This window comes from Aythya fuligula, chromosome 12 (genome assembly GCF_009819795.1).
Source record: "Aythya fuligula isolate bAytFul2 chromosome 12, bAytFul2.pri, whole genome shotgun sequence".
NCBI classification, from domain to species: Eukaryota; Metazoa; Chordata; class Aves; order Anseriformes; family Anatidae; genus Aythya; species Aythya fuligula.
Window position 1 is genome coordinate 4,244,184 of NC_045570.1, and position 71,753 is coordinate 4,315,936.

At 39.2% G+C, this 71,753-nt stretch overlaps 2 protein-coding genes across 6 annotated transcripts; one reads left to right on the forward strand and one right to left on the reverse strand.

The window, feature by feature from the left end:
* Nucleotides 1-18,829: 18,829 nt before the first annotated feature.
* Nucleotides 18,830-26,595, reverse strand: SNX20 (sorting nexin 20). Its single transcript, XM_032195649.1, has 4 exons — nt 26,428-26,595; nt 24,188-24,366; nt 22,429-22,580; nt 18,830-19,838 (listed from the first exon to the last, which is right to left on the reverse strand). Exons 2-4 carry the CDS (start codon nt 24,351-24,353, stop codon nt 19,170-19,172), a joined length of 987 nt encoding a protein of 328 aa, XP_032051540.1. The 5' UTR covers nt 24,354-24,366; nt 26,428-26,595; the 3' UTR covers nt 18,830-19,169.
* Nucleotides 26,596-31,303: 4,708 nt separating this feature from the next.
* On the forward strand, nt 31,304-55,599 carry CYLD (CYLD lysine 63 deubiquitinase). Of its 5 annotated transcripts, none has more exons than XM_032195528.1 (18): nt 31,734-31,749; nt 34,162-34,316; nt 34,822-35,477; nt 36,471-36,773; nt 37,620-37,725; nt 38,774-38,872; nt 39,799-39,915; nt 41,506-41,885; nt 43,479-43,644; nt 44,429-44,570; nt 45,165-45,287; nt 46,518-46,609; nt 47,696-47,762; nt 48,632-48,764; nt 49,380-49,488; nt 50,206-50,324; nt 50,983-51,199; nt 52,937-55,599. In XM_032195528.1, the coding sequence occupies exons 3-18, from the start codon at nt 34,971-34,973 to the stop codon at nt 53,119-53,121; spliced, it is 2,865 nt and encodes a 954-aa protein (XP_032051419.1). In that variant the 5' UTR covers nt 31,734-31,749; nt 34,162-34,316; nt 34,822-34,970; the 3' UTR covers nt 53,122-55,599. The 5 variants fall into 5 exon arrangements, with proteins under 5 accessions (XP_032051420.1, XP_032051419.1, XP_032051417.1 ...); XM_032195526.1 differs by lacking the exon at nt 31,734-31,749 and adding an exon at nt 33,157-33,538; XM_032195530.1 differs by lacking the exon at nt 31,734-31,749 and adding an exon at nt 33,157-33,538 and having other exon boundaries at nt 36,471-36,638.
* Nucleotides 55,600-71,753: the final 16,154 nt, after the last annotated feature.

A 71,753-nucleotide genomic window follows, 5' to 3' on the forward strand; every position in this document is an offset into this window, starting at 1 on the left:
CCAGCAGTTCGCTCTTGGGGAGTGATGTGTGGGGTGTTTTTTAAGCAGGGTCTGTTTTCTGTTTGCAACAGCGTAAACAAGGAGAAAATACTCCTAGAACAAAATAGGTTTTGTTGTTGTTTTTTGTTGTGTTGTTGTTGTTTTTTAATCCAAAGACATAAAGATGCCTTTCATATTTTCTGAGGCTGAAAATGTTGAAGAGACTAAGGTACATCAAAGATTGAAGGGAAAGAGGAAGGGACCTGCTGTAACCATCAGTTTCTGTAGGGAAAGGTCAGGGATTTTTGGTTGTGCTAGGAATGCTATGGCAGTACTTCTCTCCTTGACATGCAGGAGAAGACAAAGGCTTTGGAGGAGGCAGGAAACTTCATTTAGTTCCAGGACTATCTTAAAGAGGTCTTAATCAGTCCTAAGTGAAGGCACATTGAACAAGAAGGTGTAGCTTTCATATAAAACACCGTTTGAATTAAATACAGAATAAATAGCGTGAATAAAGGGCCCAGAATTTGGTCCACTGTGATCATTTGACCTGAGTGACTTAAAGCTTTGCATGCTTCATACTTGCAAGCCAGCTGTAAAATGCAGGAAATACAAGTAGCCATGGTCTGACATTTACCCATCTGTTCCCAATACTTAATAATTTGCTCTCTTCTCAGAGCATATTATGTTTACTTATAAATTTTAAAAATATGTTTTATATAATAAGCTTAAAGCTATAATGGCCTTCTTGCTCCAAATTGCTCAGAGAGCACCTTTCTTTGCCAGATGCAGGGAATTATTTTTTCTTGTGGAATTGGTGTCTATGGTGTAGATGGACAAGAAGCAATTTTAGTACACCAGGCTTTTGCCTTGCTGTTCTTCATGTCTTTCTCTTCTCTAGAGCTTCTGCACAGTAAGTTTGTGTTCTGAAGGCTAAAATTCCCTTTGCCTTGCTATAAGGATGATGGAGAGTGAGAAGAAAATGCTGGTTCTCACAGGTGACAATGTTTCACTGAATGGAAGAAAAACCTTCCCTACAAAAAGCTTGCTGAGAACTGTCCTCACTGTTGGAATTAGTAAAAATTTTGCTGTGCACCAACCACAACCAAGTTGCACTTTAGTTAAGAACAGCTCTTAAAAAGTTTTAGGGAAGGACTTCTTTCATATGAGATTGTAAGTGCTATGGATAAGAAAAAGATACTGAATCTTAAATGTCCATGTACCCAAAAAAAGTAGCAGATTACAATCTCCTGGACTTGAGCTGATAGTACCCCATTTTAGCAAACTCTGTCCATGTGCATTCTGTGAAAGGCAGGTGGTTGTAGCTGCATGCCCCAGAAGAAAACAAAATGTTGACCTCAATATCTTTGAGGCCTCCACGCTTCATAACTTTAGTTTCTGCAGCACAGTCCAAAATCTTTTTATTCTGTAATGATTATTTTAATTCCAGTCCTTAACATCTTCAAAATTATATTTGGAAAAAAAAATAAAATACTGTAGCCTGCCTCCTGTACCTGCTTATACTTGCATAGAAATCCAGTGAAGTGAATGAAAATGTCTATTCAAATGTAATCTAGTGAAGGGAATGTAAATATGCCTGTTTATGTAAAGATTGAATCTGGTCCAGGATGGGTGCTTTTCACATAAAGATAAATCTTAGTAAAGGCAAGTAAGTTTTTAATTTAATAATACTTTGTGTAATTACTTCAATAATGCTGTTATGTAATTACTTCATGTAATGCATGGTTTGAGTCACCATACTTTCTCAGCAAACTGAAGATAGAAATGAGGGCTGCTTAGATGGCTGGGAATAGACTGTAAAAATAAAATAATTCCTTCTGGGTTTTCTTTTGGATTCAGTTGCACTCTGTCAAGACATTGTGGTTTATAAGTTGATGAGAGGTTCTGGTGGTTATAAATTCTCATTTTTACCAAGATTCTTACTTCTTTTAAGAAGTGACCAGGCTCCCACATGACCTGAAAAATTAGTGATGTAACTAATTCTTATGTTTTTAGTGATTGTGTCAAGCTGCTAAAATTGATAGGCAAATATTTCTTTAACAAAGTAATAGTAATGGTAAGAGTAACATCGGTGCCAATCAATGTGGAAAACCAGTCTTTTCAAACAAGCCTAAATTTAGTCTTTGAGCAAATGAAGTTTGGTTAATTAACCAAGTAAAGACTATATTGAGGCTTTTGTAAATCTTGTGACTATTACATAAGAACATTATACTTTGTTGGTATGGCAAACATTAAGTAATAACTGAACTGATTTGTCTTACAATAGCTCTCAAAAAGTGTTCTTCATCAAATAACAGTATTTTCAAGAATGTTGTATATCCATCTGAAGCCTGGCATTAATCAGCATTTCTCACAGTAGCATTGCTGCTACAACACTGCCGATGGTAGAATGCCAACTGAGAGCAAACCTGTCCTTCCAGGTGACTTGAACTGCAAAGTAGGATTGGCATCAGAATGGAATAGTCTGTGATATAACCAAATGCAAATTTTTCAGTCAAGTAACAGGGATCTGTGCCTGATGATTAAGAGTGGTATTGTGAACACAAGCACTATGGAGGGGGATTGGGTAGCACAGTAGGGAAGCAACTGAATGTGTGATATAAGTAGTCCAGTGGGGAAATGAAAGAAGGCTGTGGGGGTTGTACAGGATGGTAGCGTGCAGTTCTAGTATTCAGGTTTCTAGAATAGTATTAAAAATTGGCAAGCTATAGAGGCTGAATAGAAAAGGAGACCTTATATAAATTCAGTGGATCCACAAACAGATACAACTGATATTGTCCTGAAATATCATGTGTCCATGGTGGCAGTTGTGATGTATATCTGTGTGCCTGCAATGCAGCTGTAAACCAGATGATATTTTCTCTGGTCTTCATTTTGGGGAGAGAAGGGATAAGGATTCCACCTTCCAGATCTTGAATTCTTGATTTTTACAGTAATTGAGCCTTACTCCTCAATGCCATGCAGCACTAAGCAAAACTATCACTTCATTACTTTGGGTCTCTCAAGGACAAGTCTTCATAGAAATATTTAGAAATGAGCAAAACTAAAGTGAAACTGAACTGTTGAAAATGCTAAGAACAGTGCAAGTCATCCCATTTGAATTATGTTGTTAAAAAATTGTGACTTCAGAAGTTGTGGTATCTCTCAGCCATATTCTGGACATCCCCAAACTGTACTGCACAGTGGCATGTTAAACCCTTAAGTGCGTATCTGTGTCAAGGCACTTGACACACAAGTGCCTTGACACAGATACTCACAACTTCAGTTCATTCAAATGAATTTTTCTGAGGTTTCCTGTTTATGAAAGCCTAAATTTATTACAAGAGGTCTGGCTAAGAGCCCTGAAATTGAACTTATCACAAGAACAAGCATTTCTATGGCATTCTTGCTACAAGCCCTCACTGTTATTTTTATTTCCATGAATTCCTTGTTTCTATATCCTGAAAACAACACAGGTAAATCTCTAGTATTTTATGCATACTGAAAAGCCTATTAAGTGAAAGAAATACCAGAATAAATGGTCAAGTATAAAGAGGTGCTTTGGCCTACATGTTTCCCAGAAGTAATACAGCAAAATTCAAACCAACTGATTCCCCTGGAAAAACACTAATAGACGTCACTGCAGCAATTCTTCAACATGTTTCTTTGTTTAATGTAGTTTCTGGAATAGCTTTTTAGAATGGTCTGCATGGAAATTACTGAAGGAAGGAGCTGTTACCTGAATGAAGGATAACAAAAATGTGGTAGGCAGATGGTACAGACATGTAGGATCTAATTTCTGACAGACTTCAAATGTGACCATTCAGCTGCTTTTAGATTGCCTGTGTGAAGATAACAGAAACACCTTTCTCTCCCTATAAACTTTGAACAATTTCTGAGCAAACATGTGAAATTTTGTTTTCTTTTGACAGAGAAAATTCAGTGGTGTTCTTACAGCTGTCTAAAATATTTGGATGTGGACCTGCAGTATACTTTTAATTTCATTTTCAAGTAGAAAATCCTTGCAGCTTGTGGGAAGTGGGAAATTTGCGGTCTTTTTGAAGAAAAGTAAAATGAAAAGAATTTTCTGGCTAAAAATGAGTAAAGATCAACATAACCTCTTTTGTTCACGGTGCAATTTTGAGAAAGCCATTCCAGGTTTCTGTCTGGCATTCTAGAATAACTGAGATGTGTGGATCTTAAGATATTCTCCTTTATTTTCTTATTTTTCCCAACTTGTTTATTTTGGATATTTCTATAACTGCCCTCTTACTTTTCTTTTTTTCCTTTTGCACTTCATTTGATAAATTTCAATCCTATGTCAGCATTTTTTATTCTTCTAAATCCCCCTCTCTTCCCTCATGATTTTAAACCGCTCTAGATTTGTTTGACTACTTTTCTTTTCTCTTGTCTTTATCCTCTCCTTCTTTCATTTCTTCTTTCATCTATTTTTGCATAAGCTCCTCTTAAAAAAAAGTTCTATTTCAGTTTCTCATATGCTTCCACCAAATGGAAGGTGGATAGACGAGGTAGTCAAGAGACTGCTGCTCTCTTGGTAGTTGCACAGAGAAACTGCTCGCTTGTGAAAGAGCTCTGATAGATGGGAACTGGAATACCAAAATGCAGGCTGCAGTCTAGCCAGCACAGAATAAAGTAGTGATCTCAGCTAACAGATACTGAAGGTTTTGGTTTTTATTATTATTATTTAAAAAAAAAACAACAAAAAAAAACCACCTTCATTTCTGGGGGGGGGGGGGGGAGGGGAAAAACACACATGTATTTCTGAATATTGTGGCCTGTAGCTAATGGAGCTGTTGAAGTATGGAGGAGGTGTAAGTTGGGGGGCAAACACAAATGTGGGCATCAGAAAGCACTTAGCTGTCTGAGTGCTGAGGTAGCACTGCATTTTGGTAGCCTCCTCTCTTCATTCTCTGAAGAACACTATTCCTATTGCAATTTCCTTTCTCAGTTTGCAGTTCCTTTCCTCCCCGATGCATCTCTGGCAGTCAGTATTGCTGTGTAGGTTTGAAAATTATACATATATTTTCATCAATGTCAAGGCTCTCTTGATATGCCCTGGAAAGTTTTGACAAATGAAATCGAGCTAAATATCAAGTGAAAAATTGTATCTTCCTGAGGTGGCCCTAAAAGGGAATCTGTATTTTTTTCCCCCACTATTTTAAAGATTGATGAACTTTTTGTTTTTGTTTTCAGCAGTTTAGACCTTTCAGTCTCTGGAGGCTACAGACCTCAAAGTCATCACTAAGTCATGTTAAGGCAGTCACCTTTGGAATCTGAGAAATTTTGTTCTGGAGCAGGACTGGTTGGTTGAATCAGCTTGTGTTGCTGAAACTATGTTGTGAGTTTCAAGCTCTCTTGGCAGGTGCTAAATGTCCTCACCAATCTTTAACTTCAAGATTTGTAAAAATGGGTCAAAAATGTGGTCTGCTGATCTGGAGACCATACTGTTTCATTAGTAAATGCATGAAATGGGCAGTTCACATGGGAAAACACTAGATTTGCTGTTTTGAATATAAGAAGCACTGGTTTCATTGTAGGTATTCTGTGTGAAGGAAAGCTGCATGGATAGCATTTTTAAGCTTGAAATAGTGAGCACAAAACTGTACATCTTCCAACGAATGATTCTTCCAGTGAATATGATCATGAGTGAATTTAATTCAAACATCAGTTCATTCTGATGGTGCATTCTGACTCTTTCTCAGATAACAGTAATCTGTATAGAATCAAAACCACCTTGTAGCTATATTTAAGTTAACAAAAATTGTACTATTTTACAAGAGGAACACAGCATTAAGATCATGTGTGAGTGTGACTTCTAGGTATGGACCAAATTCAAGGCTGGTGTTAACCAGATGCTAATTTGGTTCAGCCCAGTGAAGGTAATGGCAACAGAAGCTGCCCTGGGGTGTCTCTGTTTATGCATCTCCACCCTCCCCTAGGCTACATCCCTGGTTTAATCCCTCCCCTATCCAGCCTAGAAACACATCTCTTTTTCTTATTTAAGATTCTGTAGGCCCTTCATATTTAATATTACTATAAAGGAAGAAACAGAGCCCCAGGAGAAAGATCAGAGTTTCTGTTCTGTTGAGGCATCAGAGTCATTCTTCCTTTAATGAAGAGGAACAGCAGGATGGATAAAAATCAATGACTTAAAAATAAATTGGATTTTTAATTTAGGCTTAAAAAAAATCTTTCTTGAGTAAGACCATTTAAAATTAAGTTTTAAACCTATAATAAGTCCAGTTTATTCTGATGTATTTAATCATTCAATGTTTAAAGAAAAAAATCAAAAAATGTGGTTTGCTGTCAGTTTTCACATCGGACCAGTGAATCGCTCTTTGTTAATGGTGCAGAGAAAATAGTTCTATAGTTTCCATTTATTCTCTTAATTTTGTTTGGTGACTAAAGTCAACATAAAGAAAATCTGGAGATGTTTGTCTTTACTGTGTACCCTTCAGTTACTTTCCTAAAAGACAAAATTTTTTCTTTAGAATAAAATATATCCTTTTTGTCATATCTGGCACTCAAAGCACTAAAAAAAGCAGGTTGCCTGCTTTTCTTTTATCACCTCTGGTTAAAAATGAGGTGTAAGATAAGACCTAGTAGTTTTAAAACCTTGAATGATATGATAGCCAGAAACAACCATTGTGAGGTGCTTTAATAAGCATTTATTTACTGATTAAAATAACTAGTTTTAAATGTCAAATATATTTGGATAACTTTACGTTTTCCCCTTGAACACCTACAGTAATTTGTATTTATTCTAACTACTGATACACATTTCTGCAGTTTTTTTTTTTACATTCTATGATTGCTTTAATAAATGCTTATCCTTGGAAAACTACATATGCAGACAGAAGATGGCCATAGTTGCTCATAAATTACCATACTTTAATAGGTACCAGCCTGAGATAGTCATCTTCTCTTTAGGAAAATAACTGAAGTATCGATGTAAAACAAAGCAAAAATAAGTCAGTTTTCTGCTTGCTGACTTAAAGGTTGTGATTCTCTATCAGGCTGCATTGTTCTGAGCCTTCAGAGAACTGAAATAAAACTCAACCCACAGGTCTAACTCAACAGGGTTTAATATGCAATTGATTAAGCATATGTGATAGCATGGCTTATCCATGTGAAAAATCACAGTTCTACTGCCTTTTGGCATGTCCACGTCAGCCTGAAAAAGAAGAGCACGTTCTCTAGAGGCCTGTCGTGGAGGAGGTGGTGAAAGATGTGTGTGTGATACTGTTGGGAGAAGGCTATGCAAGGAATGAGCATATTTTTGAGTTTGCACAACTGTTTGGTTTTGCTGCTTAAATCAATGAACTGAGACTGCCTGTTCTACCTCAGCAAGATACCGAACTATTTGCACTTGACCATTATCTGGGTTGGAGGAAACACACATGAGCAGCCCCCACTGATGAGATACTGGTCTGCAAATCTGCAGAAGCAAACTAGAAACAGCAACTGGCAGAGAAATTCACGCAGCTTGAACAGCTCTTCATGGCATGAATTAAAATCCTACCTCCTGTTTGGGAATGGTTTTGACACACACGTACTGCATTTGATACATTGGGTTTATTCCAGTTGCTTTCAGTGTGAGGAAATGGATACATATCCGTGGTTTTAGGGCCTGAGGATGTGCTAACCGTCCTCAGGCCTCACTGGAATTGAGGGTCTTTGCTCTAGCAAGCAAAATTCACTTTGAAGCTGAAGAGAGTTTTGTTCTGGCAGATCCTGAAAAAAGTAATGTAAGCTGTCATTCAGCACTGAAGGGTAAAGGCCTAATCTGGGTTTGGATTCTGATTTTAACAGCCATTATCTTTTCAGCATATGTGACATGGGGAACAGGGGAGAAAGCAAATAGTATTTCACAAAGCACTGAAGCTCCATGTTTTCACATGCAATTTAAGGATACAGTTGTTTCAGGATTTACCCCAATACAGGTTATTTGTGGGAGTAATAATTCTACTTACTCATCATCATCCTGTTTTGTTTCTTCTGTAAAAGGTTTTTTTCCCCTCTTCCCTGACTCCCATCCCCCTGTTGTCTTTGTGCCTGGTATTTTTCCACACTTTATTTCCTAAAAGACTAGCAGGTCTGACGATGCATTGTGATTTCTTTTCTACAGGGCTTTATGAAGGAAGCTGGAGGCAGTTCTCATTAGTCTCACTGACATCTTTTATCACTTATCAGAGGAACAAGCAAACGGAGAGCAATTCCTTTGATCATGGCAAAAGTAGAAAGAGTATTAAAAACCCTATGAAGATTCACTAAGTAGAAAGAGGAAAAGACAGTCTGTGGCATGTTTCAAAGAAGTAACATGGTTTAAAGTTGCCAGATTTGCTTGTATATATTAAAGAATTGTTAATGATGCTACATTTTACATGCATCCTAGGTTTTTTGATTTGTTTTTTTCTTTTTTTGAAAAAACAGGCAAAGGAGTTCTTAGGTAGAATAGATGGGTTAGATCAATTAGAAAGTATCTGTAAAATGTGAGCTGTATCAGAAAAGAATTATATGATTCAATGAAAATTGTTGAAAATAAAAATAAGGATGTAACAGTGGAACAATAGATTGGAGGAAAAAAAAAAAAAAGAAACAACTACCCTGCTCTCACGGGAGAACATTGAAAAATCTTAAGAATTCTTTTTCTTTTGGAGGCATTCTGTGGTGAATCAATGTGTTTGTGAAGACTTCATATAGGAACTGCAATGCTTGCAATTATCCATGTACACCTGACTGCCTAACTCTGACTTCAGAGTGCCATTACTTCTTCATTCTATGGAAAATATGATTTTTCTCAGTGGTTCTGAGTATTGATTCACCTAGTGTGTTGCCCTCATTGTGTCCCTTGCATTATTACCAACAGGGCAGGGAGAAAAGAGAATACTCTCCTACCCACAGCTATTGAGTGTTCTGTAGTCTAGGTCTACTAATGCTTTTCTGTGTGGCTGGAGCTCAGTTATCCACTGCTTATAAATCCCTTTGTGATTTTTGCATGTGATCAGCTCCTATCTTGAAGTATCAGATTTGAGTTGCACTTGAAAGCCCTTATCTTAAACTGTAAAAGTACAGAGCCCACAATTATTTAGCCATTTTCTTCTAGCACAGACTCTGTGCTATCCTGTCCCTGCACTGTTTTTTGCTACAATAGTTGATTTTTAACTATGTTGAATTTGATTTGGATACGATGCAATGTAGTGCACTTCTAGAGCACCTTCCATGCACACATCCCCAGAGCACTTTCTGATCAAGCTAAAATTAGCTCTGAACTACATACAAATTCCTAAAAGATTCATTTTAATAAATGGTAAATAGAAGGTAGAAATATATGCATTCAGTTCAAAGTTAAAGCAGGCAGAGGGACACCAGAGTAACAGAGAAAGATCTAATTCAGTATTTTCCTTTGTAGCAGGCTTGGAGTGTGATGCTCCAGGTAGTGTGACATACTGTTGTAACAATGCTGACCAGAATGAGCTGTGTGGCTGCTGCAAATGACCTGGAGGTAGTAGGTGAAGTAATACATGGCTGGGTTATCAGATCCCCGTGTATCTACACGTTGTTCTAATGTTTGCTGCTTCTGGTAAGCAAACAAGAAAGCCACACAATTCCTTATGATATTTGGCCTCAGTCACAGTCATGCACTAGGAAGACAGGAGGAAGAATAAATAAATAGTTTTGAGGGATTTTTTTTTTTTTTAATTTTCCAAAGTAAGGGGCTTGGAGATGAAGGAAACGCTGGCTGGTTTCTCAGGATTTAAAAAAAAAAAAAAAAAAAAAGGACTTGCCAGAAGTCAGGAGGGACAGGCTGATTCAGGGTGATGTGTTCAGCAGGAAGGAGGTTAAAAAAAATTAGGTCCTTCCTCAGATCTAGTGATCTTAATGAAAAACAAAACCCAACACCTTAACAACAGACTAGTATATAGCCTTTTAATCGGGCTGGTGGAAGTCCCAACCCCAGGGCTTGCCTTGGCTGTTTCCAGAGCAGTGAGACAAAGCCCGTCAGATATGTGGCAACCTTGAATCGTAGCAGTCAGGGCGGATGGCTGAAGGTCATCTACATCAGGTAGGAAGGGCTTAAATAGCAGTGGACAAAAGGAAATTTTATAACCACACGGTTAGGAAAGACAGTGCTTGAAGTCTGGTGTTTGTAACAACAACAAAATCTGGAGAGAAAAGTCAGATTTGTAAGTACAACTGTGCAAGGAGACATAAGCGCCTGTAACCGTTGCTAATAGATTATGCAAGTAAGACATGTTTTCTGTGGTTCTGCAGAGATGTGTCTTCTAATACTTAACATCCTCAGCGTGTAACTGAAAATTTACTGCAGGGTGCTGCTCAGCTGTACTGCAAGGACAGCAAGGATGCATGTCTGAAAACTTGATCCTAGGCTGAGATCTTTAGCTCTCTAAGGCTATGTGTGCTTTTCCAAAATTAAGAATTACACCGAACTATGAAGACAAAATGTGGAGAAGGGTGTACATTCAGGCTGCAGTGTTCTGTGAATAAATCCCATCTGTGTCTAAGGAAATACCAACAATATTAGGAAGTTAGGGGCATCTCAGGAGCCTGTGCTGCTGCAGCCAATCCCTTACAGTGTTCTGAATTAATTTTCAAATGTAGCAACAGGGAGATGAGAGATGGGTTTCTCAAGTGCTTTGTTTCCAATTTGGAGGCTCGTCCATAGCTAGCAAATCCAGACACAGTTTTGTTCCAAATATAATTGCAGTGTGTGAGGCAGAGAGAAGGTCTATTAAGCCGCATGGTGACATTGTGAATGCAATGCAGAATAGCAGCTATAAATACATCCAGCAGAAAGATTGGACCTCTGGACTGATGTACAGACAATCTGCTGAGCTCTTCCATGTGCTTCCTCTGGCAGTGGTTAGCTGTATAATCTTTCTTTGTCTCGGCATTCTACTTGTTTGGGTTTTTACTGTGTTTGCTGCTCCCTCATCTTTTTTACTGTTAGTGTCAATGGCATGCTTACAGGGTGGGAGAAATAGGGAGAACATGCTGAGATCAGATAAAAGGGTCTCACTTGCACTGGCTTCATTATCTGCCTCTTAACTTAGGCATTGAAGGGTCTGGGGAGGCAGCAGCAGATGAAGGCTGTTTGAGAGCACATCGTCTTCCCAAAGGAAAATGAATTACTTCCCTATACAAGAGATTTATATGGCAAATTAGGTCAGTTATCATTAAGCTACCTCACAGCAGGCAAATCATAATTTTAAATACATTTAAAATACAATATTTAAAATACATTCTGAAGATACAGTAAAAATGAAGCTTTTTACAGTTGCTATGTGGACCAGTCAGATGAACATATTAATCAAGGAACAATCCAGTAGGGCTCACTACTGCTTGTGAAGCCTGTATAATTTACACCGTTGTTTGTTTACTTGTAACCAAGTAGCCTCACTTCTATCTTCTCAAGATAAAAAAGAAATGTAAGTGCATAAACCAAACCCCCTTCATTTTCCTGTCACTCTCTCTGGAAAAAACATTTTACCTTAAAAATTGTCATGATCCTTTGTTCTCCAGAAGAGATAAAAAAAAAAAAAAAAAAAAGAAACTTATGCCCTTCTGTTCCCAGAGTTTGTCAGCATCAGCCCTAAGAATGCAGCCATCTGTTATGCAAGTGAGCTCTGCTGTCCTTGCCCACCCATTTGTTTGCTTCTTCCCAGATTTCTTTTTTCTCTTCATGATTCCCCAATAACACACTCTTCTTTCTTGCTGTGCCTTCTTTGAGCCTCTTCTTTTGATCATCACAATTTAGTTGCATGGCAGACTTCATAATCTCACAGGCACCAGACCCCTCTGCCAAGGTTTATGCAGATTTAAAGCTTGGATTAATCTGGCCTGGTATTTATAAAATGTTCTGAACATGGCAAGCACTATAAAAGCACTGTATATTATTACTGAGCCCATGGAAGTCCCCTGCTGCTAACTCAGCACACATTAAGCTGTCATTCTGGAGGTGAGGTGCAGGGACAAAAACAACCAAATCCACGTCTCATCTTTGGAGATTGCACCTTTTTTCTCTCTTTGCTCTCTCTTCACTCTCTCCTTTCTCTTTCTTCTTTTTCTTCCACAATTTCTGGAAGAAACTGAATGGGAAGGGGGGAGACCGCCTTCAAAGTTTTCACCTCCTAAGAGTATTCTTTCAAAGATTTTGGCATAGTCATCCTTGCTTTTCACTGCTGCTGGACTGCCCAGCTCCCTCAAGCTGTTTCCTAAGCACTTTTGAAAGCTGGCAGCCTCTGCAGAAGCCTTTTAGAGGAAAAAAGTTTTGATGCAGGGGAGACTGCTCTCAGACTTTGGTCTGCAGCTCGCATGCAGTGGGGGGAGAAGGTAGGTTCCAAATCCAGGCTATCCCACAACTTGAAAAAATTATGAACACAACTCAGGGAACTGTGGGCCTCTGTTAGCCAGACTTATTGTGTTTTTCAGGAGCTACTTCCCAAATATTTTTGTTACTTAAAGCATAGTTAAAGACATGACTGGTGACTGCAATCCAAGTTTAGCCATCATGTCTTCCTTTACCTTCTGCATTATCAACAAGGGGGAAAAGCTCAAAATGAAATAGTGTGTATTCATAGTGTTCAGGAAATATTTATGCCTTTATGGAAATAAATTAATGATGCTTTAAAATATTTGATAGTAGTCAGATGAAAATGTGATCAGCTCTCATTTTCCCACTGGGAGCGTAGCTATCTGAAATGGAGTCAATAAACTTTCCCCATTACTGTTCAGAGGGCATTATGGGTTCATTTATTTTTACTTCCCTCCCCCCATTATTTGATAGTTCTTTTAAGAGTTGCAAGTTTTACTTAGTTCCTTTTGATCAGAAGGAAAAGGTACTGTAGGAACTGAGGCGCTGCAGTGGCTCTGCCTTTGAACTCACCAGGTCTAAAAGCCTGCAAGAACATTTTCTCTTTCAGCTTTCTAGCCAGCTCATAGAGCTGGCTGATAAAGGGGTATGTTAAATTGTCCTGAAGGACAGCTAGAAAGCTAGGTGCTACAGTCTGAACTCACAATGGAATTCACACACACACATGTATATATTTAGTTTAATCGTATTAACATGTAAATGTTAGACTTCAGAGGGTTTTTTTTAATTTTCAAATAGTTCAACCTTTTTGTTTAAAACAAAAAGTTTATTTTCTATTCTCTTAAGCTTGAGGTTCTGTGCTCCTGCAAATGCTACAGCTCCATCTAGTGACCCTGCAGCCAGCTGTCAGGGAGGAGGCAACTCTTTCAGAGATTGTAAAAATTAAGAAAAAGGTTAGGATTTAAATTTTGCATTTTCAGTAAGATTATTCAGGATTTACTTTCAGGTGTCATAGTTTGAGTCTACTCTAACAGTGTCCAGAATGAAAAAATATTCAGATGACACTAGTTCAGAGAGGTTAGTTGTTAGAGAGATAACTTTTTGTCCATCAGTCTATTTTTCATTATTTTTTTTCCTTGCCTGAATAGTCACAGTTTTATAGATGTACTACTAATAAAAGAAGGTAGTATATATAAAGCTACATATGTGTATATATATATAACCACATGGTCCCTGTGAAAATAGCTTTTATATAAATTTCTTGAAACATTTGGGAAGTATTACGAATCAAAACACCTAAATCTATCTGCTCCATTCACTCATTGATTCATCTGTCTGTCCATCCATCCATCATGTACATGGATTGTGCACGTTTATACAGACATTAGAACTTATAATGTAATTGAGAGCAGAATAATTTAATTTCACAGAATCACAGAATCTCTAGGTTGGAAGAGACCTCAAGATCATCGAGTCCAACCTCTGACCTAACGCTAGCAGTCCCCACTAAACCATATCCCTAAGCTCTACATCTAAACGTCTTTTGAAGACTTCCAGGGATGGTGACTCCACCACTTCCCTGGGCAGCCTGTTCCAATGCCTAACAACCCTTTCAGTAAAGAAGTTCTTCCTAACATCCAACCTAAAACTCCCCTGGCGCAACTTTAGCCCATTCCCCCTCATCCTGTCACCAGGCACGTGGGAGAACAGACCAACCCCCACCTTGCTACAGCCTCCTTTAAGGTACCTGTAGAGAGCGATAAGGTCACCCCTGAGCCTCCTTTTCTCCAGGCTGAACAAGCCCAGCTCCCTCAGCCGCTCCTCGTAGGACTTGTTCTCCAGGCCCCTCACCAGCTTCGTCGCCCTTCTCTGCACCCGCTCAAGCACCTCGATGTCCTTCTTGTAGCGAGGGGCCCAAAACTGAACACAGTACTCGAGGTGCGGCCTCACCAGAGCCGAGTACAGGGGGAACTTCAGTGTAGTTACACTGAAATTTTAGTGGGCAATTTCAGTGTAGTTATTCTCTCACTGCTCTGACATGAAATTAGTGCCTTGTGTATCTGTATATACAGCAAATACAAAGTGTGATGAACATATGTTGTAATATGATCTTAATGCAAACAGGTTGGTTCTTTGGGATTCTCACCTCATTCAGATGGGAGTTGACATTCAGTATTTTACACCATTACAACTGTGTTTAGGTTTTCAACACGTCTTGCTCCTGCCTTTGATCTAATCAGAAAATAAACATTCTTGATTTGACTTGCTCAGCAGCTGTCTGAGCACAAAACCTTTCTAGATTGTGTCCTGAACTGGACTCCCATGCTGCTTGTATATATCTGTTGAACCAATAATATATTTAGCCTTATTAAGATTCAGGAAAGCAAATATTATCCTCCAGTGATGCAGCAGATAACAGCAGTTAATAACAAGTATGTGATAAAGATCACAGGATTCCCTGTAAACAAGATGCTGCATTGCACAGAGAGCATCTTGTCTGCATATGTTTCATAAGTAACTAGGCATCCTCATGGGCTTCTTTAGTTATTTTAGAAAGTTGTGTAAACAGCATTATCTACTTAATGTCCCAAATGATATAATAATTGATATGGAAATGGGGCAAAGCTCAATAGATTGTAGTACAACTCTCCATGGACTCTTGGAGATGATCTGCCCAGATTTTATTTAAATTTTCTTCTATCTTGTGTGTATGTAGCCTGTGGTTTGTTAAACATGCTAGGCAGATGTTGGTTGGACAACATTTTTTTTTTTCTTTTTTTTTTGACCTTTTCTTTTGGGGAAAAAAAATGTAAATTTATACTTGGATGTTATCTTCTGTATGCTTCAGAGCTAAGTGTCAACGAGAAGAGTAAGATTGTATGGGAAAGCTCGGATGTATTGTGTGCTGTTTGTGTATGCTGAATGTTGAGGAAAGTGGATAATATTGGATTGTTAATATCTATGGTACTCTGTAGTGCCTGTCTGGTTCTTCTAGCTTACAGTACAGGAGCAGGGGAAAGAAATAATGCAGTTCTAAGAATTGCTTAAAACTGGAAAATGCATTTGAATATATTTTTCTATTCCTTCTCATGAAAAATGATATTGAAGCCTAGAAATTTTTAATATATTCTAAAAGCCTCTTATACAAGGCTTTCTCTCTTGGTATTTTCATGAAAAATAGCAGATCAAATATTTTCTGTATTCACTTATTACTTCTTCAAATGTATACAACAGGTTTATTCAAGTATTTTTCCTTCCACAGACATTGTGCACAACTGTCTGATGTATCTGATATCAGGCAAAAATAAAGCTTTGTTGTGGTTGACCATGCAAGATGAACTTAATAACATAGAACTGTGGTGTGTCTCTATTTTGCAAAGCTGTAAAGCCAGCGATGCTTAACTATCTCTCCAAACAATCTAGACCACTGTATGAGACTTTGAGAAATTTACTTTTCTCATTTGTACCAGCATTTCCCAAGCTGTAAAATGGTAATGATGATATATTGGAATATACTGATAAAATAGAGCTAAAACATAGCTTTATAGAAGAGGGTACCTGCTTACCTGGCTACATGTTTTTAATTGTGGAAGACTGTCACATGTACATGCAGAGGGAACCTGTTCCTTTCAGGCTGTCATTCCAAGTAGAAGATAGAAGGGTCAGTATGGGTGCAGAAGTGCCATTACCATTACTTAAGTGAAAACAAAACAACCAAAAAAAAAAAGGAGAAATTGACTTTTTGAAATGTGAGTAAATGAAAACCAAATTCTTTCAGCACGTCTGACCAGTTTCTGAGTGTACGTAGCTCTGAAATCAGAACTGGCCGATTCCTTGTGGACCTGATGAGGCAGAATCTCCTCACTGTGGTAAATAGACGCTTTTGTACCTTCTCTAATGTATAAGGAAAGTAATGCCTGATTCTAAAATAAGACAGCATTAGTAAGAAACTATGCAATCAACAATAATCATCCAGGTTTGACAATTTACTGCCTCTTAAGTTCTCTTCTGTTCCAAGAATATATTCAAGAAATGAAATGTCTTGTATAAATCAAAACTGCCTCCATCTTAATGCATGTTTCTAAGTTAAACATTAGTCTTAACTTATTTGGTCAAGTTTCACAGCTTCTTTATTCAGTGACCACTGAAAACCTGGTTGAGGAAACATTAGCGGGGAAGTACTGAATGAGGAAATAGAGGTTAAGTTACTTGAGCAAAGTTCAAACGAAGTCTGGGGAATCCAGGCCCCTTGGGTTCCTGTTCGCTGCCATCGCCATACTAAGTTTCCTTTTTGAGGAAGTCTCAGTGCAGATGAAATTGCAATCAGGCCTTTAAGCAAGGTGTGTTCTTCTTGGGTTGCTCTGAAGGTGGATGCTGAGGAATGATAAAAAGCTGACTGTGGCTAAGGGGTTGCCCCAGATGCACCGAAAATGCTCTGCATCAAAAAAGTTCAGTATGAGGAAATTATACAACAGGCACATTGCTCTTTCTTTGCACCATTCCTGTATTTTTTGTTCATTATCCCTACAATACAAAGAGGAGAATAGCATCTGTCTTTAGGTGGATAGGGACAAAGTGACTTGTTCTAGGAGCATTTTGCTGATATAACTCTGCTAATATATTATATGGAAAAGCATTCTCAGAAGGAATTTGGCTTTTACCATCAAAATGGTATTTTTTTGGCAAAGTTTATTTTAGTGCCTTTTAGATGGTGTACAATTTTCTCTTTGCCAAATTGCACCACCTCATATTCTTAATGTGCACTGCCATGCCAACAAAAATTGGTGAGCTTTGGATCACTTAATCCTTCAGAGATGGAAAGTTGCAGCATCACCACAAGTAAAGGTTAAGGAAGATCTCTCTGATGTGCTGCTTTCCTGGTACTTGTCTTTGCTAGCCAGCATATACTTATGGACCCACTAATCTTGTAGTCAACTGTAGGACAAGGGTCTGTGTACACAATTAGCTATTCACACAGTCTCACAGGAACCTGAGGAGAATCCAAGGCAGCTGTGCCTGGGATGTTGCACACAATGAGGGGAGGGAACAAAAGGGGGAAAATTGTTTCCCTGTTGTTCTGGTCTTTCACCACAAACTACTGTGGAAGTGGAGCAGCATCATGGCCATGCTTCCTTTCTGCCTTAACTCCAAGCTGCCTGAGCATGGTGCAGGCTGCAGGCATGCTTCTTTTGTCACTGCTTTGTCAATGATTGAGACATGATCCTAGAAGAAAGTGTTGGTCCATTTTGACTGTCCTGCAATATGGTATGTTGTGGGAAGATTAGTCCTTAAGTCTCTTAATTACTCTTAATTCTCTTACTTTTAATATAACTAGAAAAAAAAAATTATATGTCAAATATTATAATCCACATATTTTGAGTTTAATGCCTAGCTGTTAATACCTACTTAAAATATTAACTTTCCACTCTAGACCCTTCTATGATTCTGTATTTTTTCCAAGCCGTTCACCTTGTAACAATGCACAGTAATGTTTTTCAGGTTGAATGCATTTTCAAACAGCTGATTCTTTTATATGTCTGGGAGGCAACTTATGAATTAGGAATAGCTGTATTAAACGATGCAGCTGTGGTGCATGTAGTATTTCTAGCTGGAGCACAGGCCTTGAAATACTCAGCGGACTACATTCTGCAGAAAATAATGACCCATGCTAGCATGACCTGTTAATTACAATATTTCTAACAATTAATTTACCAGATTATTACCAGCATATGGGAAAAGTTTTGAGAATGACAGAAGCAGGTAAACACAGGCTTTTCCATTTGTTAGGAAGCTTTCACAAGAGTGTTAGGGCCAAGGTAAGTGTAGTATTCATATATGTGGATTGGGTCCATCAAAGAATTAGATGTGATATTGCAGAGCCACCAAAATGATAGCTGTATGGTGTACCAGGCTGTAAAACTAAGGCAAAGTCCAATTTACATAAACCTCTGAAAGACAACAGAGAAGCATGTGCTTAGGATAGATTGCTCATTAATCATGTGTCCCACAGCTTGATAATCAGAATTAAATGCTATCATTATATTAGCCAGATGTTCTCCTCAGCAGCACCCTTCAGTGGTTCCTTTCCACTATCTATGCATGGCATGTGGTATGAATTTTTTACTCAGATCAGAGCTATTCTTAAAAATTGCCTCAGACAAGAATATGCCTTCAATGCAAGTCATAAAACTGTGTCAGCTACAAAAGGGAAACGAAGCATATTCTCTCACCTCTGATGGCATGACCATCACTTGTATTTTTTTTTTTTACTCCTACCAAAGTTGATTGCAAACCTTCCCCCAGTTCCTCCCCCAAAAGAACGTGACTTCAGTAGGAACAGGACCAACCTCAGCATTCTCAGAAATTGAAAAATGTTGTTTGACTGGGCTTCAGCTGGAAGAGTAAAAATCAACATTTGGTGTCTGAAAATGTGTCCTTTACATATTTTTCTTCTTGAAAGGAAGTAATTTCCCCAAAAGCAAGCAATGCCTCTGATTCTGCAGATTCTTAAGTGCTTTATTCATTGTATTTTCCTATTCTAGCTATGCATGCATACAAAGTGGGCTATGTTCAAAATATTGTCAAAATAAGCAAATTATAAATTACTTTTAGTTACAAATTTCTTTCCAGAAGTCTTAAGCTTAGGTGCTTCTCAAATCTGTAGAGTAAATATAACATTTTCAAACATATGCTAATGTTGACATATATATATTTGTTCTACTAGTTTAAAGTTATGTTACCCTAACAGGTAATTTCCAGTTATTACTCTTTCAAGTTACTGTGTTCAGGAAAAGGAGCAGGCAGCTTTGCTATTTAATTAAATTATTTCTTGTATTCATTGTACATACTCCCGAACTGCAAGTTCTTTCAGGGAAAAAACTCGTACAGGATCTTTTTTTGCCTTCCATTCTTCCAGTTTCTCTTGCAAAGACAGAAAATCCTTTCCAAGTTCATATGCCAAAGTTATCATTGCTTCTAACAGGGGAATATAATACTTGTGACTGTTATGTACCCGAAGGCGTGATAGAGCTTTTTCTCCATATTCAAAGGCACTTGCTGGGTTGTCCAGGTCCTTGTAGCACACCACAATAGCACAGAGAGTAGGGACAATTGAGACAGGGTTGCCTCTCGTCAGCCTCTCCTGCAGACCAATGACTTCTAAAAGGATTTCCAAAGCTTTGGTGTAGTGGCCACCTCGCAGGCAGCCGTATGCTTCCTGAAGCTCTGGCTTTGTTAAAAAGTCAATAAATTTTTTTGATCTTCGGATATATTTCATAGAATAAAGACGCCTCAGGTAGTCCTTAAAGGCTAGTTTTCTCTCATTGATTATTTCTTCTGTGAAGTTCCCTGTTAGGGCTTTTTTGGGAAAGGTCACATCTTCCAATTCTTCACTAAAGTCCTCCAGAAGATTTCTGTGCAGTTTCTCAAAATCTGAATAACGCCGTTCAATTACAGACTTGTTGCTGTCAAAGCTTCCTGTCTGCAAAATTATGATTTTATACATCTAAACACAACAAAAAAAGAAAAACAAAAATGAGAAGGACCATCCTAGCCCCAGTGCAGCCACGTTTTGGGTCTGTTACTGCTTTGAGAAGATTGTGATTGTATATTCCAACAGCTGAAACCTTCCTTCACCACTTTCATGCATATAATCCTGTATATTCTTTGGGATTGTTGTGCAGTTTCTAAATTAATCACTGGCTAGGATTACAGAGTATGCTCAGTGTAGGGCTGATCTTTGAGATCTGTAGCCATCAAAGTAATAATTCCCCCCTCCAGCTGTTTTGGACTTTGGCACCATGCTTAGCCTTTGCATGTAAATGAGTTGTAGATAAACAAAGTACTAATGGATCCCATCCTGCAAAGTGCTGACAATGGTGAACTAGCAGACTGAAGCACGTAAAATCACTTACAGAGCCTTACAGAGCATTTCTGTAGCTATGCTTGCTTCTAATAGCCATGGCTGCTGCAATCAATCATCATCAGTGAACTGAATGGATATCCCAGACTTAATATTGAACTTAATGTATTTTCCATTGGTGGTAATACACAGAAATTATGTTTGTATCAGACATTTCTAGGATTTGGGGGCATTATTAATGCTGTGAAAGAAGAGGGAATATTTGGCAGTAACATTTGGTGTATGCAAAAATAAGATGGAGCAAATCCAAAGTCTCATTTGCCCTTTAAATCATTGTCCTGTTCAAATCCTGTTCAAACTTTCTTGGCATATATAAATATACTGCAAAAAGGTGACATTTCTACAAAAATCTGTGTTTGTTAGCCAAAATCCTTCATTAACAGCAATGCTGTCCCACATTAACAGTTCTCAAAAGTCCATCTTCCTCAGCTCTTTTCTGGCCTCGAAAAGAAAATGACTATAATAAATGTGATATTAGCAAAATAGCTGCAAAATAAAATTGAGAGTTGTGTTGTACAGATACAGTCTCCTTTGGGCCTGATCCAAGCACCATAATGTTGAAGAAGGGCCAAATACCTAATATGCATAAACCAGTGGAGCTCCACTGCTTTGCTGTGTCATTGTGCACCAGCTAAGGGCATGGACTGTTGACCTTGCTGGCTTTTGGATGTTCACATTCAACTTTCCACTGAATTATACAAGAGCTGGAGCAGTTTTACACACACCAATTGTTTTCTGTGCTGGTATAGAAGGGTGAAAACTAGTACTAGCACTAGTGTCATTCTGATCCTCTTCCTTGATTTTCCTTACAGAGAAATTCTCTGTATTAATCTTCATAAATGATCTTTACAGGCATTTCTTGAAAGGTTTCTAAATTTGATCTGACTCCTCTGATCTCTTTTCATTTCTAAGCACTGTGACGTTTTGCTATATTTTGCCGTGATCCCTGCTGAAAAGTGTATATACTCTTGATGCATATCCAAAGCAATCATAAGTTATCATTTTATAAAGGGCAGCTAAGTGAATAATTTACATGTACTTTTTGTGTGAGTGTAGTGTGCATGAGAAAGAGAAGAAATACCATTTAATTAAACTGTCATTCAAATTGGCTCAATTTTGTTGTAATGTAAATTATTTTGCCTAGGCTTGTGACTTAACAACTAGGTTTAACTACTTGCACGTACGCCAACCTGATAACCTTGTCCTCATACAGCTGTACTAAAATATTCTTTAATTATTCAATAACTTGGATACTCTTGAGGGTGTGTAAGACAGGAGCATCAAAATAGGTGTGTATAATGTGCAACAAAATATTTGGACAATCTCTAGAACCTGCTTTAAACTCTACTGAGCTGCATCACCCAGGATCAGTGTCACCAGTATGACTGTTAGCATTTTTCATCTGCAGATCTCAGAGATTGTTGCAAATGAGGAAAACAACCCTATCTGAATTTCACTGACAAGCACTGAAGAAGACTTGCTCTAGATCAGTCCTCCAGAAGTCCAAGAGCAAAATTAGAAATAATAATAATAAAAAAACCCTAAGTCTCAGTGCTGTGAGAAAAGGTATGAAAATCCAACCCATTCTCCTGTTCCTGTCCCTCATACTTATGCTTCACCTTAAAAATATGACAGAAATATTCCATCTAATGGAGCTCTAGGTAGGGAAGGGAAACAATCCCAGAAGAGATCTAGCTGGAGGATGTCTTAAATTTTGTCTACATCAAAGAATTTTGCACTTGTGCTAACATAAATTTCTGATGTGGAGGTTATATAAATACCATGCAGCTGTTACAGCAGTCTAGCTCAGTGCCAGTGTAACTGCATTGATATTTTTGTACTTGTGTGAATTTCTTTAATGTTGACAAGCCTCTGGGTGTAAAGGATACTCAAGCTACTAATTGACTTGATATTGCTTTCCCACTGCTGCAGGTTTTATGAACTGATTGTCAGAGGTTTTTTTTTTTTTTTTTTTTTGTTTTTTTTTTTTTTTTTTTTTAGGGGCAGATACCACCAGCTATGCCCTTATGAACAGTGAGAACAGGCTCTACTCAGTATGATCACAGCTTGCAGAACCTGGCCATCAGTGAGGTCTTCATGCTGTGTGCTGTGCAGACCCCTGTAGAGTGAATAAAAATTAATGATCTTCTTACATATTAATTTTTTCACTTACCACATATTTAGATAAGTGGTGCTCTACAATTCTGGTTGATGGGATTTCAAAAAGGAGTTTGACCTGTATGCACTGGCTTTTTTCATTCCTCCAGTATTCCTGAAGCTCCTTAGTGGTCATTGAAGAGTTGGGACTTAGGGATGCATTAGAATCTAAAACCAATATATAAAATATTTCAGATTATAACCTTTGCATTTGAAAAGACTTCTACATGTTTATTGTGAAAGCAGAGCTTAGAATTTCTGTTGCCATAACAGCAAAACCTAAAGAATGATTCCACTGCTAATAAAGACTGCTTCAGGTTCTCTAAGGAAAGCTGTTGTGCTCTGAAATTTGAAAGACACTACATTGGCTGCAGAATATAAATTTAACTTATTATGGAAAAATATTGACAAGAAGCATTGTATGTCTAGGATGTAGCCTCAGGTGCCATGCGGGCAGGAGGTAGGCCTCAGCATCCCAGCTGAGGCCCAGTAGGCCTAAAATCCTCTGACTCACTGTTTTGAATCAGATGCTTCTCCAGCCTTCTTCCTTGCTAAGAGGATGATATAATACAATGCAGATGCAAATTCAGACGTATATTGAAATACTGACCATATTCAAATATCAGGACTGTACAGTAACAGGTGAAAGCTGAGAAACATGAATGCCCTAACCTTAAAGAAGAAACTCAGATAACCAGCTTAGCTGAGGGAGGAATTGTCACATCCTCTTTTCTTTTGTAGCTGAAGTGATGCCACAGTGATATTTGTATGTGCAACTCCCTTCCTTCCTCCACGCATAGTCACATACACAGACACAAAATCCCCACCGTATATGCATATGTAAAAATGAAGCTTGGCTGGTTCGCTTACAGGGGAATTTGATGAAGCTTTTCAGAAGGGTGATTTCTCTGCCTTTGAAATATAGCGACAACAGTTTTCATCAAGTGGCATACAGCCTAACAAAGTGGATAAAAGAAATGGAGTAGTGGGCACAGCAGTCTCAGTTTCCTCTCAGTAATGTCTCTGTCAACACACTCAGCTGAAGTCAGCCTGCAACATGCAGACAATGGAAGTGAATGACCACAAGTGAATGGGAGGATAACTGCTTGATGCAGAAACAGGAATGTAAATGCACTGTAGTACTCCATCAGTAGCCCCACTTTTACATGCTGTTAATCGTTTGGTCATACAGTTCTAAATATCAAGGCCTGCAGTGATTGGCTCAATCTCTGTAAAACGTTATTTCTTGAGAGAGAGGTGCTGTTTATGATAGCTTTGTAGGCTGAAAATCTTGATGAAATTGCATATATTATGAATTATATTTAACATTTTATTAAATAGTGTGACAGTAATCTTAGGGATAGTAGAAGTCCAATGCTGCTTCTTCATTGGGCATGTGAGAAACTACTGCTTGAGATTAGTTTCAATCAAGTTCTTGGTGTCCTTAATGACACTGCCAAGAAATTCAGATTTTGTGATGTACAGAAAGAGTGCTCCCAAGACAGGCCAACTGATGAGCATTGTTTTGGTCTTGGGTGTGTAAATTTATTCTGGAATAAATTTCAGGTACAAGAGATTTAGAAGGAAAACTGTATGTGTGTGTATCAAGAAGTGCATCTGTTTTGCTATTGCTACGGTATTATTACAAGTTCAATCAAGGGTTATTTTCAGTGGAGTAGGCAATGTAAATTTGGACTATTGTAGTAAATAAAGTGAAGTTTTTATATAAGTGGTCAATAACTACATAAGAAATAAAATGAAAGGATAGCATCAACCTTGGAGGTCATCTTTTTTTGGGTTTTCTTTGTTCACTTGACAAGAAATTTCAGCTTTAGGTTGATTTTGTTCTTCATCAAGAGAAGCAGTCGTAGAAAACATAGTAATCCTGCTCACAGCTTCCAACAGCCCCCTTTCTGCTGTGCAGTGTGTGTCTTCTTCCATTGCAAAGCTGTCACTGAAAGATTACAAAAAATAGGACATTTCTTAGTAGCATGCCTTTAGAGGATCTAGTCTGGTTATCTTTTTCGTTGGCTTCCTCATCGCTTTCTGTGAACATGTGTGAGGGCACAGTAGTTTTATGAAAACTAAAGTAATAAATTGAAATATATACATAGTTACCACTGAAGAACTATTCTTATTAATATTACCACTGAAAGTACTTGGACATTTTTTGGCAGAGTAAAATCAAACATGAAAATCACAGTAAGTTATGTTAAATAGGATTAGGTACATAGCTCCTTAGTTACCTATGAGGATTTTGCCATAAACTTCAGTGAGAGCTGATTTTTTCTCCTGAAATCTGATTTATTATATATATTTTTTTGCCCCACACCTCACAAGTACTAGTTCACGTGGACTCAAATCTTGGAGATTATCAGTATAACTAGCAGCCTGGCTCTCTTATACTGCTGGAGATTACCATTCTCAAGACTCCAGAACTTACCATCTGTTCTTAATTACTGTGTTGGCCTATAAGGCAAAACAAGGCGCTATCTGAAACAGCATAATATTTTTGTTTTATTTCACAGTTTCAAGTTCTCTCCAGAGAGACTTGTCACTGTACTGTGAGAGAATAACAACTGAGTTTGACAATGGCTAGGTGGAAGGCAAACCGAGGTTTCTAATTATTATGCACAAGCAGTCTTCCTTTACTTCTTTTAGTCCATACACTGCGCTTCTAGTAGATTTGTAAGTCTGTTCTGCTAGGACTGATATTTTGCCATGTGCTTATAAAATGCTTAAATCAATCTACTACTCCATAGACTGGATTGGCTATTCTGCCACATAAATGTCTCCTTAAGATGTACATTTTATGAAAAAATAAAAATAAAAAAAATACTTCTAACGTCATTGTATTCTACCAGCAGTTTAGAAAGTTTTAAGAACATCCTAACCACTTTGCCAGGGTGCTGTGTTCAGTTAGTTACCATGAGAAGTGTTGCTTACAGTTTATCCAATGGGTGAAAATCAAATAACATGAAAATCTACTCTAAAAAAGTGCAACTCTCCCTGCTCGAAATGTAGAAATAATGCCCAAGGAGAGGTTATTAAGTAACGAGGGGGTTTAGGACAGAGGTGTTACTACATATCATTTTGTCACCGCTTGTCTACCACACAGTTATGCAATGCCAGTTACAGAGGTGAGGAAACTCCTTCAGCAGAGCTATTGATTTCTGGCAAACTACAGGGCTGTAAAAAGAAAAGCAATTACTTTCCTCACTGGAAATAATGGAAATGCTTTCCTCTAAGCAGCCTTTCCTCTGCCTGGCTTGGATAAACAAGAACATACATATCATCATCCTCATTATGAAGAGCATCATAGAAGCCCTTAGTTTTGAACTTTGGACCAAGGGGTAAAAGTTTTCACTGTTCTTCTATTACTTTCCAAGATGTCGTTTTTGAACAGTAAGAGTGGCTGATTATTTCTATCTGCTTATCCCTTTAGATATTTGTGACAGTTTATCCCAAGACTGTAAACTTTCAAATATTTTTTTGAATGTAATCTCAAAATACCAGATTAAATGAGGCATCTGAAAATGGCCAAATTTAAATAAGGACGTTTTTCTTAGTTGTGAGTTGGCATAACCTAATAAGCAAAATTGCATTTATATTCAATAAATATATCTTTATATATCTATAAACTTTATATACATAAATATCTGTGTGTATGCATATATAAATATCACTTTAAAACATGATTTATCTGAGTAATACAACATACTTGCATATAGAGTGATGCAGAAGTGAATGGTGTAATATACAAGTCTTCACGTATATGCATTGAAAATTATCCATGCTTCATAACACTTTACAGTGACTTTTTGTTGGGAAAGTTAAACTTTAACTAAGAGACTATTTATTTTTGCATATAAAAAAAGTCCAGAACAACATAAGGAAACCTGCAATAAATGACACAATTTTACTTTGGCCAGGTACTCCTGCTCTGTATCAGAGTAAATGTCACTCAGACTGAGTTAAAAGTATCGGCAGAAGCCAAAGTGCACAGAAAACTCACCTGGGAACTGCCAAGGAGATTTTAGTTGTGGTGCGTGGGTAGTCTGTACGAAGTCATGAGCGGCCTGCTTTGCATTTTCAAAATGCAGAAAAAATATGTCTGTGTGTGCTTCTAGCAGGCACATTCTGTGTTTTACAAAAAGGAAGGAAGAAGTCTTGATTAAATCAGACTTCCTCATCCAATTGGCTCACTGCTTCGGTGCTGACTGATTACACATGTAATTTCCTATCTGCTTCGAACAGCCTGGCTGCTGTCTGCAGACAAGATGCAGTGATGCAGCTCCAGCCACAAGGGCACTTTTGCAAACCCAAATGTCAGTATTACACACGCAAACACAAAGCGGGAAAGAGCTCAACAGTAAATGCAATTACAAAATCAATGAAAACTTGTCCACGTGGATTTCTGACCATTCTCCCACCCTCCCTCCCCCCCCCCCCCAAAAAAAAAAAAAAAAAAAAAAAAACACCGAAGAAAAAAAACATGTATATGTAAATGCACTTATGTGGAAAAATATGCCCTGTAGGACATCTTTAAAATACAAACAGCATCCAATTCAGGAAAGAAAATGCAGATGGTACCACAATTAATAGCCTCGTTCTATGTAAAATTGCCCTTCTGACAGAAATCCTGATTCTGCACAGTGCTTAAGCATACGATTAATTTCAAATATCTGCTTAATTGAAGTTCAGAAAGGAGCATTATCATATTTGACATGACGACTAAACTTGAAATGGACTTATGTGTGTGCCTAAAATTAATCCTGTACTTAAATTCTTTGTTGAGCTGAGGACAAAGTGAAGAAGAATGATGCATTAATCCACATGTCCATTGGCCCAGATGCTTCCTTTTGTAGTTCACTTCACTTTGGAAATTTGCTTTAAAACACCAGGATAGCTATTTCTGGGGTAAATAGTATGGACACTCTTTTTTAGTAATGTAATTTTCCCGGTTGCCAAAGCTCACTCACTGAAAAAAAACAGGACATTTTAATGCAGCACTAATGTGGGAGGCAAACATCCAAAGGACCACATGGATCCTGCCCCACACATTCCTTTAGAACAACAATTTCAAATAATATAAAACCAGGGCCATAAACTGCCAATGCCTCTCTTCTGCTTTATTCTCAACATAGAACAATGCCAACTTTAACTTGGACTCTGTCTAAATGTAGAAGTTTTGCCAAAATAGCTGTCAGAACGATGAAAAATCACTCCCATGCAGCTACAGCCATACTGGCAAGACCCCTAGCATAGATGCCGTTATATTGGCAGAGTCCTTTAGCCCATTTAGCATGTTCCATGCGGAAAGTGATTTAAGTTACACCAGAAAAGAAATCTGTGCTTGCCAATACAGCTCTAAGGTGTAGCTGTACCAGCCAACTCTTTCAAGTGTAGACAAGGCATGGGCTTCTGGCTCAAGTCTTATTCCTTTAAAGTTAGATTTATGGGTTTGGTTACAATTGTGAACAAAAACCAAGGGGGATTTCAGTGCATTTCACCCCTGCTGACAGTTCACAGATGTATTTGAGCTTTGAATTCTGAATCCGCTAATTTATGTGTTGCCAAAAAGCAATGTATTATTTTGTGATGCTTAGTGCTATTGTCCTGCTCTTGATAAAGCTGAAGGAAAAGAGGAAAGTGTATTTTTCAGTACATGAAGAATGACCTCTGTGTTCAATTATTTCAGAATAAGCACCTTCTAGTCAAATTAACCTGGATGATTAAAAAAAAAAAAAAAAAAAAAAAAAGTGAAATCTGTTATGAACATGGCTGACTGATACGGAACAGTTTACAAATCGAGGGTGTTCTGTGGGAATTCTGTCTACCTCAGAAGAGCCAGCTGTGGCAGGTACAGGCAGATCCTGAACTGGTGGCAAGGGAACATCCCCAGGGCTACTGCTGGCCTCATGCTCAGGAGCTGTGATAGCCATTGCAGGCTTCCCTGGCTGCTCCTCCCCATCCTGCTCCCATCTGCTCAGGTTTTGTCCAGACAGCCCCAGGCCTTTACCTGGACCAACTGTTGTTAGTCTGGCAGTATTTTACTTTTCTTATTTCCACTTGATTAGCACATTAAAAACAAACAAACAAAAAAAACCCTACAACATACAGTGGTGTTTCTAGCAGAATGTACAACGAATATCTCTTCATATTTTTAGTTTCACTTCCAGCAGTCAAATACCGACTAAAGGGTTAAGCAGCAGAAAAGGGGATTTTTCACAATGGCAGCATACTGTTCTGAGATTGGAAAGTGCACTTACACCATCAGTTTATTTAACTATTCATAAAATGATGGTAAACGTTTATGAAAAAGCGTATTCTGTCACATTCAGTGATGGAAAAGGGGTTTTCATGCAGTGGCTTACTCAGAGTTTGTATTCTGTGCAGGCACTGACTTTGTCTGGCATACATAAAGAGCACAACATTAAGACACGTTTACCGAGGGATATGGAAAAAGAATGCTCTGCAGTAACACAGGAGCTAGGCAAGGTTAAAATTGTAACACTGCAGTGCATAAAAGTGGTTGTCATACAAGTTATGTCCTCCATACATATCTAAGATGGAAGGTCCCATTTTACGAAGAGTTCCCTGGAAGCTTATGTCTAAAACTTGCTAATTAGCCACCAGATGAGCAAGTCTTGTGGTGCCACATTAAGGATGCCTGTATCCCAAGACCAGCATTCATGCTTTTGATGGTTTAAGAACCAGAAGGGATGTCTACAGCAGTGTAAAACATCCTGCCTTGATTTGGGCAGTTAACGTTTTCCCAATGTGGTAGACTACACAAACCCAGACAGAAAAAACATTCAATCACAGAACACAAAGCTGGTATCAGCTTGGGAAATGATGTGATAAACCAAAGTTATGCCCAAGCTGCAGTTTACTGCCAGGTTTGTCCTGCTGTAATGGGCATAGCAAGCTCCTATTCAAGTAAGAGAATGTGGCTGTAGTCTTTCTGTTACAAAATCCTCTTCAGCTTCAGCCCTATGAAATACAGCTTCAGGCTCCCTCCTAGGGCCTGTATGGCTTTTTGCTCTCAGGCTCCAACCTATGTAACTAATCCTTATTTATTTTACCAAATCATTAATTAGAACTGTTGGTAATGAAACAAAACAAAACAAGGGGAGGCAGAAATACCTAATATATTTACCCAAGACCTCTTTTACCACACAACTAATATTTTGAAAGAGTGCTGTAATGTTATCTTTGATGCTTCTACAATAACTTTTCATTTTTTTATTTTTTTTTTTCAAACGCAACAGCATAAGTAACTTCTGTTTCCATGTTTGAAGTAGGAGAAATACTTAGCTGTTCTGTACGAATATTCTGCACTTTTGGGGTACTGTGATAAATGAACAGCATCCTGGCATAGCACAAACTACTGTTCCATGTTATTCATATAATGTTTAATTGTATGATACTATGTCTTTTGAAAGTGGAATTTGTTTACCATACTTATAAATTATAAAACATGTTTCTTTTATCAAGAGTGCAGTTTAAAAAAAAACACAAAAACAACAAAAAAAAAAACACCAACTACCTTGCCATTTAATGGCAAGTATCTTGTGCTGGTGTTACAGACAGGGTTTTTAACATGAAAGAAATGCAACAGGCCCATTTTACACTGCCAAAGCCCTGTTACCACTTTACAACTCCTTTATTACTTCTAAAGGAGTGCAAAGGAGCTTTAGAGTAAATAACAGTCATAGTCTGTCTTTCATCTGCAGTCTGTCAGAGAGACAGAGCTGTACTGCAAGCCCAATGGGTCAATAGGATATTAACACGGGTTACATTTCACAAGTGCTCTTCTGTCTGCAGGACAGATTTTCTAAATGGTGTATGTTGGTCATTTTCCCTGCTGAAGTAAGAGAGTTAAGTACATAATTACTTGGACTAGAGAAATATTTTTAAATATTTGTTGTTGAGTTACTAGGCATACCATATATAGCTATTCCTATCTAATATTTTGATATTTTATTCTTATAATGTCTGTCAGCTTTTCTTATTGTATGTGATTATAGTATAGTTAATACTTATAGTCATGTTCCTCATGTAATTTATTTATACCCAAAATGTAAATATCACAAAATTTGGGATAATAGGACTTAGAGCAGACGTACTGATGCATTTTGTAGTAGTATAAAAGGTGGCTCAACAAATGGAGGAAAATGCAGCCGGTGTGTAGAGATGGCCACCCTGAGGATTATCAGAGCATAGCTCGGTTTTACTGACTGTCCTTCCGCACAGTGAAGGAAAATAACGCGTAAATCTTAGTATTTTTCCACCACCACTTATTCTTTGCAAATTAAGTATTACTTTAAAGGGGAATTCTACTGTTACGCGTCTAAATAAATGATTAGCGGGAGCTCTCGCTCCATAACGCATTGACACTGGAGGGGTTTCCTCAGCCAGCCCCACACCGCCCTGTGGTGTCTGACACCCCCCCCCCCCCCCCCCCCCCCCCCCAGCCGCATCCCGCAGGCCCGGCCACGCCGTGTCCCTCCGCCCGCCCGGCCCCGGCCCGCCCGCGCAGCCAATGGGCGGGCAGCGGCGCGCTGCGTCACCCAATCACTCCTCCCTCCCGCCCTCGTCCTCCCGGCGGCCAATCGGCGCCCTCCGTGGGGAACGCTCCGCCAACCGCCTCTTCCCGACCTCCCCGCCCGCCCCGCCCCTCTGCCGCTCACACAACCTGGATGGGCTGGAAAGCCCCGCAGCGCCCCGTCAGCTGGCGGCGCTCTCGGCCAATAGCACCCCGAAGCGCTGACTACCGCGCTCTCTGATTGGCTGCGGGGACAGGTGGGGGCGGGCCCTGCGGGGAGCAGCAGGCTGCGTTTCACCGGCCGAGAGCAGCGGCGGCGGCGGCCGGGATGGGGGCGCGGGGCCGTGAGGCGGGGCCGGGGCAGGTGAGCGGCGGCGCTCTCAGGCCGGGGGTCGGGGCCGGAGGTCGCGGGTTCGGGGCCCGCCGGGCGGTGTCGGGGTGGCGGGGCCGCGGCCCGCAGCGCTCAAAGCGGGGCCTGGGCGCCCGGGGGGGCCGCGGGGAGCTTCTGCGGCGTCGTTTCGGGAGGCGAGCGGGCAGCGCGGCGGCGGCAGGGCCTGGGCGGTGCTGCCGGGGGCCGCCCGCCGGGGGCTCGCGTGTGGGAGCGGCACCGGCTGCGCGCTGAGGCGCCCCGCTGGCGGCAGGGCTGGGCGAGAAGGGAAGTGAGGGGAGCCCCGAAGTTGGGCAGCCTGGCGCGGCCTGCCCCCGGCGCCGCTTCCCCGCAGAGCGCGCGTTGCTGCGGTCACGGCTGCCGGATCTGCGGCTTCCCAAAGCCTTCGGAGCGGGGAGGTAACGCGGGCAGGAGGCGGTGGCAGCGCGTGAGCGGCCAGCCCGCACACAGCCCTGCCGCTGGGCAGGCACCGTCTGGGGTGCGCCGAGCGCCCTGGGCCCTACTTGTTGCTGGGCCGGGTCTGAGTGGATTGCCCCGGGGCTGGTGGCGGGGGCTGGGCTGACCGGGTACTGACCTGGGTACTGGGGTTCAGCGAGTGTGCAGCGTAATCAGCTCCCTTGGAAACAGCCGGAACAGGTACCGTGAAGTGCTTTGTGTACCAGCTTCTGGTGTATGGCTGGAAGTTAACATCCGTTCCAGCGAGCTGTGCTCTGCTGCTAAGTGCTGATCTATCGCCTTCTTCTATAAGCGGTAACTTCTTAGAACTGTATTTTCTTTGGCGTGGGAAGGTGGTGAGTAAGTTTGTGAAGGTGTTTTGTAGAGTGATAATGAACCTTGTCGTAATGGAAAACTTCCTGGTACTTGATTTAGTAGCTTCATACAGTCTCTGGGGATGATGGGACTTTGGAAGACTGACCACATGTAGTGTAAAGTTAGCGTTATGTAATCCAATCGCAGCTGGTAACATGTTTTCCCACTGAATTCTCTAGTCCTAAACATGTTAAGGTTATGTAACACTGCAGCAGTGGACCTGAGTAGAATTAACTTTTTTTTTGGGTAGCTGCAAACGAAGCTTTACTTGATGTATTCTTCATTTCTTTTTTTAAGCTCTTCTACAGACCTTTGTTAATGTGTTGTCTCATATGTACTTATTCATATTAAAATTGTTTCTAAAAGTGAAATGGAAGGGACCGTGATCCCTGTAACATCAGAGACGCTTGTTTGCAGTGTTTTGGGTGTCAGTTCTGTGTGGAATGGCTGGTAAAAAGGAGAGTTCAGTGCATCAGCCTTTGAAAGCTCAGAGCATAAAGCGGAGCTATAAAGAATAGGACCGTATGTATAGTATCCTCTGTGTCTGGTGGAAGTAAAGGGAGGTGGCAACTTGGCAGAACTTGGATAGAACTTGGTTTTGATATCTGAGTAGACTTACAAAAACTCATGGTCATTTGGGTGTGTTTCCTATAGGGGGGGAAAAAAAAAACAACAAACAGATCCTGTTGTATTCTTAATGAGTTCCCTTATAGTACTATAAGGGAACAGTACTATAATAGTCCTATAGTACTATTACAGTACTATGTATATAGTACTAGAGTAGTGTATATATAAATATATACACTACTCTAGTACTATATATATATAATATTATTATAGTAATATATGTATTACTACAGTATTATAGTAATATATATAATTATTATATATATAGCAATATATAAAATAGTAATATAGTACTATCACTATTAACAGTACTAATAGCACTATGTTATAGTACTGTTACAGTACTATAATAGTACTGTTTCAGTTTGATGTTGGACGTTTATGTTAAATGGGCTTTATTCTTTGTTGATGTTTGAGTGTATCAAATAAAAGCTGAAGAAAAATATTTTTGAAACTTGAAAACAAATTGAGAGTCTGTTTCATTACTAGGCTTTATTTCAGTGGGGTGCTGTCCATCAGTTGTGAATTGCTTTGAAAATGGAAACACTTTTTAAAAAACAACACAATTTCTACAGGCTGCTGCAGTAGTGGTGTCAGTGTGATACTGCCATTGACGATGAAATATACTGTGCTGAGAGGTGGAATGGCTGTGTGGCACAGGAGCCTTTCTAGGAGGGCTGACAAGTCAGCATAGAAATGTGGGAGCTCCTAGTGACTGGAAGATGCTACTTTGCTTAAACTTAAAAGTAGGTGGGTGCTGTTATTTTTCTTCAGGTGAAACAGTTTTAAGCACGCTTCTTTTGAAAAAGATTGCAAACAATTCCAGTGCTACTAGGTTGCTTCCTGATAGCCTCTAAAGCTGGGATCAAGCTGAGTAGGGAAGTAGCAATAGATTTTGTGGTACTTGAATGCTATTGGAGTAAAGGTATGGAGGAAGTGGGTAGCAAGAAGAGGTGCAAGGACAAAGCATTTGTTATATTATTGACTGAAGTTAAGAACATAAGTAGTCACTGAGCTTCTCCTTTAACTGCATGCAAGATAGCTGTGACATCACAGATTAGCAGCAGGGGAATTTGTGTGAGAATGTATTCTTAATTTGTATGGCATCCTTTTTGCTCTCCACTGGAAGAACAAATCCTGTTATGATATTGCAGATTTTCTTTCACATATCCAATATGCTCTTAACTGTGAACGTATATATAGATGTATATAGCAAGTAACAAACGTACACATATGTATCTGCTGCCCTGAGCAGTGAAGTATTCGATATTTTTTGTTTATTGATTGTGAGCTACAGTGCCTAGGATGATATTTAACTAAGGCATTGGCTTCCAGGGGACTTTATTAACTGATATTTTTCTCACTTTCTTGAGGAGAATTACCTTTCTGAAATGATAAAAAGGAAAGCCTCCAGATTTTTCTTGAGGATCTAATGCTGCAGTGCTGACACAACGTGGTTTTCAGATGGTGTTTGTTGCTTACTGAACTGCCCATTTCTATTATGTAAAGAAATGGCTATAACAAACTGGTAAATTTTCCATTTTCTGTTCATCTGTTACATTCACACAATTTTCTGCTTCACTAAATCAAAATGTTACATGAGATGACAGCTGTAGTACATTGTCAGAAATAGGTAGTCACTAAGCACGAAAAAAGGTCTTTACAGCAGGAAGCTTCCGTGAAATATTGCTTGTGAGCTGGAGCAGGGTATTTATTCCAGTTCATCTGAAACTAATTTCTTTTTCTTTCACTTGTGTGTTTCTTGCATTTCAGTAAGCTTTTTCCATAGCCCATTGCTTCAGGGAACCAGAGAAGGAACGGAAATACACAGCATTAACAAGCAGAAATGTGTGTGTGGTCAGCAGTCTTGTGGCTGTTTAGAGACTTGTTTTCACTGTCTTGGATTTTCCTGATCTATTTTTACTCTGTAGGAGGAGTGGTTGTGGTCACAGATTTAAATAATTTTCTGTTCTTCAGGCTAGCTGCAGTTCCCCAACTTAAATTTACTTTTTTTTTGTTTTTATTTGTCTTAGGTCTTCCGCTCTGGATCTGGTTCTTTACAGAATGAATACTACTAAATCGTGGACCTCCCAGTAGTGAAGATCAGTGTGTATATTTATATATCAACATCTTATTTTCTTTTTCCTGAAAGCTTCTGCTCAGCCTCTGAAGTTTAATCACAATGAATTCAGGCTTATGGAGTCAAGAAAAAGCAAGTTCATCATATTGGGAAGAGCGCATCTTTTACTTGCTTCTCCAAGAATGCAGTGTCATAGACAAGCAGACTCAAAAGCTCTTGAAAGTGCCCAAAGGTAGCATTGGGCAGTTTTTTCAAGACCGTTCTTCTGTGGGACACTCCAGAAATATTCCTTGTAAAGGCAAGAAATTACAGATCGGATTAAAGATTTTGGAACAGCCTCATGCGATCCTGTTTGTGGATGAGAAGGATGTTATCGAAATAAATGAAAAGCTAGCTGAGTTGCTTTTGGCAATTACTAACTGTGAGGAGAGATATAGCTTGTTTAAAAGCAAAACCAGGTTAACTAAAGGCATCCAAATAGATATTGGCTCACCTGTTAGAGTACAGCTTCGGTCAGGAGATGATAAATTTCCTGGAGTTGTTCGCTTCAGAGGACCCTTGTTGCAAGAAAGGTCTCTAACAGGAATATACTTTGGAGTAGAGCTGCTGGTAAGTTTCTTGATGGGGGGAAGCATCATATATATTCTATAAGATGAGTTGAAAATATTTTTTTAAAGAAGCAGTCATAACAAAATCTAGAAGCATTGTTAAATTGTGCAATCTTTAGTCTTCTCATAAATATTATTATTGAGTATCTGTGATGGTGCCTTATCACTTTAGCCTTGTATTCTGCACATCCAGTGAAGATACAGGGGCTGTGTGACTCTTCCGATGTAGAAAGAATTGCTTGAATCTGTATCATGGCAAACATCTGACTCAGATTTCTGTTGAGTGCTTTAGTTTTCCTTGTTTAGTTTTTCTTGTATCTTGGCGCTGCCAAGATACAGCCCATAAACTTAGAGATGCTGTTCATGTAGAGCACCAAAATTTAAATGGCAACTAGCTAAGGTGGAGAATATTGCTGTTTTGTGCTCCCAATGAGGTATTTCTGCAAGTATAATGTCTAGCATGAGCTTTTGAAGGGTCAGTCAGATTGAGGAGAGTGCTACTCTTGTGCTAGAAGTGTATTTTTCAAAGTTGTTAAATTTTTTCCACATTGTTTGCAATTCCTGGTAAGAACCTCAGGGGATATCTGGGCCTGAGCACGTGTTAAAATCAGCTCTCTTTATTTGGCATCTAAGTGAAATTTTGGAATGGTTGGTGTTCATGTCTACTGTGAAGTAGTCTTACCTTGATCTGGCAAAAATTTGATGATGGAAGCAAAATCTGCACCTGAAGAAAATACGCTTCTTTGAGTAAAGATTCTTCTGCCTGCAGCTTCTCTCTAATTTAATGACATCTTAACACTTATTCCCATAAGATAGTATGCATATTTGCCACAAATTCTGCCTTTTTTTCCCAGTGTAATGGTAGTTCATCAGACTGATTCATACTGTGATTTCTCCAGGGCAGTGGATTATATTGCTGTTTTTGTAGTAGCCTGATTCTGCACAAAATACACTACTCTTTTTTTCCTGCTCTTCTTTCCCCTCTGACACTTAGGAAGAAGGTCGTGGCCAGGGCTTTACTGATGGACAGTACCAAGGCAAGCAGCTTTTCAGATGTGATGAGGATTGTGGGGTTTTTGTTGCTTTGGACAAACTGGAGCTGGTGGAAGACGATGACAATGAACTGGAAAGTGACTATGCAGCTCCAGTTGATGCAATGCAGGTAGAACTTCCTCCTCTGGAGATCAACTCCAGGGTTTCTCTGAAGATAGGAGAGAGTATAGAGTATGGGACAGTTATATTCTGTGATGTCTTACCAGGAAACGAAAGTTTAGGATACGTTGTTGGAGTGGACATGGTAAGAAAATAATCTGACTTTAATTACTTCTGCATGTGTGTTAGCTAGTAAATTACCTGCAATATAGAAGAAGCAGCATTATCCACAAGGTGCTTCAGTGGAGGCTGACCTAAAATGGGAAATAAACACTTGTGTCCAAAATGCCACTTGGTAATAATTGTTTTGGCATTAGGTAAATTAGATCCTATTTGATGCGAATGATTTAGGAGACTATATACTGTGGTTACTCTGAGGAGCCTCCACTGAGCTACTTGCAGTGGTGGATGTCAGTCTTCAAGTAACAAGAGCTGAATGTTTGTCTTGTGAGACTGGCTTTGCTCTGCCTTTAAAAGAAAAAGTCCGGATTTCTTTTTTCTTTTTTTTCTTTTTTTTTTTTAATATAACTTTGGTTTGTTTGAGTTCGTGATGTATCTTAAATGTTGAGTTTTAAGTACAAAAGTTGATGTTTCAAGAAAACATGAAGTTGGTGAATAAAACTTTATAAACTGGAATTTCTTAATGATCTACTTCCAACTTTTTTGGCAGTTCAAGGGTTTTTGTAGATCAGGTACTTCCATAATCTTGATTATAGTAGCTGTTAGATAATGGTACTGAAACTGCTTTAACTTGTGCATAAGTAATGGATTTTAGTGAAGGAATGCTTGTTGAAGTAGGAAATATTTCAAAAAACAGAAGTGTCTGTCTTTAATGTCTCAGGTCTAAACAAAAGTTTGTACAGAAAAAATAGTTGCTGTCAAATCTTTTGTTTTCCTTTTTAACATTAAGCATGTTCCTAAAGACATTTGTGTATTCTTTATGATATGAGTCTTTTCTTGGGGTACATGTAACATGCTTTTCTATTTCTAGGATAATCCTATTGGAAACTGGGATGGAAGATACAATGGAATACAGCTATGCAGTTTTGCAAGTGTTGAAAGTACACTCCTTTTGCATATCAATGATGTTATACCAGGTATGCCATGCTTTCTTAACCAGAAAGCAGACTTAGATAACATCTTAACTTAGACACAGTAACACGATTCAAACAATGCTGCAGAATTATTGTATCCTGACGTCTCTTGAAATAGTTTCACCTTCTGTGTTATACTTCTTTTCAGTTACCTCCCCCTCTTGGTTACAGGAAACCATTTGAATATTAAGAAGTATTCATGTCATTGTATAGTATTCATGAATCGGATATGCAGGTATATGAGTGGCTACAGCAGAAACCTTATTCTTGGAATGTTTTTCAACTTAATCAAGGAATTAAAATACCTTGGTCAGAAAGCTGTTCTTCCTTTGGTTGGACAGCATTATTTATGCATTCCATGAGTAAACACTTGAAAATTCTCAGAAAAAATCAAAGTAAGACTGTGTGCAAATATTCACTATTCACAGTAATTCACTGAATGGTGTTAACTTGTAACCACTACAGTTTCATGTAGTTCCTTTTTGCAGAATGCAAAATGTCACGTTATTTATTAGTGCTCTATCTGAAATCAGATGCTAATGAGAGCACAGTCTTGTACAGCGTGTAGTCTGTAACTGTTTCCCCTCTCTCTTCAATCCAGCCAACTTTTCTTAAGTTCATGTACTGCTTTGTTTAATTGAGATGCATGTTTTTGGGCCCTCTTTTCTCTGGAGAGCTCACATGGACTCTTTAGTTATTTATTTACTTTTGAGAAAAGAGCATTTGGTGTAGTTCTATTGGTAGAGGAGGGGAAAAAGTTGAGATTTCATGCTTTAGTTATCCATAATGGAAGCATAAAATACACATTGAAGAACCTGAAGTCAGACTGGTATGTTCAAGAAATAAAGGTAGACTTTAGAGTAAGTAATGGTTGATGTGACAGAAGCAAAATATATAAACAAACAATTATTACCTACCAAACAGGATTTTGCTCCACTCAGACTTAGGATGCCAGACCTTGCTTCATTTACGTTTCAAGCTGAATTTTTCTGTGATGTAGTGAAAGTATAGAAAAGGAAAACTAATACCGTGTTCATATATTGCATCTTAGAGACTGTGTCACAGGACAGGAGGCCTCCCAAGCTTGCCTATACCTCAAGAGGTGGTGGTGACAAAAGCTTGTTCAATCATAGTAAGCCAAAGGCAACAGGTATGTATGAGAAGTCTTTTTTTTTTTTCTTTTTTTCTTTAAATAATATTTTGAATTGATATATTTTGGGGAAAAAGATGCCATTTATTATTGCAGTTATATACAAATAACTTCTTTGAAGTAATGAAAGCACAGAATGTTTGTGCTTATTTTCCATAATAAAGACGGTAGACTGTTTTCTGAATAGTGTTTTTGTTAAAATGTAGGCAATAGTTGAGATTGCTTTCACAAAAGCCAGTTTGAGCTTTAACAGAAATTCAAAAGTACGTTATCTGCTAGTCCAGTTCAGAGCTGCATTCTCCTTCTCTGAAAGTGTTTTTTTTTTCTTTAAAAACAAAGGAAAAAAATGCTTACTGTAAACTATCTCAAACTGCTTTCTTTAGTTCAGTTTTAGTTTATTTCACAGAATCACAGAATTTTCTAGGTTGGAAGAGACCTCAAGGTCATCGAGTCCAACCTCCAACCTAACGCTAACAGCCCTCCACTAAACCATATCCCTAAGCTCTACATCTAAACGTTTTTTGAAGACTTCCAAGGATGGTGACTCCACCACTTCCCTGGGCAGCCTGTTCCAATGCCTCACAACCCTTTCAGTGAAGAAGTTCTTCCTAAAGAACTTTCTTTCTAAAGTTCTTTCTATAGTTCATAGTAATGAAAAGTTAGCACCTGTGGGGCGTTTTTTGTCTTCTTTTCGGGTTCCTGACGTTGAATTTCAGCTCAGAAAATTATTTAGTTATGGAATAAACTACTACCTTATTGCAAGCTTAGAACTCTGTTAGCCTTGATGCAGGAGTTTGCTCCTTTGTGGAAAGGCAGTTCTGTTGTCTTGAAAGTATGGTAACAAATTCTTACTATAAGAAGAGAGCACAGCTAACCAACTGTAAATGATGATGAATCTCTTCAGTACAGCATGCGTTCTCTTCCAGGGTCTACCTCTGAACCTGGAAGTAGAAACAGATCTGAAGTCTTCTACACATTAAATGGCTCATCAGTTGATTCTCAACCTCAAACAAAACCAAAACCCCCATGGTATATTGATGAAGGTAATGAGAGATAATAGTCTTTCATGTAGGCATATCTTTTTATTTAAAAAAAAAAAGTGCATGTACTTTAAATAAAACAAGTGTAAGTTTAATTTAAAACAGTTGGAATATGTTGCTTTAGAGGAAGATATGGTATATCTTAAAGTATCTCAGAACCCCAATGAAAATATATGGTCTTAATTGAAAGACCTCTTTATTCTGCATGTAGGAAGTTACATCTTGGAAATGTATGTGCAGCACTGTGGGAATGTGTATGTCTCGTAGGTAAAATAAAAGCTGAGGCACACAGCTTGGAAGGAAGACATGAAGATATTCCTAGTAGCCAAGTACATACAGTAATTTTATTTTGCCTCTGTTCTTAATGTTACAGATCTAAGGGAACTGCAGTATTCTGCCATGCTAACTGATCAGTATGGAAGTAGGAAAAATTTGACTAATCATGCGTGTGTGTATATAGATTTTGGGTATTTTAAGTTATTTTTGTGAATCTGTTTGAATTCTCCCAAGTCTGTGTATGTGTATTCAGAGCATAAATGGATCTTGATTTGCATCCAGATTTAATGCATTTTTTCTTCTCTTGGCTAATTCTTCCTGAAGCGTGGCTGGCTGAAGGCATAGATACTAAACTAATAATGTTAATGTATAGTGGATTCTTACAGCAGTAGTTGGCCCTGTATTATGGAAAACATGACAAAAATGTTAAAATTGTTCTTGGTTGCCTAACAGATTTTAAGCATGGAAATATGTTTAAAAATTAGTTATACGTGATGTTTTAAATAAGGTAAGTACCCTATCTAAAAAGAGTATAGAAGTAAAGGATTAATTTCTTTCTACTTTTTTTTTGGATGTTAACTTCTATTAATAAAACTGTGTGGGTAGAAGAAGTGAGGAGGCTTTTGCTCTGTAAATACCAATTTTGTAGTAGAGACCAAGAGACCACATAGAGAGATGACAGAAGATGCAAAACATTTGTGTTACTACATCTGGTTGTGATCTCACTAATCAAGCACTATGTTAGTCATGACTTATTTAAATCCTTTATTCTCTATGGATGCTGATAGATTCCCTGTGCTAGAACCAAAGTATGTTGTGATGCAGCCAGGGGAATAAACACTTACCCAGTTACAAATAATGCCTCCAAGCAGTTACTCATCTGTGTACAAGCTGTAATCCCAGTTCTTTCCTTGGCCGTACGATGAATTCCTCCTAGTTTTATCCACTACAGGAATAATCCTTGTGGCTGTTAACTTGTGTTCAAACACCAATTCTAACCTGGGATTGATGTCAGGAGGAATCAGTCTAAGCCTTCCTATAATTCCTAGCTAATGTCTCTTTGTGCTACTTGTTTCCATTGGTTGTGGTAAAAGTGGTACGGCTACGGTGATGTCTCCTCAGCCACTTCTGTGTCTCCATTGCTAAGGGACAAACATCTTCCCACACATCCCCAGCTGTTAATGCTTCCTATGCAGGACACTCATTAACTCCAGTGTAGTTGCATGGTTTGACAGTGAAGTCTCTTCTTTTTTTTTCCACCCCTCTAACCAAACCAAGCAAAATCTGAGCTAATGTCTTGCTTTTGATTCTTAACAGTTGCTGAAGATCCTGCAAAATCACTTACTGATTCATCTTCTGGATTTGGGCATTCTTCACCGCCACTGCAGCCACCTTTGACAAACTCCGTGTCTACAGAAAACAGATTCCACTCCCTCCCCTTTAGCTTGACAAAAGCATCAAGTACTAATGGTACTATTGGACACAGTCCCCTGTCTTTATCTGTTCAGTCTGTCATTGGTGATGTAAATACTACAGCTAACCAGGAGAGTCCATCAACAGCAGGCCCCATCGGTAACTCTCATGGTCTTGAAGCAGGCTCCTTGGCTGAAGTTAAAGAAAATCCTCCTTTCTATGGAGTAATCCGCTGGATTGGCCAGCCCCCTGGGGTGAACGAAGTATTAGCTGGACTGGAACTGGTAAATATCTGATAAACTGTAGTTTGTTTTAATATTAATTACCTGTTACTAGTTTTGGTTTTTAGATTTGGTCTTTGTATACTTTGCAGAAGTAGTCAGTCTGGATGAATTTATCTAAATAGGTTGCTATGTGATCTTGTAACATAGCTGGAGTCTTAGATGGGCTCTGACTTTTGTGGCTGCCCTAGGCCTTATTCTGTTAATAGGCTTTAAGATGGCTTTGTGTTACTAAGGGTAATTGAATTAAAAGGACTGTAGGTGACTAGTTTGCTTTGTAGGTTGCTTATGTGCTTTAAAGGGAGTGTCCTTCGCTCACCTTACTGAGATGGGGGGGAAGATGGGGAACAGCTATTTAACGGCTCTTTGAAACGTAGATCTACCTAAAACCTCCTAGGCTTAAGAGAGGGGAAGATGATGCACGCCAGCAAACAGGCAGTGTCCATCAGTAGAGTTGTAATACCGATTTTGGTAATTGATGGTAGTGATGTTCTGTTATGGTAGCCACGTGCTTCATGTTCCTACCATCCCTTGATGAACATACAGTTGTTGCAAACATAATTGCTGTTCTGTACTGACAGGTACTCTCTAGTTGCTGCTGCTGTGGTGGTAAATGGCTATCAGTTATTAACGTGTATGTGATTAGAGTCACAGAATCAATCATCGAGGCTGGAATAGACCTTCAAGGTCATTAAGTTCAACCAACAACCTGACCTACTGAGTCTCATCACTAAACTGTTAGGGACGTGGAGTTATTTACTTTGGCATAACTTTTTATAATTGTACACTGCTTTTTGTTTATTCAGAAAAATCTGAATTTTTCATAAACGGAAAACATTTAGCTGAGTAGGTGAGATTGTGACTGGCATTCCAGCTGCTGGAAAAATCCTGATGCTTTTCGCTTCTTTGGGCAGAGCTCAAGCTCTAGTTAGCCACAGGGTTAGACTGCACCTTAGGATAGCTTGTGTTAAACTGGTGTCGTGGATCTGTCTGCTGTGTGCTTCTGCACTAGAACCTAGCAGGTGTTGGTAAGCAGGTAATATACCTTCATCATGTTGTCAGAGATACCTAATGATGATGATTTTTATCCTTCAGACAAAGCTTGTGTTGTCTTTCCTTGACATACACACTGTGTTTTGAAGCAGGTAGTTTTCCTGTGCAGTCCACAATCACACTGGAAGCATTCATGCTTCCCAGTGCTTAGTGATTTTAATTAAGTACTGAAAGATGCTCACTAGTCCATGTGTGTCTGTTCTACCTACTAAGGGAATCTAGGGTAAGTGGCTAGCTCAGCTGAATTTCTAAAGTTGACTAGGTTTTATTCTCAATCTTCCACATCCTTCAAGTTTTCTTGATGGAATTTTTATTTTAATTTTGACGGAGTGAAAGGTTAAGTGTGAAGAAAAAGTGTAGCTTTTAATTTTCTCAACAGATACAGTTTAAGAACGCCTCAGCTGTTGTTTGTATACCAAAACATGGGAACATTGTATATTAAGCTTCAGAGGACCTAATGGAGGGTGATTTATGGATATGTATTTTCTCATTACAGAATTGTAGAAATATGAGAAAACAGTGAATTCTCACTTTAATTTTCAGGAAGATGAATGTGCAGGTTGTACAGATGGAACATTTAAAGGAACTCGATACTTCACTTGTGCTCCAAAGAAAGCTCTTTTTGTGAAACTCAAAAGCTGCAGGCCAGATTCTAGGTTTGCATCACTGCAGCCTGTCTCCAACCAGATTGAGCGCTGCAACTCTCTAGGTACCAAGCTTCTGCTTATTAAATTATCAGCTGGGAACTGACATGGGTTTTGGTTTTGTTTATTCCTGCAGTATGTACTGTGTACTGAACACTGGGAAATCTGTACAGGTATTACTTAAAGGAGAATCATGAATCTGTACAAAACATAAGTTCTCTGACTTGCTTACTCTTAAAACAAGACAATCTTCATTTATTTAAGGAAATGCCATAAAACTTAAGGATTTCTTGTTGTGCTATATGTTTTCTTTACTTTAGAAATTGTAAAGTAGTCTTGCTGAAAAAGATATCTGCAATCCCAGCAGTATGAGATTGCAATAGCAGAACTAAGTTATCTTTGTCAAATTATTTCTTTTTCTAAACACTACGTGAAAGCGTGCTTTTATGGTGAAAATCTGTAGTTGGAAAAAAATAATTGTCTTTAGATATCTTAGCTTTCTTGGGTCCATGTCATTGTGCCTGCAACAACCACAAAGGATGGGTGTCTTGATATTTGTAAGATGGTGTGAACAGGGCATTTAAACTGAGAAGAGAACTTCATTCCTACAGGATAAAATTAATTGAGTGCTGTAGGCTTTCTGAAGCGCTCTGGCATGCATTTTGTGTGGAATGCAAGGCCTCGTTCACTTTGTGGATGAGATTCAATCTCAGTTATAATAAAATGCTATTCTAGTCCAGAAAAGGAAAGCTTACGCTAAGGCAGTAGCTTAGCTATAAAACATTGATAGGAAAATCTGAAGAGGGATAAAATTGGAGGCTTTAAAGTGTCTTTTGAAAAAAATTTCAGCCTTTGGAGGTTACTTAAGTGAAGTGGTAGAAGAAAACACTCCTCCAAAAATGGAAAAAGAAGGTTTAGAGACAATGATTGGAAAGAAGAAAGGTATCCAGGGTCATTACAACTCCTGTTACTTAGACTCCACCTTATTCTGGTAAGTTCATAATTTGTATCATGGCATCCCAAGGCTTATGGGACATATGCTAGAAATGCAGAACACGCAATCTTTGTTGCAGTGATTGTCTGTTTTTTTATTACTGTGTAAATAACAAGCTTACAAAGTCATGCAGTGCAGTCTGACACATTACTGTGTTCTTTAAATTTGATCAAGTTCTGCAGGATTTGCTGCTTAACTTGAAATACTAATCGGTCTTCCCTATGTCCAAATTGCACTGGCCTTAGATATCTATACTCTTCCTGACTGAAGTCTGTGGACTGTTGAAGGATGAAAGAGTACTTGGGGCATGGTAGAGTATGGGGGAACAATCTCTTAACTTGTTTGCAGAATTCTGTCTTGGCAACTGGTTTTGTATTCTGCTGGAGTGAGGATACTGGTTTAGAGCAGACCTTTTACTCTTCAGTATGGCTGTGTTGTGTTGTGTCTGTAATTATCTGATTTTGAACTTGTGTAGTTCTTGAATTCTTCCTATGGCTTTGCTTGGCTTGTTTTATGTTGCTGAGGCATCTGAATGGTTTTGTCCTCCAGAATCAAAACAACCTTTGTTTTTTTTTCTTATCTCCTTTGTAGCCTGTTTTCTTTTAGCTCTGTTTTGGACACTGTGTTACTGAGACCTAAAGAAAAGAATGATGTAGAGTATTACAGTGAGACTCAAGAGCTGTTGCGGACAGAGATCGTGAATCCTCTTAGAATGTAAGTAAAGACACAAACTAGTCTCTGGTTTAATATAAACTTTATAATAAATCCTACTGTCTGTGCATTCCTGTTACAAATCTGAAAAGTTTCTAGCTGCTGCCAGTTTGATCTTTTTAAAATATTTCTACTTGTTTTTCATTGTAAATTTCATCAATGAAATAGTTATTCATAGTTTAGTTATAAAATGCTTGTATTTGTTGTCTCTGGAATTAGAATTAGCATGAAGCTACTGTAAAACTTATATGGAGATGAGTACAAAAGCATTGAGAAATGTGGATATTGTGAATTGATGTAACTTCTGTCGTTAATGTTTCAGTTCTTGATACGAAAACTATTTGGGTTATCTTACGGAGTTACACAATTTCATAGACTCTGAGGGGCTTTTAATGTTACATTGATTCTTTCGTGTGGTCTGCAAGTGGCCAAAACACTCATAGAACTTTGTAATTTCTTGGGTACAATGAGCAAAGTGGAAATGGCAAAAATTATCATAAATTATTTGGCTTCATCCTAATTTTGTTAAACCTGCAAATAACAGTTTTGAAATTCTGTGGGCTGCCTCTGAACAACTCATTAGGAAGTTTTCCTAACATTTATAGAATAAGATGACAGGTTTTGAACCCTTCCTTATATAAGTGTGTGTGCACTCTGGGTGGTTTATTCAAGGGTTCTCTGGTAGGAACAATAGCATACACAGTAGCAGAAATCTTAAGTGGCCGAGAGGACAGTGTTACTCCTCTTGCCTTTCTGCCAGGCTTAAAACATTCTCTGTACTCTGTAAAGATATAGAGGAAAAGATGGAATGCTCAAAACACCAACTTCTTGGGTCAAGGATACAGTTCTCTATCTTTCTCAAATACTGATTTTTTTTTTTTTATTAATGACTTCCACAGTTGCATGACATTCTGAAAATGATGCATTAAGTGGTGCAAATCGGTGTGAAAACAAATCAAAAGTAGTTACTTGACTAATCAGAAACAGTTATGCTTTTGGTAAGTTAATGTTTAAAAAAAGTTCTTAATGTTTTGCAAGAACATTGAGCACAGCACTGCATTTATAGTGCATTTAGAAAACTGGGAGTCATATGAGTATGAGGAGTCAATACACAGCTTTGAAGAAATACTGTACACAGTAATAAAAAGTGAGCCTCTGTTTCAACGTTTGTGTTTTCTGCTCCTCTGACTTGATTGCAAAGTAGCTAATAGTTCATTAACCCATTTATCTTAGATATGGATATGTATGTGCTACAAAAATAATGAAACTGAGGAAAATACTTGAAAAAGTTGAAGCTGCATCAGGATTCACATCAGAGGAAAAAGGTAACTGGGAGGTATTCCTTTCTTTAACATTTGGAAGAATAGTACTACAAAGGAACTTAAAAGCCTATATTAGTGTACCGAAGTAAAACGCACATCTTTCTGTAGCAGCAGTATATGTACCAGAGATTTGAGTGACCATTGGGTGGTAGAAAGGCGCTTTTCTACTTCCTTGGGTCCGTAAGGAATCCCCCGTCTTTCTCTGACTGGATCTTTTTTCTTTGCTGTTGCTTTCCTGTGCCCATGTCTATGTGAAGAGAGAACTCCCTTCTAGTAGTTAGGGGAGATCTCAGAAGTGAGACTGTGATAAGGTTGTGGTCTGTCCTCTTTCAAAATGTCACTTTGCTCCCTTTGATCTTTCCATCGCAACATTTCATCATCATAGTGATTATGTATTATTTCAAGAAATAAAATACATGTTCTATTATAAAACATGTTTTAATCTTTTGATCTTCTGCTGCATATTGTGATGAATGCTTTATTATGTGGCTGGTGTGGTTTTACCTGAAGAAACATTAAGTTCTTTGAAAATGCTAAGTGTTGAAAATCAGTATTTATTGCAGTTGGTGGCAGGAAGAGGAAAACTGTTTGTCAGGGGAGCATAGACCTCTGGGAAGTTTGTAATGGCTGCATTCTTGATTAGAGAACTCAGTCCTTAGGTTAGATGAACTTTGTACTGCTGTGTGTTTTCATACGGGTGTTACTGTCACTCCGCCTCCCCTTTCCTATGTGCTTTCGCTGTTGTATTTTGAAAGCTTTTATTTCTCCTGGGGAAAAAAAATGTGGTGCCAAGTGATTCTTCTGAAATACAGAGTGTCTTCAGTCTGTACTGGAAAGCCTTGTTGCCCTGTTGAGCCTGTCTTTTATTAGGGCCATTTGACACCAAAAATGTAAATAGAGGTTTGTGTCATAAAATGTTCATAGCTTGTCATAATCTTACTGTGTAAAAAACCAAAACAAAACAAAACAAAAAAAAAAAAACACACAAACAAAAAAAAGCAAAACATTATAAAAATTTTGAAACTTTCACATCAGTCTTGAATACTGTACCTGTTTTTACATAGTAACAACACTTCATTTTCTTCCTAGATCCAGAAGAATTTCTGAATATTTTATTTCACCATATTCTAAGAGTTGAGCCACTGTTGAAAATAAGGTGAATCTCTTTTTCTATGTTGAACTTGTCTATCTGTAGAGTCTGTTGCTTTTCACATTGAGTCAACTTCTAAGACACTTTTGACTCGTGTTTATTACTGCTAATAAAATTAAATGTAATGAAGTTATATTCACAAACCCAACAGTGTATTTTGCCCTATTCATCTTTTGTTTTAAAAACTCAACAAACAGTCTCATGAGAACTGGACGAAGATTCCCTGTCCTAAGGATGTCTCTGTGGGGAGCCACGGGAGTTGTAACTAAGAACTGGGCAGTCCCCCAAGTTTGGATTACCCTTTTGAAGAGTTGTATTGGCTGCGTAGGAAGTCTAACAACACTAGCCATTTCTGAAATTTCTACTGTAGATGGATATAGTTAAGCAGTGTAAATGTCTCCTTGATTAAAGTGAAATACTTCGTTAAACCCAGTCAAATTTTTTTTAATTTCTTTTTGGGAATATTGTGAAGGCACAGAAGAGAATTACTGTTGTTCCTTTTGATGCTTTATTACTGAAACTCTTTATTTGTCTCTCCAATGAAAGCTGCTTTAGTGTGTTGGAGTTTTCTGTACATGTACTGTACATGCTTAGGAAGTATTTTTGAGTTAGTAGATGAGTTAGTAGGCATATGCTTTTAAAGCATACTGCTTTTGTTTCCTAAATAAGTCTTTCTACAATCAGTCCACATATAATACTTGATTGGCTATTGTTTAATGCCTTTTGTTGCTGATGGTTTTTTTTTAAAGCACAACATATTTCAAAGTAGAATGTTGGATATAATATTTTTTTAGAAGTTAATATGTTCTCTAGGAAAATACAGCTGCTGTTACAGTAGATCTGATTTTTTTTTTTCTCCTGTTATCTGTTTTTAGATCAGCAGGTCAGAAAGTACAAGACTGTTATTTCTATCAAATTTTTATGGACAAAAATGAAAAAGTGGGAGTCCCAACAATTCAGCAGTTACTGGAGTGGTCATTCATCAACAGCAACTTGAAGTTTGCAGAGGTTGGTGACAATGGTTGCTTTGTTAGAAATGATACCTAAATATTTACCCATTCAGCAATAGGACAAAAGCGGGATTTGGTTTGAAAAGAAAATGCCAACATGCTGGAGTTGGGAGAACTAGGTCAGTGATACAGGTTGCCTATGTTACAAAAATATTTTATGGTTGACTTAATAATGTATATTCTTTGGCTAAACAGACCAAAGTAATTTAGGTAAAGAATTACTAAAAGAAAGCTTTTTGATTACTGCCAGTAACTTGTCTTAAGAACTAATATTTTGAGATTCCTGTGTTTCTGAAAAGCTTTACGGAGGGAAGACTTCTTAAAAGTCATGTTTTCCCTTTACTTTTGCAAGGGGAGGAAGTACAGTATTTAATACCGTGCTTGAGCAGAACTGGAACTTAAGACATTTGACAATGACTTAGATGCTAGATGCCTGTTTTGTAGCTGTAGTTTTTTTGGTTTTAATTTTGTTTTGCTTTACTCTTGTTAATTTTGAAGACAATGGGCTGCAAGTGTAAATAACATGAATATGTTCATAGTACTAGAAATATCTCTTTAAATGTAGATTGTTACCTATTTGAAACTCATTGCATTGTTTTGTCATTTTACCTAGGCACCCTCTTGCCTGATTATTCAGATGCCTCGATTTGGAAAAGACTTCAAAATGTTCAACAAAATTTTTCCATCCTTGGAGTTAAATATAACAGACTTACTTGAAGACAGTAAGTATATACTATTGTGTTGTATAATGAAAGTGAGTTTTGAAAGTGGCTAACACAATGAAAGTAAGTATATTGGGCAGTTTTCAACATGTGTGCATGTTCAGAACTGAGTAGCGTGTAAACCTGTAGCATGTCAGTGATGGTGCATGTTCAGCCTTAAGTCCCCCGATTTTTCAGTTAGGCAGTCCTAAATTTATACTTGTCTTCCCATTAGGTAATGCAATGATAAACTTGGTGGATGACATCTAGTTCTAAATATTCTAATCAAATTTAACAGTTGTATTAATTCTTCTTTTAATCTCTGTTCTGAAACTGTCATTACCTTTTCTTTCATTGTCATGGCCATCAGCTTATGTTACATATTTCTTTGCTGATGCTGACAGACGCAGAGGCTAAGACCAATATAATGCTTTTATCTTTAAAAACCTGTTTTTACTTTTCATCCAGTTGGTAGATCTTAAATTTTATCATCCTCTGTTTGCAACTTACCATTCTTCAAACCTTTTTCTCTTCTTCCACATTATATCAAAGGGAAGAAATTACATACAGTAGTATGTTTTTGCTTTAATTATCAGTATGGTTTAAGCTTTTTAAATATAATTTTTCTCCATGTAAAGTAATAAGCCTTCTTCCTTTCCATACCTGTCATCTTAGAAAACTAAAAAAGCCCCCCCCCCCCCCCCAAGTGAGAGACTAATGTCTTGTTTAAAAATGCAGCTCCCAGGCAATGCCGTATATGTGGAGGGCTTGCTATGTATGAGTGCAGAGAATGTTATGAAGATACTGATATTTCTGCTGGGAAAATCAAGCAGTTCTGCAAAACCTGCAATACACAAGTAAGCTGTCTTGTCTTTTCTTCATGTGTTTACTCCAAATAGTATTAGCTGCAATAATAAGAGTGTGGTGAACCTTTCTCATCAACAGTAGTATAACTGCTGTGCCAGGTAGCGTAGCCTTCAGTGGCAAATTGGGAATTCCATTTGACCCTGAAACATATTTATCAAGTATTTTGTAATAAAAATGTGGCAAATACTAAGTCTGCTACTGAATGCATTGGAAAAGTAGTAATTGCAGGCAGCTTGGAATCTATTCTCATGTGGCTTGCTTTAAATCATCATTTTATATACCATCTACCTTGTTTGAATTGATAAGTTCATGACACAGAACCGTTTAATGCTTACAGCTGTTTGGTAACTTGCAAAAAGCTGTCAGAGTCGCAGCTTGTTTTCAATTCTGAGTCTAGTAGAAATTATTGTGTTAAACCTGCCCCCCCCTTCTATCCTTAGATTTGACTTTTCTGGGTAGTATTGAACTAACTGTTGGGGGGAAAAAAAAAAAAAAAGAGAAGAAATGTTTACTGTGCTACTTTTATTGCAGTTCCTTCTCTGATGCCATTAATCTTCAGTTCAGCAGTATTGTTCTTTTTAGCTTAGTCTGCCACAGAAACAAACAATCTTGTGTTTTTTCTCTTCTGAAATATTACTTCAATTGTAGGTTCATCTTCATCCCAAGAGACAGAGCCATAAATTCAATCCGTTGTCACTCCCTAAAGACCTGCCAGACTGGGACTGGCGACATGGCTGCATCCCATACCAGAAGATGGAGTTGTTTGCTGTTCTCTGCATAGAAACGAGCCACTATGTAGCTTTTGTTAAGTATGGGAGGGATGACTCCGCCTGGCTTTTCTTTGACAGCATGGCAGATCGCGATGGTACATCATCTTCAATTTATTCTTATTCGTTTTTTTTAACTTGTATTATTGTTCTAAATTGTAGTGCCAATTTCATTATTTCATTACATCTGTGGATACCAATATCATCTAATTTGAGGTATTAATGCTGAGACATTAATTTTGACTCAGCTTTTCCTCAGCACGCTGATTTCATAGTAGGCTGAATGTGTACGGTCTGAATTTCACCTAAATGGATGCTTTAGTAGTAAGTAGATGGTACAAAAGATGGTACAAAGCAGAAGCTTTCCAGCAAGGCTCTTCATGGCTTTTTCTATATTTTGCAAGTTTGGCAGAGGGAACATCTTTAAAATACTGAGCTGCAGGAATGTGTTCGTTCAATTTACTTTTACGTGGATGTACACGATTTTCAGGTAGTATTTCAAATATTACTTTTACTGGTTTTGCTTAAATGAGTTAGTATAATTTTCTTTGGGATAACAGAAATAATGTTGTGAAATCTATGCCACTGCTCTGAATCTCTTTAGAATCAGTGAAAAACTTACCTTATAATAATGCAAGTGTCATTAATCAGGTGTTCTCTTAGATACTGCTACATTAAGTAGTGTTTAAATAAAGGACTGTGTTTAGTTCTGATGTCTGCAAAAAAAAGTAATAGGTACAGTGTTGGACTCTTTCTATCAGTTCTGTGCCTGCAGAGGTCCTGAGTCCCTAGATGTTATTGTGTGATATATTTTTTTTTTTTTTTTTTTGGAGCGGGGAGAAGAATCATGCTTCGTGCTGAAAATGAGAAACTGCTACAAGGCTTAAGGGCTCTTTCTTAACACCTGCAAGGCAATCTAGCTTTGTTTTGAAGTGTTCAAAATGTGTATGACTTAAGTCTGTTAGAAACATTGTATTTCAGGAAATGTAGTTCATGTGAGATGCTGCTGATCTTAGTTGTTTTTTTGTATCACAAATATTTTTCTTCAGCTGATATTATAAACTAAAGTGTCTCCTGGCGAACAGTGTCATGGATGTCTGTAGTTATGGTTCAGTTTACTGGTTTTTGCATTGAAAATGGCCATGAGCAAACTTGGCCTTAGTTATATAAATCAGGTACAGACACTCATGGCTTACAAATTCATCAGCTGTTATTAGGTGTCATTTTATTAACGAATTCAGTAGCACGTGAGATGGATTTTATATGCAAGTCACTCTTGCGAGGTTGTACACAACTTTTAGCATTAATGAATATCCAGAGTGCTCTTTCTGGTGGGGTTCATGTGTGGTGGTTGTGTGGGTTTTTGTTTCTTTAGTGATAGAGCAATCAAACTTGGGAAGCAAATCTTCTGAGTAAGAAGATAAATACCTTGCCATTTTTTCCTTACACAGATGAGTATTTCAAATATATAAAAGATGCTCTGTTACAAAGCAAATACTTGTGCTTGATGTTACTTTTTCATGATGCTTTGAAGTCCTTGTGCAGAAGGAATTATGCAGTAATGCTTTAAAGACTAAATTTAATGTCAGTTGGTTGAGTTGAGATTTTTTGGACACTACAGATATTCTGGTAACAATCATATTTTTCTTGGACACTTATGCTTTTTGTGTGTGTACCCTGAGGTAGTCCAGAATGAAACATTTGCCTTCTTTAGAAGGCCTTTCCAAGAATAGTTGATGCTTTCGTAATTATAGTAAATTATACAGAATAAATATCTATCCTAATAGATGTAGATGGTATCCTAATCTGTTTCTTTCTTTACTTGTACGTAATAGGAGGTCAGAATGGCTTTAACATTCCACAAGTTACCCCATGTCCAGAAGTTGGTGAATACCTGAAGATGTCTCTAGAAGAACTACACTCACTGGATTCCAGAAAAATTCAAGGTTGTGCACGAAGACTGCTTTGTGATGCTTACATGTGCATGTATCAAAGTCCAACGATGAGTTTATACAAATGAACAATGTCCTCTGGAAAACTGAAGAAACAGTAAAGAGATTTCTACTGTTGCATTTGCTGCATTTTTTGGTTAGTTTTAATGCAACCGTTGCTGGCAATGGATGCGATGACAAGGAAGAAGTGGACTCTGAGAACAAAAGGATTACTGTTCCAAAAACTACATGTGGAGTTCTGTAATTGAAGTATCTAAGCATTTTGCACTCTAGGAAGTGTGCTTGTGTGTGTTTGTTTTATAAACAAAGTCTAAATGAAGTTACTAAAACTTAAAGCTTTAAGTGCATTGATAATATAACAGACTCTTAAAAAATCTTTAAAGTGGAGTTTTATCAGGAGAAGCCTCCTTAGTCCATTGAGAATGTAAAGATGCAGTGCTATTGCGCAGTGTATTTCTATGGACCAAGGATGATGAGTCTCATATTTCTTTTTCCTCTCCCACCCTCCCCAGCACTGCTCCTCACCCTTGATCTTTTCAGCACCATAGATTCTCTCTTTGAGTTTTAAGAACACAAATTTTAAGCTGTTCATTGCAACTAATTCTGTCCTGTTAGCTGTTCATTACTGCATTCTCTTCAGTTCATGCATTTACATCTCTGAAAAATGCACATCCATTTAAATATCTGAATTCCTGTCTTGTGAAAATCAAGCACACTGATTTGCTGGTTGATAAGTTGGGATTTTTGGAGAAAGAAAGAGGAGAAAGAGAAGAAGAGGGTTTTGAGGGGAAGTGTAATTGCTGAAACACAACTAGCAATGCAGGGTAACATCTTTTCCTAACTGTATTTTTAAAGGAAGCAGACTGGAACAACATCAACTGTGTACAAATGGTTGGAGGACAAAACAATAAAATGGAGAATTGCCTCAGGGAATGTTACAGAAGTGGACTCTGGTTCTTGGTGAAACAACACTGACTTTTATACAGTACATTAAGCTACTACCTAGGAATATGTTACACATCTGACTCTTCATTTCAGGGTTATTAAGGAATATTAAAAATCTCTGGAAAGATGAAACCAGAAATGAAAGTAGATAAGTGTTTTACTGTATACCAAGTACCTAATGAAAACTAACAAAGCTGCAAAACCTGTATTGGTGTAAAATATTATTGGTTAGAACCAAGTTTATTGGTTCTTGTTTGTAATGAAATACTGTTGTTTTAGCTGCTTTTTTTTTTTTTAGCTACTGCTGTCTATTCTGACTAGCAAACACATCGTGTGTATATATACACACAGTAAAATGTGGCTGTACAAACATGATAAATTGCATATAGAGTGCTGTACATTTTCAACTTTTAGGAAGCTTTCCATACAAAGCATCTTATGTGGGATTGAGTTTGTAGAAGGAAAGGTCAAAATATAAGAGGAAAAGTTGTAAGTCCTGTCTTTACAACAGTGAAGCACAAGGGCGAGTGATCCTATATTGTAGAAAGTGTTACTGTGTGCTTCTTGAGAGGGGGGGAAAATAACACCTAAAATGTGTATTTGGCACACGCTCTACCAGTGTTGTACTAGAGCAAGATATGAAAATTACTCTTGAAGTATCTAGCTGTCAGCTGTAAGAAATGTGGGTATGTTGAGAGAGTTGATCTGTTCCATTGGCTGCTGCTGAAGTGTGTTTTAACTTTTCACTGTGAAGAGCAAAGAAAGTTCTTTAAGTGTCACTGCTGCTTTTGCCTCTAATCGTCTGGATTCCACCATCCCTTGCCTTACTTACCTAGTCTGTGCTCTTTGGAAAAACTCAGATTCTCTAGTGTCAGTAGTACTTTGAGCTCTTGAACTATTTCTCTCCTGAAAAATTCCGGTAAATCTTTAGGTGATGGATTCTGTAAGTAAACAGCTGTCACTAAAAGGGATTATCGTCCCTGGGCTCTTAGGCTGTGTACTAGCCTGCTGTGGAAGAGCAGCTGCATGCACTTACATGTCTTGACAAAGATGCCACAGAAGCATTGCAAGGGAAATACAAGCTGCGTGGTCTTTTTGGCGTTCTATTTATTAATGTAACACAAGCACGAGGTGTGATCATCCTACCTTTCGGCTGCGTATTGAAGATATGCAAGATCATGCCCCTTTGCGACTGAACCTGAAAGTACTTGCAAGTAGTACTTTAAGGTACTTCCATACAAGAAGCAAACATAAAGGCTTTACAGATGGACAAGCACAAGCCCATGTAAAAATGCGACTAGTCTGAATGTCTGGATTTCTTCTCCCTAGATTTACTTTCCACTTTTCCCTATGCATTACACGTCATATGGCGTAACATCAGCCTTCTGCTGCTTCCCCTGCCTCCATCTCCCTGCCTTCATCTGTACTGAAAGCTACTAAAGTTGTTGGTAAACCTTACCTCCTCCTGCTGTAATTCAGAGACCCTTGGAACAGCTGTGGCTGGAGGGGAGACTTGGGCCTGGCAACCATGTTAAATTTTTCTAGATGAATAATCCAGTAGCAAAGTATAATCAACTGTTTTTCACAAATGCAACTATCCAATGATACTCTTTTTTTTTTTTTTTTCAGAATGCATATTTTATTAGCAGAAATATATTAAAATAGATATGTGTACATGAATCTCTTGGCTTCTTGACTCTAAACTTTTGGTCTTAGACTGGAAATGTAGAAGTGTGAACTTTTACTGGGGTATGTGCAGAACACGTGAAAAACAGTTTAAATGCATTACTGTGCATGCTTCTTGGTGACAAATACTGTGTTTTGAAATGCAGATGATGTTTTACAGCCTGCATTTTGTACGACTTTATTTTGCAAAACCGCAACTAGTTTTGCAAACGCTGTGTGACTACATGGTTAGTTTATTGCTCATTAGCTAAGAGGGCAGGGATGTCTTCTATGGAATTAAATAAAAATGGTTTTTGATAAGTAAATCTTTTTCCTTTTAATGTAAAAATCTTTTAAGTATTACTTTAATACTTTTAAGTATTGCATTGGATTGGAGGTAATCTGGCAATGTAAATGAAATGGAAACTAATGTAATGAAAATGTAAACTAACTCTAATTTTGGTTTTCTTTCTCAGAAAAGGATTATGCAGGAGAAAAAAACTCACTGTGAAAGGAAACTTATTTTATAAGTCATACAATAGGGTAATAAACTGTTTTTAGCCTTCAGCATATATTGATGGTGAATTGAATAAGGTAGTTTGAAGAAAGCCTGTATTTTAATGCATCCACTGCTGGTAAATGTAATGCCCAAAGGTTCCAGTGACTAAGCACGCACCTTTTACATATTTAATGCATTTTTTTTTTTTTAATACAGTGGATGTACCCATAAATTGACAGCAGTTAGATGATTGCTTCATGGGTTTGCCTCTTGAGTATTACTGACAATGGTCTTACACATAGGAAAATGCATACAAACTGTGGCTCCTAACAGCATGTAAAAAAATTAAGCATCTTTTCTTACCTGGGGAGAAAAAAAATGCACTCCTGGACAACTCTCAGCCTCTAATCTTTTTTTTTTTTTTTTTTTTTTAAATGGATTCACATCAGTGGAAAATTGAACAAATCGCTGCAGTACTTAATGCTTATTTTGAACCTATGCGATAGAAAGAAAAGGTATTACCTAAGGTGATACCTTACACATTGCTGTAAAACGAAAGCAAACAAAAAAATCACCATCAAAACCAAAGCACCGTAGGCAACATCAGAATGTTGGTATCTTTTGCTGTGGGAGGTAACTGGAGGAAAAAAATTACAAAAGAACCTGTTCAGTATAGGTTTTTCTAATAGCTGTGATACTGACTCTGTGCTCTTGAAAATGTAGTACTGTGTTTTACTAAGTAGCTTGAGCAATTTCTGTTTTAAGCAAGTACCATGTGTAACAGAAGTTACTCATAATCATAAATGGTTGGTTCATTTCAATGCACTTATTTTTCTTGTGCACTTTATACTCCACTTAGATGAACTTGGTCACCATGATCCCTAACAACAGCCTGTTTAATACAAAGCTACGGCACAACTTGCTGCAAATTGGAATTTTATGGTTTCAGAACTGTGTTGGTATTAAAAGCAGCTTGAAAACATTGTGTATTTTTACCACTGTAACAAAGCATGTTTTTTCTCTGTTCTTAATGTTTTGCTAATAAACATCTCATTTGTGCACAAATAGTCTCTTAAACTTACGCGCACTGTCTGCAAGAATGAGTTTGGGAAACGAACCATTGTATCAGGTTGCCCTGAACGAGCCTTAACTTTTTCCCCACAATGGTAGAAAGGAATTAGCTGCTGCTGGAAAAGGAATGTACCATGTGCTCTTTCTGTATTAATATTAATTAAAAGTATTATTCTTACGGTTCTCTCTACTTCTTTTGGGGGGCTTAAGAGTTTTGTGGGTGTAACAAGCAACAATGAACAGAGTGTTGAACTAGCTTGTGTACTTATAGAGGGTTTTCTTTTTATGTATTTTTGTTAGTGGATTTTAATTGCAACTTTTCTAGAAAACTTAGGACCTGCTGTAGCAGATTGTAGTTTGCCTATGGGAAAAAATATTTTTTAAAATGCTTACCATACTAACTTACTGAATATAGATGCTCAGCTTCTTCTTGGGTCATGCTGTAGCTTTAGTACTGCATCCGTTATTTGTACACACATTTGCATTCTGGTTAGTTATTACTAACTATTATTTCTAGTGGTTTTTTTTTTTTTTTTTTTTTTTTTTTTAACTCCTTGAGTGTAAAAACAGTGATTAATGATGGGTTCTACCTGGGCCTCTAAAAGAAATGCTGTCAATTTAAGTACTCTTAAAACCTTCATCTTACTGCAAATACTTAAATATTTGTAAAAATAGTTGTAAAATATATATTTTAGGGAATGTATTAGATAGTTCTATAAAGATTTTTTCCCTACTCTTAGTACTGGGTTTTGCATTTGAAATAAGATTATTATTTCACATTTAAAAGTTAAGACCTGTGAATCACTGTGGGAAGGGTGCTTGGAACATCTCACCTTCTTAGCATTAGCATCAGTGCTTTCTTCACTACAGTTGGAGATTTGACTATTTTGAGTATTCAGTCACAAGAGGGCACTGCCTGTACCGGCTGAAAACTGCCTATTTCTAAACCTTTGATTATAAAAAATGAAGATTTATATTCATATTTGTCTATGCAGATATTATAATCCCATCTGTCCAGCGCTACTCTTAAAACTACCTTTGAGCTAATGAAATTAGGTACATATGCAACTTTCTCAGGCATGTAACCTTCAAGCAGAGTAAACGTAACGCTATAGGCTTTAGCTCTGAACTGCAGATGTGTCACTCTCCCAGCAGTTGAGTCCCCAGGGGGTGAACAGGCAAATGCTGCAGCCAAGCTTGTGTCCCTGCTAAGCATGGCAGCCCCCCGAGGGCTTGGTGTTGGAGCCTGCAGTGTGTGGCTGGGCAGGCTGCCTTCAGGCAGCAGTGCTTCCCAAAGGCCCAAGGGCCCTGCAGCACTGTGCAACGCCAGGGAGGGATAACTGGATCCGAATGAAGTTGCTGTTTCAGTGACTAAAGCAGCTCTCTACAGGGAGATATGAAATGCCTACAGTATCCTGAGGGATTAGTAGAGCTTAGTAGAAGCTAATAAAGACTATAAACAATTTGAAAGCAGTAGCAGTTTTCAAACAAACATGCATGCAAAACAAAATCTGGTAGAAAGAAAAAATGTGTGAGGTGAGCCAAGGTCTTCAGCACACGCATGGGGTGCAGGCCCAGCCACGGCTGCTGAACCCAGTGGTGTGGCTGCTGCCGCTGGTAGACCCCTCTCTTTTCCCCTGACATGTTCTCAGCGATCTGCTCTAAGCTAGCTCAGGAAATGGGACCTGGCTGAGGATCACCTCCCCCATCAACAGTGTAGGAATTAAAAGTTTTGGAGGGCAAAAGGCTGCCAGGGTAGGGTGTATGCTCCCAGCTGTAGCATCACTGATAGAATTAGAGAGCACCCTGCTCTCCAGGCAATTTCTGGTGGGATGGAGCCACACTGTTCTCAGGGCCCTGAGGCTGTTTGGCAGAGGCAGGGCTGGCATTGCAGCTCTCCAGGACCCCCTGCTGATGCTGCTGTTGTGCCGCAGGGACCCTGTACCAGTGTGTGGCTGCCAGGCCCAGGCTGGGCCTGAAAAGAGCAACTCTGAGGTGCTGCTCAGGGTATGATGGAGCTGCCTACTGTGAGCAACTGTGGAAAGGGACACTGGGGAAAAACAAAAACAGGGTGGTTCTGGGTTTGGAATCAACCCAGCCGCACAGTGAGGGCTTTGAGGTGCTGGGGCAGCAGCATGCAGGCCTGGCTGGGAGCAGTGAGGGAAGCCTTCCAGCTGCCATTTCTGCCTCAACCCTCAGGCAGCTCTGCAGGTGCTCATGAGCAGTGACAAAGACATTTGATGTGTTTTATAACTCAGCTAGTACTACAATTAAAATATTTACAAAAAGCCAGGGGTGAGGGGAGCATTTTCTGACCTTGATAGTCAGCTTTTCCATCCAATTTAATGGTGGATACAGTAATTTGATAACAGATATTGGCATTTATATATGTTTACAAATGTGAAGTAAACTCTGTGTGTGTGGGCATGCAACTGTTCTCTATAGGTTATTGTTGATGCTGTCTTCATTGACATCCATTAAGCCACAGATATGCCCCAGCCAGATGCTGCCTTCTCTGAATTAATGTGGTGAAAATGGCTGAGGTTACAGCATTACTGATCTGTGAGGGGACGCAGCATGGCAGGAACAAGGATGTGTGCAAGGGCCCTCCTATTGGAACCTAGAGGCCTCCTAGGGACACTTACTGTAATCTGGTGCCTCCTGGAGGCTTTGAGGGCACTCCAGTGTGTTCTAGGGCACACTTGAGGCCTTACTGGGCCCCACTGTGTCCTCTGGCATCAGTTAGAGGTTTCCTAGGGCTCTCTGCTATCCTCTATGGTGCTGTAAATGCCTCACAGTACACACTAGAGGCCTGCAACAGCCCTCCACTTGACTCCAGAACCTCTGAATGTGTACCAGCCCCCCCCAGTGCACTCTAGCTCCTACTGAAAGCTTCCCAGTACCCCCCACTATCTTCTAGGGTTCCCTAAGTGCCTCCCAGTGCAGCCTTGATGTATCCCATGGCCTTCCAGTGTACTCTAGTGACATTTCTGGGCCTTGCAAGGCCTGTTGGTGTATTCTAGCACTACTCGAAGGACTTGCAGGACACTACAGCACTCTCTAGATCCACCTACTGGCATCTGAGTGCCCCCAAGTGTGCTCTACTGTCCCTGAGCAGCTTCCCAACACTCATGGTTCACTCGAGTGTCCCCTGGATGCCTCCCAGTGCCTCCCAGTGTAGTCTATTGCCAATTGAATGCCTTGCCCACCTCTCCACTATCTTCCAGGTTGACCTGAAGGAATCCCAGTGCAAACTAAAGGCCTCTCGTTGCCATTCTGTCTGCTCTAAAGGCTCTACACATTTACTTGCGTCCTGCAAGGCTTCAAGTGGTGCTAGAGTATACTGGGAGGTCTTGCGAGGCCTAGAAATGTCTCACCAGTCAGCCCCTACTTACCCAAATGCTTTGCAAACTTCGTACATTTATGTTTCCATTTTTTGAGTCCACTTCTTTTCCCATCCTAGTTATCACTCATTTTCAGCAGATGCCCCGTTTCATGAAGAAATGAGCCACCTGGGAATTTAAGTATAAATTGCATATAAGTTCCACAGTTGTTTCTTTTGCAACAATATTGACCTTGGTTGGATTCACCTTCCCTTTCCAATGAGACCAGTTCCTATGCTAGTGCTCACGCATTAAGATGCTATCAGCTAGGTAGTACCTCATGTGCCTTGCTGTTTGTTTTTTTTTGTTGTTGTGTTTTTTTTTTTTTTAACCATGCAGATTTCCCACCTATCCAAGTAATTTGCAAAGGTAATTTTCTTTCTACTCATCTATTACAATAAATCAATGAATAAATAAATGATAATGCAGCAATTAAATGTGTAATGAGATGGGTAAGAACTATTAATAAATGCAGAGCTAGTTGCCCAAAGGTGAACAGACTTCCCCTCTCTTCTTACAAGCCAAGTAATGAACTTTCTATGATGGAGAAACAGGCAGCTGCTAAACATGTAAATGAAACCAAGGGATATACAAGTTCACACTACAATGCTGTTCTTCAGCCTCATCATTATTGCCACATTATCAGTTCTCCTGTGACTTTTTCTCTGAATATTTAAAGATAGGGCGGGGGGATATGCAATTATTTTTAAACACCCGTCTGCCAAATGACTGTCTGCATCAACCCAAGGGTGCTGCTGAGGTGTTGGCTCACTTTGGGACCCTATGCTGTGCAGTGTGACAGAGTTTTATTTGAGCGAAGCTACTCCAGAACCAGTGTTCTGCAGGGAAAAAAAAAAAAAAAAATATTCAGCAGAAATTCTGAAATTCCATGAGAGCAGAAATACCTTTGAGAATTTTGAGAATTTCAAGGGCAGCTCCATAGTTAGCAGAGACTTCAGTGAAGCTACAGTGCTTGATTTATTATAATAGATGTCAGGAAACAGAATTATCTTATCAAATTAGTTTGGCTGATAGGAAAGCTGGCCAGCAGATAAGCTGCAGTGCTGCCGTTTGACCTGACCTGCAAATGCTTCTGCTGGAGTCTGGCAGCTTCGCAGTTGAGGATGAGTTGCTGCACACAGAAAGTGCTCAGGAAAGAATTAACAAGACAGCCATGAAGGTGGCCAGGAAGTCCATGCAGCATGCTACCTGGGAACATTGTCCCTGAGACTGTCTGGCTCCTAAGAAGTTTCTGTCTAAGGTGAGAAATACTAGCCGAGTATTTTATTTTATTTTATTTTATTTTATTTTATTTTATTTTATTTTATTTTATTTTATTTTATTTTATTTTATTTTATTTTATTTATTTTTTAATTTTTTTACAATTCAAACACTCAGCAGAAGAGCAGAAGGCCACTTCACAGAGGAAGCTGGACAAGTTTTTTTTTTTTCTTTTTCTGAAATCTCTTACTGCAGTCATGGCAATTTAATTGCATTTATCAACTGTAATGAAGCAATTTCTTTGGCTTTCCGTGGCTGCACCTCTCTGGGTCTTTAAAACCCCTCAAGAGCTGGTATGATGGGATCCTGCAGTAGGAAGTTGACCTATGCAGCTTTGAATAGGGATATAAGACTCTTATTAAAAAAAAATAAATAAAAAATGATTGTATGGACGATCTTTTATCCAGTAAATCCAAAAGCATCTAACTCTTCCCAAACACTTTACTGACTCCTACTACTTCACCTGTCTACATGGGAGAAGAAAAAAAAAAAAAAAAAAAAAAAAGAAATACCAAAGCCTTTAATGAGTTTTAAGTATATGTCATATAGCACCGAATACACCTGTCTCTGGAGCAGTGCGCACAAGCCGTTTAAAAACAGGCAGAACAAAGGAAAAAAAAAGATACAAGCAGATATGAAAAACTCAAATTTGAAAGGACTTTAGTTTGGGAATTGTCACTGAATGCATTTGGGTTTGCGTGTGTGCACCCAGATGGTTGCAGAAAAGGCACAACGAAACAGGATCTTGCCCTGCCATACTGCAATTTTTCTTGCTGTTGCTTCCCGGAGTGCAGCAGCCAGGGTAGGGCCTGTAAGACAAGAGCCTTCAGGTGACATCGTTGGCTCAGTGTTGCATGCAGTGCTCAGAAGACATTAAAATGAATTTACCATTTCCCAAACAGGCCTTTTTAAGAGGCGCTATTAGATGCAACTTGATTTTGGGTCACTGAGGATGGCATGACGAATCTTTCATTACGAACTTTGCCAGCAGACCCCCAAGGGATCTCCCTCCGTATGACTGGTAGTTTTAATATCCTTCACTCCTTAGAAGCAATTACCTCTCAAGCTCCGGGACACCCACGGTTTGGTCAGGGATGCTGACTCTGATGCACAGCCCAAAATTTTGGAGTTTAGCAGAGGATTAGATTTTTCTGCACTAGTCAGGTGCCACGTAAGCTCACAACTGCTGACTTGTGGAAGACCCCATCATAAGAGCAGACCAAGAAACAAGCATGGAAGTCCTGATCCCCACAGCTAATAGTCTCAGTGTCACACCTGGATCAACACACATGTCAGCAGGGTGTGAAATGAGTGAATAATAGGAATTTTGCACCTTGCTTGGTAGTACTCGTCCTGTGTTCACGGAGGACAGGAAATGTGCTAGACCCTCTACAGCCAGAACCAATGGCCACCTCCTACAGTTCTTACAGCAACTGTGTGGAAATGGAAGGACAAACAGAGAGAGGAATGAAATGGTAAACGGGGAGAAAGGAGCGGGAGAATGAGCCCTTTTTGCCAAGTAAGAACCAAGTGATAAATAGATCTGTGCATGTTCCCCGTCTCATTCCTCACTTGCCAAGTCTGATGCTATTTTCATTAGGTCATGTTACCATACATGTCATCTTATACAAAGGTGCAGTATAACACAACTGGAGGTTGAGGTGCTTGTAGTGAACACAAATGAGCTTGTAATGGTCCATCTGCTTTGATTTTATTTAGTGATCCCTCAAGGGCTGGGAGCTAGAGTGAGAATAACAATGCTTCGACCCATCTGCTATTGTAGTACCAGCTCCAGTTGAATTATCATGTTCTGAGTGGCTGGCATATGCTGTGACATAAAGCTACAAGGAAGTGTTGCTCTCCAGCTGTTGTGTTGACAAATACTTTTCAGCCAGACATGGAGTTCAGCTCAATAACCAGGGGGAAACTGCAGCTAAAAGTTGGTTATTATTTGATTTTATTTTAAGCATTAGAAATCACTGGCACGATATATTTTATTTAAAAATGTGTCACTACTAAGGGCACATGTTGTCTATGAGCTCCAACAATAAAAATTTCTTTGTGCCGGCCATAAATTTTTGTGTTATAGGATCGGAAGGGCATCTCTGTAACCGACAGTGTAAATCTTAGTAATGAAACTATGGCTAACCTTGTTTTAGAAGCAGCATATCTGAAACAGCGTGTGTATAAACTTGTTGGCTTCGTGGTGCTATGGGCCATAAGCATGCTTGACTACAGAAAGGAAGACTCAGAAGGAGACTGTGATCTGAGGCCACACGCAGTGCCAGACAGCAAGACTGTCTCTAAACTGAGGAAGAGGAAAGCAGGAAGGGATGTGAGTAGAGACATGCATCTGCTAGATGCAACAGGTCCCCAGGGCTCATCTGGTCTTGCACCTAATCTGCAAGATGCAGTTGCTAAAAGTGGCCACATATTCTGCCTTTATGCCCTCTTCCCTGTTGGTGGCCTGCGGAAGAGCTCAGAGTGAAGACACTCTGGAGACACCCTGACTTGTGGCAACATGAGACACTTCCTTCAGAGCCAGCCTTCTGCTGCAGGTAGGGGTCAAAGGGACTGGTAAAGGGGAACAACCAGCCCCAAAACAGTGTCACTGAACCCTCAGGGCTGCTGCTAACCCGGCAAGGCAGTGCATGCTCTCTGGAGCGTGGCTCTTGTGCGCTTCTGCTAACCATTGCCTTAAGGGCTCAGTTCTTAAATACGACTTATGCTTGTATTTTGTCTCACAAGAAGAATAGGCCCTGTTCACACTGCAGCATTTCATTTCTCGAGGCTTGTATTTCCTATTGTATCCAAAGACCTGTGGGTGCCAGCTGTCGCGGGTGCTGCCGTTGTATTATGATCCCCTGGCTAGTGCAGGAATTGTTGATTGCGTTGCCTTTTGAATCAGTTGATTACCGTGAATAATAGGCCAAAAAGGCTGTCAGCATTTTGACTTTAACTATAACTGTTACAATTAATTATGGGCTTAATTAGCATACATGCCTAGCAGTAGAGCATATCATACTTCATGGGTAACAGATGATGCTGCAGCTGTAACAGAAAGGGTGATACAGGTTGGGATACAGATAGTTATTAATAAATGGGTTCTATTGTTCAAGGTCCTTATTTACCCAAATTAGCAAGCATGACATAATCAACCCCAACTGTATAATTTATAATAATTGATTTCATTTTGACTGACCACCAGTCGGGCCTACTGCATGCCCTCGGAAGAAAAATAGCCCTATTAGGATAAGTTTAATCCTAAACATAGCTAATGAATCCTATTACTTTAAGGTCATATTTGAAGCTTTTGTTAATTGTCAGAACCATTTTAAATTGATTAGAGTTAAATTAAATCAATGTAATGTTTAGAAAAACAATATTTCTAATGGATGAGGCCAAGCTGACCTCGAATAAACATATTTATCAACCGATTTCAGTGAATGAGAAGGCTAGCATCTGGGCTCATAATTCACGATTGTCTATAATATGGGAAATGTCACTATCTAGGCAATTAATTATGTCAGGTAATAAATCTGTTGCTCACAGCTGAGCGTTTGCCAGTTGGGGTGACAATTCCCTCAGCAAGTTTATGATGTTTAGACGTTTCCTCTCTCCTCCCCCAAACCCACACTTTACAGGAGCAGAAAAACTAGAGACAACATCAGGGAGAAAGAACGTGGAAGATTTTTCCTAACTGTCAGCACTTAGCCTGTCCTAGGCTGACAACGTGCTGAACTGCAATAACTTGGTACGGAAATATGGTCATTTGGAGTACATGGACACCCTATGATGAAGAAGTTTTGCTGAACTGTCCAGCAACATTTCCCAGGCTGGAGAAGTCAGGAGGAGTTAACATTTCCTTACGGACCAGCACGGTTAAGTGACTGGTTTGTGGTAAAATGAGGCAAAATGCATAATGACTAGTATGACTAGGAAAAATTCTGTCATTATTGTGACTGAATGCTTTATGTTCAGTGGTTTGTCAAAAAAAAAAAAAAAAAAAAAAAAAAAAAAAAAAAAAGGTAAACTAAATATTCACAAAGAAAGTGAAGAAAGTGTAAGAAAGCTGTATAAAAAATGGCGCAAGAGTAGCAGGAGACGGGTAAATTCAATCTGAATAGTATCACATGTGCAGCACAAGCTGTCTTATATTGAACAACTCACAATGGATCCAGTAAGGCTGAGTATAAACAACAAACTATTTCTATAGGAAAGATGTAGGATAATTGAGGAAAAGTTGAACAAATTGAAAAGAACCTGGAGCAGTTCAAAAAACAAAGAGAAACAGAGGTCATCAGGCAGGATTAGATCCTTGTGTGAAGCACCAAGCACCCCACGGACAGGGTGTCCTGATCTCTGCTGCTTCCCTCGCAGAGGGTACAAGCCAGAAAAGGCCCCGCTCCCACATTCCCTTTTGCACCAAGGGATAGATTTCAGTTCACACAGCTCAGCTTCCCTCATGCTTTGCCATGACTCAACTTTATCGACTGGATTGCCTGTGTATACACGGTGAGAAGCTGCTGCCCTGCCACCACTTCTGTTCAGGTTTAGCACAACTCATCACCACGGGTGAAATACGGCTCTTTGTATTTGGAGAAAACTCTCACATCCAGCTATTTGCATTACTGAGAATAAGACATTGAGCTATAGTAAGAGTGTGTGTGCATCCTTAGCGTGCGCAGACTTCATTTAGCGTGGGCTGAAGCTGCCACTTGACTTCAACTCCTTGGCAGATACTTTGCAGATACTACATGCAATTAAGCATTGAAATGGCAATCGGTTACATCTGTATAGAATTTATCAGCAGGCTTGGAAGAATATGAGGAAATCAAACCCTCAGCTGTGAAACACTACGCTGGAGGGCTGCTTCAGGATATTAAGACCAGTTTCTGTTTCTGTGTACGTGTGTGAGAGAATGAGAGGCTGTGTGTGTGAGTGTGTATATAATTACTATTTCATTTCTTGGGTAAAGTTCCCCCTCCTTTCCTTTACGGCAAGGAAAATTGCTCTTCAAACCTGTCTTCAAAATGTAATAACTTTACTTGCAACCAACCACTGCGGACCCTGACTGGACTCTGAATTATTACTGTGAGATGAAACATTTCTTTAACAAAACTGAGCCCTTTAATATCCCCCATCTCTGTTATTAGATGGACAAATGAATTTTACTTTGAACATAACATGTGGCATTGTCTGAAAATTGCTGGTATGAACTGAAGTTGGCAGGTATTTTCTTGCTCTCCTCGTCAGTGATTGCCATTTATTATATGTTGCACCTTTATCTGTCAAATACTGCAGAGCGCTATATTGATTTGTGTCTGCTGCAAAGCAAAGGTCACTTTGATCAACATACTACAAAACCAGAAAAAGTAGGGTTCTGACATTTCATTACCTGGGAAAAAAAGGACTAAAATAAATAAGAATATGTTTGAGAACAGAGCACTTCAATATCACAGTGTGCAGTAACTGTAATTAACAAAAGAACCGCTCTATGGAGGTTAAGGAGAAAAAAGAGAAGGCAGGTTTTCTTGCAGGGACTATTCTTTACATGACTGATTCTGTAACGTTACAGCTGTTATCTCACTGAAGTGTTACATTCATTACAAATCAAATACATTGGCTTCTCAGATTCAGACTTTTAATGAGCAATAAAGCTCAGCAAGTCTTGAGGAAACCGGGGAAGATTTGATCAAACTTTCAATTTTGTCTTAGAACCCCTGAAGGCACTTCCAGAGGAAGAGAACGTCCGTACGTTAGGAATGTACAGTCTCAAGAGACAAGAGAAAGCATGGCAGAAGGCATGGGATCCACACGCAGTTTGCCCAAGATCAACCAGAAGTGCCAAGCAGAGCCAAAACTTAAGCCCAGACCTTCACTTTCCCAATCGAGTTCCCAACAGCTTAGCTGTCTTTCAGCACTGGCACACAATTTACAATTTACTCAAATATTTTTAAGGGAAGTGGTGGAAGTGGTGTCCCAGGTGACCAGGTGAGCTGCTTTTTATTTATTTATTTTTTTTCCCCCTTCTTCTTCTTGCCTGGTGTTTATGTATTGCTTCACTTTTTGTCAGGCGCCTAGATGCTCTTGCTCACGAGCTGAGTTGGTAGACAGGGCTTTTCCTGGAGCAGGTTCTGGTAGATCGTGTCTGTCTTGCCGTGCAACTTGGTCATTCTACACAGAAAAATGATTCTGTGATCCCGCTAGTATTACTGCTGTACCTGAACATACATGTAGGAAACAGAACAGCCAAACTGCTTTCCCATTACACTTAGAAATGTCTTTTTTCTTCTTTTTTTTTTTTTTTTAATTTTTATTTTTTTATTTTTGTTGTTGTTGTTGTTTGTTTTACATCTAGTGTTTTGTTCTTCACAGGAAACACCACATTTGCATTGAAATACAGCAAGCAGTTATACCTAAGGTCTTTTGTTATACCTAGGATGACTAGGGTGCACATCACAGCTTGCATGGCATATGGCAGTGCTTATCACGTCAATAGCAAAGTCTGAATAATGCAATGCTTGGTTGTAATTATCTTTTATTATTATCAAGGGTCATTCCTGGGCTCTTCATCCTTTCATCATCTCATGTGGAATTTTGGTCTTCCTTATTAATTAACTAGCCAATGTGATTGAGTTAGCCAATTAGCTCTGCCTGAAGGGATGAGCACTGATCTAAATAAGGGCCCAAGTCTACAAACTTGTTGCTTCGAGGGGGAGTCTTGCAGGGAGCGGGCTGGCAAGAGGGGACTTGTGGGACTTGGCAAGCTATTGTTTGCCTATCCCAGATCATTTGTGTTTATTAGACAAGGCCAACATTTTTTTACTTGGGTAGTTTCCTGTTTGGAAAAGGCTGCTTAACAAACATGAAACCCTTCACTGGGGACGTGTTTGATTTTATTGAAAATAATGGCTTTCATTAAATGAAAATTAGACATTAAATTAAAATCAGGGATTGACATATTGTGTTCTGATGTTACTTTTCTTTTTTTTTGAATGATTTTATTTTAAGTTTGTCATTGAAATTATGTAAAGTTTAAAGTGATAATCAGTACTATGCCTTTTAACCTCAGAAGTGGTGACTTCTAGTTACTGAAACAGTTTTTATGTAAAATGTTGCGTGACAGAAGACACTCTAATACACATCATAAAAAAATCATCTCTGTCCTCAGAATCCACTCTGTCCCCAACAAGACAATGTATGTTCCCTAATCCTACCGCTGGGACTAAAATCCACCCCCAACACCAGGGCTGGGCGTGTTCCAACCCCGGTGCCCGCGGTCACACAGGGTATGTATGCAAATGTCGCTCATCCCTCATGCACCGCCCTCTCCCCTCTGTCTGGTCACGGTTACTTCTTCGGTCAGTCCCTGAGGCGATTCGCGCCGGGCCGGGCGCTGCAGGGAGCCGGGGGTCGCGCCCCGGAGGGTCCCGCCTTGGGGCACCCCCAAGGGCCAGGAGGGCCCTGGGCAGGGCCAGGGGCGGCCGCTCCGCCTCGTACTCAGGCAGTGTCAGCCAGGGAGGGCCCGACAGCCGCCAGCTCTGTCAGGGTGCTCGGCAGCCCCCAAGGGGTGCAGCCTCCCAGGGCGAGCTCCGGGGGCAGCCCGCTGCCTCCCAGGTGTCTGGCTGCAGGCTGTGCCCCGCTCGTAGGACAGTTCAGGATGGCCGGAGCGAGCCCACCGTGTGAGGTGTGCCCGGTGGAGGCACTGCTCCAGGAGGCCAGGGCTCCGGGGAAAGGTGAATAGGCGGAATGTGGGAGTCGGACCGGGAGAGAGGCTCCTGGAGCTGCTGCCTTCCGTCCCTGAGACAGGCCCAGCAGGCAGCAGGGACGCTCAGTTCTGAGGGGTTTCCCTATCCTCAGCACCCGACTGAAAGCACTGACCTAGAGGATAAGGGGCACTGGCAACAAGACCATGCCTAGCAGGGAAAACCCCTCAGGGACTTCGCAACCTTCCCAAGTACCCCAATGCAATAGTTGCAGGTTGATCTGAACAATATTGAGCAACACAGTACATCTTAGAAGTGACACCCAGGGAAGGGCATATCAGCCTGCGTCCTGAATTAACACAGCTCACACCAAGAAAAAAAGATGGGTTCTTGTGGGAGACTCCCTTCTGAAGGGAACAGAAGGCTCAATATGCAGATGGACCCACTTCATGGGGAGGTCTGCTACCTCCATGGGGACTGGATTAGGAACATTAAGAGCCCTTCCAACTTTGTTTCGGCCATCAGAATATTACCCATTACTGTTTTTTCAAGTAGCAGTGATGAAATTTCAAGATGAAGTCTGAGAGCAATTAAAAGAGACTTAAGGGCATTGGGGCAACAAGTTAAGGGGTCAAGAGCACAGGTGGTGTTTTCTTCTATCACTCCAGTTGCAGGGATAGTTGAGGCAAGGAACAGAAGAGCCACAAAATGAGTACCTGACTCCGAGCCTGGTGTCACCAGCAGAATTTTGGGTTCAACCAATACCTGGGGGCTGGCTGAATATGAGCCAGCAGCGTGCTCAGGCAGTCAACAATGCCAACAGCATCCTGGCTTGTGTAAGAAACAGTGTGACCAGCAGGACTAGGGAAGTGATTATCCCTCTGTACTTACTCTGGTGAGGCCACACCAAATAGTGTGTTCAGTTTTGGGCCCCTCACTACAAGGACATCGTGGTGCTAGAGCATCTCCAAAGAAGGACAACGAAGCTGGTGAGGGGTCTGGAACACATGCTGAAAGCCACTAATTAAAGTCAAGAATCCATGATCGCAATGTGAGATCAATGGGTTATGACATTTTGATGTCAGGCTGATGGATCTGACTTTCTAAATGAAGAATGATTGATTATGACTCTTCAAAAGTATGGCTCATTATCAGCATATCGAGGCAACTGTTGACATTGAGCATACATAACACCCATTATGGCATGTCAGAAGTTATCGCTTTGGATGGGTGGCCACGATATCTGCGAAAATTAATTGTTCTGATTACTGCAAGATGTTATAGTATATTGCATAAAAGAAAAATAGTGAATAGCAGCTACAAGGAAAGTATTATGCAGGTAAAGGCAAGATGGTGATTTTTTAGCCCAGAGTGCATTTTGTATGTAACAGATGGTCCACACAGCCTGTAAGAAGCCTTTCTTTCTGATGGTAGTAGGAAAATTATATAAAGCACAATGTGGGTTTCATTTGCTGCATTTTATCAAAGCCTACAAATTCGTCTTCCAAACCCAGAATCACAGAGACCCATAAGAAAGCATACTTCTTGATTTCAAAGAGAGTGAATTTTGGACTAACTGGTTTTGAAAATCTCCTGCTATGCAGCACCCCATACTATATATCTATATCTATATCTATATATATAAAAGCATTTATAGTACATTACAGTCCATTGTGCAAGGGCTGTACAGCAGATGATACAGAAACTGTCATGGAGAGTACATTAAATGCAGAACTGTACAATATTCATGGGAATAAAACAATGCATGAGTAGCCCAGCCCCATACACCATTCTGTAATGAGCACTACTATCAGAAGAAGTTGGTATTACAAAAGAAAATATTAAATACAATCCAAAAATGTCATGTTAAATGTGGTCCGCACACCAATACACTATGGTTTTCTATACCCTTCAGAGTTCTTAGAAAGGCACCAGGCCACTGAAGAAAACAGCAGAAACCATCACAGCAGATTTTTTTTTGCCAAAGAACATGACAGAGTGAAAACAGAAAACAGCCAGGAAGGGACAGATTCTTCTCAGGAGATGAAGTCCCTGAGTACCCTCAGCTACTAGCTCCTGATGCTCTGGATGTAGGTTATAGAGGATTTCAGACAGGCGGTTCAAAGAGTTTCAAACCACCGCATTTA

Excerpts from the sequence above, each read along its gene's own strand:
- SNX20 (XM_032195649.1), bottom strand. The coding sequence starts at position 24,353 with ATGGAAGAAGACACACACTGCACAGCAGAAAGGGGGCTGTTGGAAGCT. Across the intron at positions 22,581-24,187 it reads AAAAAAAGATGACCTCCAAG|ATTCTAATGCATCCCTAAGT; the intron begins GTTGATGCTATC and ends TATTGGTTTTAG. Across the intron at positions 19,839-22,428 it reads ACCACTTATCTAAATATGTG|ATGTATAAAATCATAATTTT; the intron begins GTAAGTGAAAAA and ends TGTTGTGTTTAG.
- CYLD (XM_032195529.1), top strand. The coding sequence starts at position 34,971 with ATGAATTCAGGCTTATGGAGTCAAGAAAAAGCAAGTTCATCATATTGG. Across the intron at positions 48,765-49,379 it reads GCAACTTGAAGTTTGCAGAG|GCACCCTCTTGCCTGATTAT; the intron begins GTTGGTGACAAT and ends CATTTTACCTAG. Across the intron at positions 50,325-50,982 it reads GCAAAACCTGCAATACACAA|GTTCATCTTCATCCCAAGAG; the intron begins GTAAGCTGTCTT and ends CTTCAATTGTAG.